The sequence below is a fragment of the Cannabis sativa genome, chromosome 5, assembly GCF_029168945.1.
Source record: "Cannabis sativa cultivar Pink pepper isolate KNU-18-1 chromosome 5, ASM2916894v1, whole genome shotgun sequence".
Lineage (NCBI taxonomy): Eukaryota > Viridiplantae > Streptophyta > Magnoliopsida > Rosales > Cannabaceae > Cannabis > Cannabis sativa.
Window position 1 is genome coordinate 2,275,963 of NC_083605.1, and position 56,146 is coordinate 2,332,108.

Here is a 56,146-nt window from a genome sequence, read left to right on the forward strand (position 1 = left end):
TTAGCAGATCAAAGAGGAGTAGGTTTAGGAAGCTGGTTTTTTCTGCAATCATTGTCGGACTGGTGTATTTCATCTGGCTTCAAAGGAATGATAAAATCTGGCTGGAGAATCCGAGACATATGCACTTACAGGAATTGAAATGGCAAATCAAAACAAGAATTACTTGTGTCTTGCCAAAGAAAATCGATCATGAAGATAGGAGGTGGTTTGAATACTTGTAAATATTGTTATGTATAAACATTTTTACATCCTTTCAAACGAGTGCTTAGATTGTAAAGAAAGTTTGTGCAAAAAAATTCAATGATTCATCAAAAAGAAAAATGTTGCTTTATCATTATTATATTGTAGGGATGATATTAATTATTTTTAAAGTAAATAATAGAGTTGTGATTTAAATTATATCTTTCTCTTTTTCCCAAAATAAATAAATAACTAAATAAAATCACCTCTCACTATTAATTGATTTTGTGACATAGTGACTGACATGTGCAACTTTCAATAAGCTAATATAATGCCATCATCTCTTGTCTTAAGGATATTATAAATTATATTATACCCTTTAATAATGCAAATTGTTGAATAAAAAATCCTTAGTAACTGTAACATAGATATCACTATACACACCAAATGGATCTTTAATCCCTTTTCAAATTTTGTGAACATTTCATTAATTTTCTCATCCCATAGATCTAATTTATTGAATCGAACTAATTCAATTCAGTTTAATTATAATTGTATCGGATTGGATATAAAAATTATATTCTAATAAAATTGGATTAGTTATTGAATGCTATTTTTAAAATCTAATTAAAAGTCGATTCAATCCAATTACAGTATTAAAAAAAATATTTATATTTATTTATGTATAATAAAAAATATATATTTTTATTATTTTTTTTTTGTGTTGAATTTGTAACATTTAGTTGTTCTATAAATTTATTTCACGATGGTAATGTTATTGTTTTAGTTATTTCAAACTTTTAGTTGCATTATACTTGTAACAATATTATTTTTATGGAGTATTAAACTTAAGTAAAAAGTGATATTTAATTTTTAAGTATTTTTCTTTATATTTTTAAGTGAATATTAAAAATTAAGTATGTAATTAACCGATCCAATCTAATTAGTAATTGAATTGGATTAAATTTTGAAGTCTAATTAAATGGAATTGAATCAAGATTTTTCAAATCCAATCAATATAATTAATTAGATTGGTTCAAATAAAGAGAAAAATGTTCTTCCTGGTATGTAAAAATGCTAGAGAGGAGTGGTAAGTGACTCTATACACTTCTTTAATTCTTCAAATATATAATAATAATAATAATAATAATAATAATAATAATAATAATAATAATAATAATAATATGTTCTTCTTTACTAAGAAATGAATATGATATGATGATCTTATATCAAGATTTTCTCCCATAATAATTTGACTAGGTCTCAATTATTTTATATACTTTTTGAAATTTCTATAGATTCTTTGGGTAATTCTGGTAGACTCTATATTTGTTTCGACATTCAGAAATTTTTTTTAGTCTATTTTTTTATTATCGCATATATTATAGTTATTTAATATTACTTGTAAATTTTTAGAAAATTCTAAATATTTACAATGCCAAAAATTAGATTTAAACAATTATTTACCACACGTACATAAGAAAAAATAGTCGCACGAGCAACAAAATATATAAATCTTATTTTTGGCAACTACTCAAAATTTTCTAAAACTTTACAAGTGGTTCTAAATAACTATAACGTACACGATTATGAAAAAAATTGACTAAAAAACTCTTTTGTATGTCGAAACAGATAAAGAATCTACCGAAACACCCCTGGTGTATTATAGACTTACCTTATACTTTTATATGACCAACTCTCTCTCTCTCTCTCTCTCTTATATTGACCAAGTTTTTTTCCCAACTAATTTAATAAATAATTATTAATGATAAGTGTGTTTAGAAGATGAAATTTTGTACGTAGTTGAGAGATTAAAGAATCTGAATCCACGAGTCACCTTGTATTATTGTTGAAAGTTACAACAATGGTGATTTGCCAGGAGATTTTAATAGAGTTTTCTCTCTAATTTTTTTAGTCTCGATCCTTTCTACAATAAATTTAGACTCCTATTTATCGGAGAAGAGATGGGATTTTCGGAGGGAACTAGGGCTCGTTCCCCTTTTTTTCGCAGTATTTAAAGGTTATTTCCTTAATTTGAGAGGTTTTCTCCTTCGTAGGCTTGTTGTTTAAGCCTAATGTAGGGGTTTGGCAGTCGAGACACAATCTATCCGCTGCTGATGGGACTACTAAGGACGCGAGTTGCCTATGTATGCCTGGAAAATGTGCGTGTCATAAAAGAAGTGGGGAAAATCCCTAAAATATTATTCGCTTTTAGTGGGAATTTCATCTTGCCACTTGCACGGAAATGACAAGCTACAATACTTTTTCTAGAAATGCATTGCACAAGTTGGGACCAAACATGATAGAGGATCTAAGAGCCTAGATGCTATCTCTTCCTTGTATCATATTTGAATACTCCATTAGTCTAATGTGATTCTCCGGGAGGGTATCCTCCTCCCGGAGCTACTAGTACATTACTTGAGTACGAGGAGACTTGGTGAGTGATTACCTTTGGGTTGGACCTCACCAAACACCTGGCCATCTACTGAATGCCACGTGTATGAATCCAATTCGAGAATACCACCCATAATGTTTATTAATTTAAAATTGCATGCATCCTTTGTAGTTATATATAGAGCAACATTACTATAAATAAAAACAAAATATATTATTACTATGAAAATATTCTAGTTGATATCATACATACATGATACCATTGACAATAATATTTATTATGTTTACTTAATCATTACATCTTAAAATAAAAAAAAACAAAAAGGATTGTTCAAACTTAGTACAAATTGATGTTTATAACTTGAACATTACATAATCTTATTAAGAAAATGGAAACAAACAAAGATTACAACACTTAATCTAGAAATCAAACATTAAACCAGACTCTCCAAACTTTTCTTCAATGAGTTTCTTTCCAATCTCAGCCATTTCAGGTGTCAAATAATTAACCCAATCTGCTATCTCACCTTTTCTAAAGAATGAACTATTAGACATCCCAAGAGAATGTTTGCTAGTCTTATTCATATCCACATTTTTCATATTCTCAAAGCTACACATTTTTTCTATTTCTTTTGGAACGCCACGATTTTCTTCCTCAGTTGAAAATGGAAATCCCAAAAAATCAGCTATCTTTTTACTAAAAAACACGTTGTCTTTTTTAAGTTCTTCGTATTTTAGAAATAATATCCTCTCAGGCATTTCTAAACTTGCTTTCCAAAACCCTAAAATATGTTCCCAAAACGGTCCAAACGCATGGATTCCTTTACAAAACATATCGAAACACTCTTCTAAATGATTTGGTTCAATAACATCTCCGAGAATCTGATGAACAAAATGCCAATGTGAAATAAACAAATCCAATGGATTTCTACATATGTATATGATCTTACACTTAGAGTGCTTGATCGAGGGTGGTAACGCAGAGTAAGGAAAATGCGTAAACATAATCCTTTGCTTCGATTCGTCGTTTAAGGACAATTCAAGTGGATGAATAAGATTATGTGGATTGGAACTAATCAAAGGGTTATTACTATTACTATTACTATTGCGTTTCACAATAGAAAAAACAAGAGATTGTAACCAAGTAGTACCTGATTTTGGGCAAGAAGTTAACAAAATATCATCATCTTGTGCCACAAATTGATCAATTGGAAAAGATAATATACGTTTCAATATAACTTCTTGGATCCAAAATCCTTGATAACAATAATAATTATAGTTATCACGAACTGGATCTTTAACCTTTTCAAGCTTTGCAAGAATTTGATCAATACTCTCTTCTGATCTCTCCATTTCTTCTTCACCTTTTTTTTTTGTTGTTATTAACATTTGATATTTCCATTAATATATAGGGATACAATATAATAGCTCAAGTTTTATGTAATGATTTTTGCAATATAAATTAATTAATAATTCTCAACCACTCTACCTTATCAACCCAACCCTACCATAATAATAATAATAATAATAATAATAATAATAATAATAATAATAATAATATAATTCTCAACCACTCTAGTGTTGTAAACACGTGCATGTTGTGTTAGTTTGACTCGTATTTTTTTTTTGTGCTTTTCAAACTATAAAAAGCGTCGTGCCATAAAAAACTATAAACTGTACCAAGCTTTAAGGGTTGGCTTAGTACCCTTTTTGTTTTTCTTCTTGGCCTATTTTTTTTAAATAAGCAAATTTGTTTTCATATTTAAACTTGAATTTATGCTTTAATTTTTTTTTTCATTTTTTTTTAAATTATTGATACGATTATTAAACTATATGTTTTTTTTTAGTTTAATTATTTTTACATAATTTTTCAACAATAATAAACTAACAATCATATATGATAATCATTATAATTATTGAAATTTAAATAATTATTTTAAGCCATAATCTATAAATAAATTAATATATAGTTTTAATTTTATATTTTCTAAAATATAAAACTATAATATTGTGTTATATGTAAGTTCTATTATCATTGTTTTTTAATGTGTCTTTTGGACTTATCGTGTTTTACTTTTCGGTTAGTCTATCTGTGTTTATGCGTTTTGTCTTTTAAGCTTATTGTGTCGTGCTTAAGCCTATATTTTTAGTATTTTATCATGTCTCGTTGTACACCCGCACTCAAGCTCATGTTGATTCCACGATATCAAAACGTCAGACCCATATTTATAGCACTACTCACTATCCACCCAATAATTAGTTTTTGTATTTCTCCTCTATTAAAATAGTTGAATAAGAACTATAATTGAAATGATGGCATCATTGATTTTTTCCGATCAATGTAATAATATACTTTTGGCCACTTATATATACTACTGTTTTTTAGGGCCCTATTCTCTGTCTATATTTTTTTATTAACTTAAAAGCAGCAATTTTATTTGTTTTTTAGGGCCCTTTTCTCTGTCCTGTCACATGCTATAATCTTTTATTAACTTAAAAGCAGCAATTTAATGCTAGTCATTGAGAAACAATTTTTTGTTGTTCACTACAATAAATATAATTTTTAGGGGCGACAATACTTGAGGCGATAAAAAATCGCTTCTAATAGTAAGGGTATTAGGGTCGACAAATGAATATCGCAACTAACAAAACAGTTTTTTTTTTTTTTTTTTTAATAATTCTGGGAAACTTCAGGGGCAACACATGTCACCCCTAAAAGTATTTTCATTTAAGAACATGAATAGCACTCTTGAGTTGAGTCTAAGCATATCAGGATTTAGATTCTTTTAATCTTAAGATCAACTACTGATATTGACTTGGAAAGATATATAACGGTAAGTTTGTAATATCTTAACTTAGTTGCAATATCGGTCCAGTCCAATGTATACTCCATACATTCGAAACTAGTATACTTTACTAATGTCCTGGAAAGAACATAACACTTACTCCAAGTGTAAGTACATATCATCGCTGATTATCACATTAGTGTAAATCCAATAACACTGATGAAACAGGGACCAATGCTTTTGATTCATATGATCATAATTACATTCCACTGTGTTGACGATACTGTAATTGTGAATAAACATATGATCTGGATTTAACTTATTTTGTGTGTGTGAATGTAATAAACATATTAAACCATTAGATGTAAAATTCATGCAAACATCAATCACTTCAAATTTCTTGTGTTGATAACTAATCAAATTGTAAAGCGTTTTATTTAGGGCATAAAACCCAACACCAACAGAGAATATATACCACTTTACAAGTCGTATTCAAACTCCAATAATTATGTTTTGAATCATAAATTGCCTAAGTGTTGAGTGGTTTGTCCTTTGCAATTACATAATTTTCTTTGTTGTATTTGTTGAAAGAAAAGAAAAGTTAAAGGAAGAAGAAGAAAAGAAAAATAGTGAATGTTATTTGAGTGTTAGTTTAGTATTTTATTTTAAAGATTATCAAAGATAATTAAAAAGGAGAAGAAGAGAAAATCATGAGAAATGCTTGGAATTAATATTGTAATAAATTATTGTTTTTCTTATTTGGAAATTTAAAATTGTTGACGCAGTTCGTTAATTAAATAATAAATTTTTTCTGTAATAAATAAACTTCAGAATTCATTATATAATAAGTGTCAATAAATGATAAGAGAGTTTTTTTTTATGTGGTTTTAAAGTTAAATCTTTGTAGTCTACGAGTCTATCTTATTTAGGATTATAAGATTGTATACAGAATACAATAATACCATTTTTCATGAATGAACAATAAATACAATATTGTTTAAAATCTCAAGATTGATTGTCCTTTATTTTTTGGGTTCTGTCCCTATATATAGGAGTCTAGGGTGACAGTTATTCCCTTAGGATAGAATCATTCGTAATTGATCATGAAATGTAAACATTCTCCACGTTTTATTTTTGTGCACATGGAATAATTATATATAACCTTATTTTTATTTGCAGACAATTATGCTATCTATGCTTCGTTGTTCTCTCGCCATTCAAGTAATACTTTTCTTAAATATTTTCGTGGAAAAACATCCAAGTGTATATTTATAGTGCTGATAACTCTAAGATTTAGAGTTATTATCATATCTTTAAGCTTGAATTTAATGTGAATTGTGGATCAATTAATGTGTATATTGTGTAATTGTGTCTAGTTTGTTTTGTCTTTGTAATAAATGAAAGTGTGTGTGTTAGTAAGTGTTAAATAGACTTATGTTATTGTTTTTATGTGTTTTAAGCAGAAAAAAATACAAGAATAGGTATTTGAAAATGTTTGGGACAAGGAGAAAAAGGAGCAGGAAAATGATTATTGCTGACTGGCATTGCTGTAGCACTCATCGCGTAGCAATTTGTCAGCCCAGTAAGTTTATTTTGGCAGAATGTCCAGCTGGATTTAATGAAAAGAAAAACGAGCTGAGGTGGCGGAATTTGGCTAGTGACTCAACAAACATGTGGAAAATGAAGGACAAGTGGGTGATGATTGGGATTTCCAATTAGGGTAAACTTTGTTACCCTAATTGGGGAACAAAAAGAAAAGGGGAGGAGGAATTAAAAAAAGGGGGCTGCACTTTGAAAGAGTACGAAATATACAGCAGAGAAAAGAAAGTTTCTAAGTACTAAGAAGGAAGAAGAGTACAAAGAAGAAGAAGATTGAGAAGAAGGAGAAGAAGGCAACATTCAAAGAAGGATTTGAGCTCAACACTCATCTCTCTTGCTCTCCACTTCGTTTTGTATCATTTTCTTCACTTTAAGCTTTTCTTTAACTTCATGAACAATACATTTTCTGGTTTTGAGTTTTTAATTTCAGTCATGAACTAAACTTTTTGAGATTTGGGTGGTTATGAACCCTTGTATGGACTAGCGTTTTGACTTTGCAATGATGAAGTAATCTTGTCTTTGTTCAATTAGATGTGATGAAAAGTTGAATGAATGTTGATTCTTGGCCATTTTTAACATTTAGCAAGCTAGATCTTACTTGGAAAAGTAAGACCTAGTTGAACCCTTCTAATTGATGCATGATTTTTACCTTTATTTTTAGGTATTAATTAGTAGTGAAATAGGAATATTTTGCTACCATGTATAACTAAGGATTTGATGCTTTATTGGGCTATTTGTGATCTAAACTGATGTAGGAATGCATTGTGAGATTATGAATGGTTATTTGCAAGTTTTGGAAAAAGCTTGCTGGTTTTTTTGAAATTTGTTAACTCTGCCAGGATTGCTGAGTCATTGCTGGGTCATTGCTGTATCAACTGGGACATACAAGTGGAAATTAATCACCCAAGTCTATTTTCCTAATCTGAAATTACCACCACTTTATTCACTTTTAGTTTCTTATTTTTAGTTTATTTAGTTTAAAAAGTTAGTTCTCAAGTTTAGAATCAAGGCTATAAATTTTTCTCGTGAATTAATGTGTGACTTTATTTTATTTTTATTTGAAATTCTTGGAATTACTTTTAGTTGATTTGACATTATTTAGTAAAAAGTCCCTGTGGAGACGAACTTTGATTACTTATCATTGTATTACTTGTTTGTGATTGTGTACACTTGCGCAATTATAAAGCAATATAATTTTCACAACAAGTTTTTGGCGCCGTTGCCGGGGACTTTAAGTTCTAAATTTTGTTTTATCAACTAATTGACATTCTAAGAATTTTTGTGCTTTTAATCTTGCTGGTTTGTCTTTGAAATCTCAGGTATCTATAGTGTATGAACCAACAAGAGGACTTTGAACTTGCTCCTATTGATCCCGAGATTGAACGTACATTCCGAAGAAGAAGAAGGGTTCAGAAGGCTAAGGGCCGAGACATCATGGCTGAGAATTTTGATGATGATGGGGTTGCTCCACAAATTGCTAATCCCGTCATGTTGGCAGATGATCGAGCAAGGGCTATAAGGGAGTATGCAGCCCCCATGTTTAATGAGCTCAATCCAGGCATTGTGAGGCCTGAAATACAAGCACCGCACTTTGAGCTCAAGCCAGTGATGTTTCAAATGCTCCAAACCGTGGGGCAATTCAGCGGGATGCCAACTGAGGATCCTCACCTCCATCTCCGTTCATTTTTGGAGGTGAGTGATTCTTTCAAGATCCAAGGAGTGAGTGAAGAGGTGTTAAGGTTGAAGCTATTCCCATTCTCACTACGAGACCGAGCTAGATCATGGCTCAACACTTTGCCTCCGGATTCTGTGACCAATTGGAATGACCTTGCTGAGAAGTTTCTGAGGAAATACTTTCCTCCTACTAGAAATGCAAAATTCAGAAGTGAGATCATGTCTTTTCAGCAATTTGAAGATGAGTCCACAAGTGATGCGTGGGAGAGGTTTAAGGAACTTTTGCGAAAGTGTCCACATCATGGCATTCCACATTGTATTCAGATGGAGACTTTTTATAATGGCTTGAATGCAGCTTCTCGAATGGTGTTAGATGCATCGGCCAATGGTGCTATTTTGTCGAAGTCTTACAATGAAGCATTTGAGATTTTGGAGACCATTGCAAGTAACAACTATCAATGGTCCAACACTAGAGCTCCAACAAGTAGAAAAGTGGCGGGGGTTCTTGAGGTAGATGCAATAACAGCTTTGACAGCTCAAATGGCTTCCATGACGAATGTTTTGAAGAATTTGAGTATTGGGAACGGTAAAAATATTCAACCAGCTGCTGCCATTCAAAGTGATGATGTCTCATGTGTGTTTTGTGGAGAAGGGCATGTGTTTGAGAAGTGTCCATCTAATCCGGAGTTCGTTTGTTACATGGGAAATCAGAATTTTAATAGAAACAATGGGGCATTCTCAAACTCTTACAATCAATCTTGGAAGAATCATCCTAATTTGTCTTGGGGAGGTCAAGGAGCAAGCTCAAGTACCGCACCAGCCCAAGGAAGACAAGTATATCCACCGGGTTTTTCACAACAACCCCGACATTCACAACATGCTCAAAATGCCCAACCAAGTTCTTTGGAAAGTCTAATGCGGGATTATATGGCCAAAAATGATGCGGTGATACAAAGTCAAGCTGCCTCTCTTCGAAACTTAGAGTTGCAACTTGGACATTTGGCCAATGAATTGAAAGCTAGGCCGCACGGTTCTTTGCCTAGTGACACGGAGAATCCAAGGAGGGATGGGAAGGAGCAATGCAAATCCATTCACTTGAGGAGTGGCAAGCATCTGAACAATTCCGAGGAGGAAATAAAGGGTAGTGGGGAGCCCACTTCAATCCAAAATGACGAAAAGTTGAGTAAAAAAACTGCCCAGAAAATTGCTGATACTGCACCAGTTGATACAAGACGGGTCAGCAATCTGACAGTCAGCAATCCGCACCAGTATGTACTAAACCACCCCTTCCATTTCCTCAAAGATTTCGGAAACAGCAGCAAGATGGGCAATTCAAGAAGTTTTTAGATGTGTTGAAGCAGCTCCATATCAATATTCCATTGGTGGAAGCATTGGAGCAAATGCCGAACTATGTCAAGTTCTTAAAAGACATTTTGACGAAGAAAAGGAGGTTGGGAGAGTTTGAAACTGTAGCTCTTACCGAAGGATGCAGCGCCATGTTGAAAAGTAAGATTCCACCGAAGTTGAAGGATCCGGGTAGTTTTACAATCCCTTGTTCTATTGGGGGGCGGGATGTTGGGCGAGCTTTATGTGATTTGGGTGCAAGCATCAACCTCATGCCTATGTCGATCTTTAAGAAGTTGGGTATTGGTGAAGCACGTCCTACAACTGTTACATTGCAACTTGCTGACAGGTCCATGGCCCATCCGGAAGGAAAAATAGAAGATGTTCTAGTACAGGTTGACAAGTTCATTTTTCCAGCTGATTTCATCATCCTAGACTATGAAGCTGATCGAGATGTGCCTATTATCTTGGGTCGACCATTCCTTGCTACCGGGAGAACTCTGATTGATGTGCAAAATGGGGAGCTCACAATGAGGGTGAATGATCAAAAAGTCACCTTTAATGTGTTCAATGCTATGAGATTTCCGGATGAGATAGAAGAGTGTTCCCGCATAAGTGTAATTGACTCGCTAGTGGCTGAAAAATTTCACAAGGAAGCTTGGAGGGATGAGAAATTTATAAGTTCTTTTGATGAGCTTGAAGACTTGAGTGAAGATGAAGACAACCAAGTTGCTTGGGTGGAGCCATTGCAACCTATTCCTAACTTCAAGAAGCCCTTTGAATCTTTGGAGTTGAAGGAAAGTAATTTTAAGCCTCCAAAACCCTCCATCCAAGAACCACCGAAGTTGGAGTTGAAACCCTTGCCAAGCCATCTGAAGTATGCCTATTTGGGGGAGAATGACACGCTGCCAGTTATTATAGCATCAAACTTGGTAGTTGAAAATGAAGGTGCTTTGCTAGAGGTGTTGAAAAAGCATAAGAAAGCAATCGGGTGGACTATGGCGGACATAAGGGGTATTAGTCCAACGATTTGCACGCACAAGATACTTTTAGAAGCTGGTTGTAGTAATTCTGTTGAGCATCAGCGAAGATTGAATCCCGTCATGAAAGAAGTGGTGCGAAAAGAAGTGATCAAGTGGCTAGATTATGGTATTGTGTACCCAATTTCGGATAGCTCATGGGTTAGTCCTGTTCAATGTGTGCCCAAGAAAGGAGGAGTCACGGTGGTGGCCAATGCAAACAATGAGTTGATTCCTACTCGAACCGTGACCGGTTGGAGGGTGTGTATGGACTACCGGAAGCTAAACAATGCTACTCGGAAGGATCATTTCCCGCTGCCATTTATTGACCAAATGTTGGATCGTTTGGCGGGAAAAGAGTTTTATTGCTTTCTTGACGGATATTCGGGTTACAATCAGATTTCTATAGCACCGGAAGATCAAGAGAAAACCACCTTCACTTGTCCATATGGTACCTTTGCCTTTAGGAGGATGCCATTTGGATTGTGCAATGCTCCCGCGACTTTCCAAAGGTGTATGATGGCTATTTTCTCGGATATGGCTGAAAGTATTTTGGAGATTTTCATGGATGACTTCTCTATCTACGGGGATTCATTTGGGGTGTGTTTGGAGAATTTGGAAAGAGTGTTAGCAAGATGTGAAGAAACCAACTTGGTGCTTAATTGGGAGAAATGCCACTTCATGGTTCAAGAGGGTATTGTGTTGGGTCACAAAGTGTCTAGCAAGGGGATAGAAGTTGACAAGGCAAAGCTAGAAGTGATTGAGAAGCTACCAGCCCCTACCACGGTGAAAGGCATAAGAAGCTTCCTTGGACACGCGGGTTTCTATAGGCGCTTCATTAAAGACTTTTCTAAGGTGTCCAAACCCTTGTGTAACTTGCTAGAACAAAATAGACCATTTGAGTTTACCGCTGAATGTAATGAAGCATTTTTGAAGTTGAAGACAGCTCTTGTTACGGCCCCCGTGATTGTAGCACCCGATTGGTCATTGCCCTTTGAACTCATGTGTGATGCAAGTGATTTTGCCGTTGGGGCTGTTCTAGGGCAGCGGAAGAATAAGATATTTCATTCCATTTATTATGCAAGCAAAACTCTTGTTGATGCCCAAATTAACTACACCACTACTGAGAAAGAGTTGCTAGCGGTGGTTTTTGCCTTTGAGAAATTCAGATCGTATCTTGTGGGAACCAAGGTGGTTGTGTATACTGACCATTCGGCAATCAAGTATTTGATAACCAAGAAAGATTCTAAACCGAGGCTTATTCGTTGGGTTTTGTTGCTACAAGAGTTTGACTTGGAAATTCGAGACAGAAAAGGAACAGAAAATAAAGTGGCGGATCATCTCTCTAGGTTGGAAACTAACAATCACAGCAGCCACTTAGAGGGAGAATTCCAAATTCAAGACTCATTCCCAGATGAGCAACTGCTATTGGTAGAGCAAACACGGGTACCATGGTATGCAGACATTGTCAATTACTTAGTTGGAGGTGCCCATCCACCTGATTTTACCAAGCAAACAGCCTCAAAAGTTCCTTCATGATAGCAAGTTTTATTTTTGGGATGAGCCATACTTGTACAAGCAGTGCCCCGATCGTATTATGCGGAGATGTGTGCCAATGGGTGAAGTTAGAAGCATCTTGGAGCATTGTCATTCAGCTCCTTATGGTGGTCATTTTGGTGGACAACGCACGGCGGCCAAGGTTTTTCAATCCGGGTATTATTGGCCTTCTATTTTTAAAGATGCTCATGCTTTTGTTCAACAATGTGATCGCTGCCAGAGAGTTGGAAATATCTCCGCCAGGAATGAAATGCCTCTTAATTGTATCTTGGAGGTGGAGTTGTTTGACGTGTGGGGTATCGACTTCATGGGACCTTTCCCACAATCCTTTGGGAATCTCTACATTCTAGTGGCGGTGGATTATGTGTCAAAGTGGGTGGAGGCAATTGCTAGTCCCAAGAATGATGCTCGAGTGGTTATGAAGTTCCTTCATAAGCATGTTTTTACTAGGTTTGGGACTCCTAGAGCTTTGATAAGTGATGAGGGAACACACTTTGTGAACAAAGTGTTGGCTGCCCTCTTGGCAAAATATAGTGTAAAACACAAAATTGCTACTGCATACCATCCACAGACCAACGGGCAAGCTGAAATATCTAATCGGGAAATTAAAGGCATATTGGAGAAGGTTGTAAATCCCAACAGAAAAGATTGGTCCCAACGCCTCGATGATGCACTTTGGGCGTATAGGACAGCATATAAAACTCCTCTAGGCATGTCTCCATATCGCCTAGTTTATGGGAAAGCATGCCATCTTCCCGTGGAGTTAGAACACAAGGCGTTTTGGGCACTAAAACATCTCAATATGGATATTTCAGCAGCTGGAAAAGCAAGAAAGTTACAGCTGAACGAGTTGGATGAATTGCGTTTGTTTTCCTATGAGAATGCTAAATTGTACAAGGAGAAGACAAAGAGATGGCATGATGAGAGAATCAAGGAAAGAGTTTTTGCAAAAGGACAAGAAGTGTTACTTTTTAATTCAAGACTCAAACTCTTTCCGGGAAAATTAAAGTCCCGTTGGTCTGGCCCGTTTACTGTGCAAGAAGTGACTCCTTTTGGTGCGATTACAGTGAAAGATCAACAATCCGGGAGGGAATTTAAAGTGAACGGGCAGCGATTGAAACACTATTGGAGAGGCGAGGTCAACCGAGAGAAGACCTCGATTTCTTTGAAAGATGCTTCGATCATTGTAATTTGGGGTGCCAAAAAAAAAAAAAAAAAAAGTGAAAAAGAATGAAAAAAAAAAAATTCAGTGAAAGGCACCCCTTGCAAAAAAAAAAAATGAAAAAAAAAGAAAAAGAAAAAAAAAAAAAAAAAAAAAAAAAATAATATAAAAAAAAAAAGAAAGTATATCTATATATATTATAATTAGCTATAAATAATCTTCATGGTGAAATTGATAATTTTCTTTCCTTTGTGCAGAGAATCAAGTGAAATAGGCGATGGAATGAAGAAATTTTGATTTGGGCAAAAGCACTAAGTTTGGGGTGTCAAAGGGTTCTTGTTCGATTGGTTGCTATAGCAACAGCTTAGCAAGAAGTGTTTTGGATTGTAGGCAGATCAAATGAACTGGGGGTTTGCAAAAGTAAAGTGAATGGGCTGTCAGAAAAAAAAAAACATGGGATTGTCCTATTGTTCATGATTCAATCATTGGATAGGCCTATTTTTGTTCAGACCAATTATTTGGAATTGTACTTTAGTGTTGAATTAAGTGAGCCCAAGTCATTTTTAGTTGATTCAAGGACCCCATTTCACATTATTTAATTCAGTTTGGGCCAAATTCTTTGGTCAACTGGGCCCCAGCTATGTTGACCAGCCCAACTCTTTGGTCAGCCCACCCTCAACCCTACCACATTCAACATCCCCTTCTTCAATTCTCTTTGCCAGCCGAACCTACCAAACACCAGCCGAATCCTCCATTCATCCAAAGATCTCGACTAAGCTTCAACCTTCACTCCACCTTCGAACCACCATTCGCCTGAGCCCGTAGCCACTGAAACCGCACCAGCAAGAACCACCATTCACCCACCCAGCTCGCACCCGCCAGAACCCGTAGCCACCCGAGCCATCACCATTCGAACCACCATTGTTCACAACCCAACCAACCTTCGGACCACCAAATCGCACCCAGAAACCGAGACTCAACCTCCATTCACTCATCTCAGAACCACGACCCATGCCCAGCTCCAAGCCCGTAACCTCCACCGTCACCACCTGAACCAGCACCATCCTCGAAATCACTAACCATTCCACCTCCAAGTTCGAACCCAACACTTCATCTCCATTCAACCGAACTTCCACCCTCACTCGATAATCACCCAACAACATCACGGCCTCACCGGAACACAAAGAACCGAACCACCAATATCACCTCTTCGACCCTAACATCCCCCTTCGCTTGGTCGACTTCAACACAGTCACACCTGCACGAATCACTGCCCAGCAACCGAGAGTCCTCTGTCAAGCCGAGCTTCTCCGCCAATCTAAGCTAAGTTCTGATTTGGTGCTTTCATTTGAAAATTATTTTGGATTACAGTGCTTAATTGGTGGCTGTCGTGGAACTGCTAGTGTTATATTAAATGGTGCTTGAGATTGTCATTGTGATTTAAATGTGGTAGCAGTAGTGTGATAATGTTGGCTTGGATGGCTGGAATGAACAGTTGGTGGAATTGTTGAACAATATTTGGCTGAGGAAAAATTGTGAATTTGAGACAAACTGTGATTGTGAATAGATTTCTGCATAGAGGAGGGTATTTGGTGTTTTCTGGTGTAGTTTTGAATGCCTAACTGTCTATGCCGTGGGTTCATGATGGTGATAATTAGTGAGATGGTGGTGAATTGGAGTCTGTTGTAGTGTTGGACAGAGTGGTGGGTGCCATAACCTTGCATATTGATTTGGTGATTTAATTTGCAAATTATTTTGGGTTGAATTGCATAATTGGTGGCTGTCATGGACTGTTAATATTCTGCTAAAGGGTGCTAAGGATTGTCATTGTGATTTAAGTGTGGTAGCAGTGTGACACTTTTGACTTGGACTCTGTAGTATTGTTGGAAATATTGCAAATTGAGCAGAGTAGTGGTGTTGAATACAAAGGGCAGCAGTGAGTAACTCATTAAAAAAAAAAAAAAAATAAAAAAATTATTGTGTTGGGGTAGTGTGCAAGTGAAAAGAGAAGAAAATGCCCAAAGTTAAGAAGACCGCCAACAAGAATAAAAAGAAATCACTGCATGAAATTCCTAAGTTTCATTGCCCGGCAGCTGAGACAAAGTATCACGAGAAGGTTGCCAATCGGGAGTTTTATATGGAGCGTGGATTAGTAGCCGATATTGAGGATATTGACGAGTTGCCCGAATGGATCAGTGCAACGATTCATCAGCGAGATTGGGGACTATTTGTCCAACAAAGAGAGCAGGCTGTCATGGAAGTTGTCAAGGAATTTTACGCCAACTTCCTATCCCAAGAATGGCCCACTGTAGTGGTGGTGCGTGAAGTCCCAGTCTCATTTTCAGCTGCAGCAATCAATGACCTGTTTGGGTTACAGTCTGTCGAGTGCCAATACTCCGCGCAAAAAGGGCAGGTGAGCGACGAGACTGTGGGTGACATGATGCCGGTGCTCGCTAAGCCAGAATCTGAATGGAGTTTCGATACTTATGGCAATCTTCAATTTCGGCGCACTGATTTGAAGCACGAGTTGAAATGTTGGTATACATTCGTGCAAACTGCTCTCTGCCCTACTTCACATGATTCGACCGTCAGCAGAGACCGCGCCTGGATGCTCTATTGCATTAGAATGGGCTGGGATGTTGATGTCGGGGCTGTCCTTGCCCAAGAGATTGCTGATTGTGCACACAGGGGGAAGGGGAAGTTATTTCTCCCTGCTACCATCACTGCTCTTTGCCGCAAGGCGGGTGTACCCATGTGGAAGGAAGAAGGCGCTCTGAATCCTCGGGGGCCTATAAATTTTGGTCCACCTCGAGCCCCGAAAACAACGCCTACCCCAGCGGCGTCTTCAGCCACGGAGCCTCCCGTAGATCGCTTTGCTCGCTTTGAGCAAGTGCAACAACAAATGTGCGATCGATTGCACGCGATGTGGGATTATGAGCAGAAGCGTGACGTCGTCATGGAACGTGCATTCAAGAGGACTACGCCCCGTTTTGATCCCAAGTTCCCGGACTTCCCTCAGCATGTTCTAGACCCGTGGGGAGGTCCATCAGCTTCGAACACCGAGGAGCCCCACGAGGACTCCGAGTAGAGGGAGTTCTTCTCATACCTAAGCTATTTTATATTTTTTCTGTTTTGTGTTGTTTGTGTTTAGATTGTATTGTGCTCGTTGTATGTTGTCTTTTGTGTTTGGAACTTTTATTCTATGTTGTTTATGCGTTTGTTAATTTGGCATTGAGAGTTTTTTCGGTTTTTCGGTGGCCTAGTGTTCTGCTCGATGATGATATTTTCCGCCCATTCCATTCTTGTTGCTGCCTACTTTTATTTGTTGCCTTATCATGTTGCATTGTTGGATATTATGGATGTTTCCCTTAGTCTCTCCTCACTAGTTTATACTTGCATTTTTCCACCATGCTTTGCATTTCTCATACGATTATTTCACATGTACTTTTAGCATCTAGAATTGGTTAGTGCATCTCCTTGAGGCGAAATCCTAGCTAGACTTGTCCCTTAGAGATGATTTAGGCCATCCTTGGACGTTTGAGCCTTTCTAACCTTCCCTATAAAATGAATTTTTCCCTAGTCACCCAAGTTTGAGCCGTTTAGCCTATTCTTGTTGTGCAACCCTATCATACATATCCCGTCAATCCTAATTTGCATTTCCACATATGTCCTAACTTAATTGCTCACTTGTCAAGAGCCAAGTTTCACATTAAGTTTGGGGTGAGTGCGGTGAGTGTAATTTGTGGCGAGCTAATTCAAGATTATACTTTTAGCCACATTGGGGACAATGTTGGGTTGTAAGTTTGGGGTGGGGGAATTAGCTCACAAGGTATATTAGTATGCATTTTTAATTAAATTTCTCTTGCTATATATATAAGTATATTATAGTACTAAATTCTTTTCTAACATATATAAAAAAAAAAATCAGCAAAGAAAAAAAAATACATATATTTATATACTTGCAACTAAGTTTGGGGTGTTCCACCCATTTTAGTTTTTTTAAAAAAAAAAAGAGAATAAACATAGCAAGAGAAGTTAATTTTAATATCAAGTGCTTGTGAGTATAATGAATTAGGGAAGTGAGTCAAAAGAAAAAAAAATTTCGATGGAAGAGGCTCGGTTTTTGACAAGTGAAGTAGTTAGGTGTTAAGCTAGCTAAAATACATCCTTGACCATACCCTAACCCAAGCCTAACATTACAAGCCTAATAAAGTCCTATTGATCAAGGGGATAAGTTTAGACTACATTAGTGGAGGGGAGTGCACTAATCCAACTTATGGAGCTGAAATGAATGAAAAAAAAAAAGTTTAAGGTAGTTGGAGAGAAGTGCAAAGTTTAGGTGGGATATACTTGTATAAATTGTTAATTAGGTGACTTTTTGGAAATATTAATGTTATCCAATGACAAAAACGTTAAAGGGGCAGCATATAAAGTTATGGCAAGCAATTTCATTTTCCATTCAATTCCATTTTTTCTGAGAGCGTCAATGTTCGCTAGGCCATCTTGAATTTCTATGAAATCTCTCATGTGTCTTGTATGTTGAGTCTTGGTGTAAAAATTTGTTGTTATGTTTTATTTTGTTTATTTTGTGTTGTCATTGCTCGAGGACGAGCAAGATTCTAAGTTTGGGGTGTTGATAACTCTAAGATTTAGAGTTATTATCATATCTTTAAGCTTGAATTTAATGTGAATTGTGGATCAATTAATGTGTATATTGTGTAATTGTGTCTAGTTTGTTTTGTCTTTGTAATAAATGAAAGTGTGTGTGTTAGTAAGTGTTAAATAGACTTATGTTATTGTTTTTATGTGTTTTAAGCAGAAAAAAATACAAGAATAGGTATTTGAAAATGTTTGGGACAAGGAGAAAAAGGAGCAGGAAAATGATTATTGCTGACTGGCATTGCTGTAGCACTCATCGCGTAGCAATTTGTCAGCCCAGTAAGTTTATTTTGGCAGAATGTCCAGCTGGATTTAATGAAAAGAAAAACGAGCTGAGGTGGCGGAATTTGGCTAGTGACTCAACAAACATGTGGAAAATGAAGGACAAGTGGGTGATGATTGGGATTTCCAATTAGGGTAAACTTTGTTACCCTAATTGGGGAACAAAAAGAAAAGGGGAGGAGGAATTAAAAAAAGGGGGCTGCACTTTGAAAGAGTACGAAATATACAGCAGAGAAAAGAAAGTTTCTAAGTACTAAGAAGGAAGAAGAGTACAAAGAAGAAGAAGATTGAGAAGAAGGAGAAGAAGGCAACATTCAAAGAAGGATTTGAGCTCAACACTCATCTCTCTTGCTCTCCACTTCGTTTTGTATCATTTTCTTCACTTTAAGCTTTTCTTTAACTTCATGAACAATACATTTTCTGGTTTTGAGTTTTTAATTTCAGTCATGAACTAAACTTTTTGAGATTTGGGTGGTTATGAACCCTTGTATGGACTAGCGTTTTGACTTTGCAATGATGAAGTAATCTTGTCTTTGTTCAATTAGATGTGATGAAAAGTTGAATGAATGTTGATTCTTGGCCATTTTTAACATTTAGCAAGCTAGATCTTACTTGGAAAAGTAAGACCTAGTTGAACCCTTCTAATTGATGCATGATTTTTACCTTTATTTTTAGGTATTAATTAGTAGTGAAATAGGAATATTTTGCTACCATGTATAACTAAGGATTTGATGCTTTATTGGGCTATTTGTGATCTAAACCGATGTAGGAATGCATTGTGAGATTATGAATGGTTATTTGCAAGTTTTGGAAAAAGCTTGCTGGTTTTTTTTGAAGTTTGTTAACTCTGCCAGGATTGCTGAGTCATTGCTGGGTCATTGCTGTATCAACTGGGACATACAAGTGGAAATTAATCACCCAAGTCTATTTTCCTAATCTGAAATTACCACCACTTTATTCACTTTTAGTTTCTTATTTTTAGTTTATTTAGTTTAAAAAGTTAGTTCTCAAGTTTAGAATCAAGGCTATAAATTTTTCTCGTGAATTAATGTGTGACTTTATTTTATTTTTATTTGAAATTCTTGGAATTACTTTTAGTTGATTTGACATTATTTAGTAAAAAGTCCCTGTGGAGACGAACTTTGATTACTTATCATTGTATTACTTGTTTGTGATTGTGTACACTTGCGCAATTATAAAGCAATATAATTTTCACAACAAGTTTTTGGCGCCGTTGCCGGGGACTTTAAGTTCTAAATTTTGTTTTATCAACTAATTGACATTCTAAGAATTTTTGTGCTTTTAATCTTGCTGGTTTGTCTTTGAAATCTCAGGTATCTATAGTGTATGAACCAACAAGAGGACTTTGAACTTGCTCCTATTGATCCCGAGATTGAACGTACATTCCGAAGAAGAAGAAGGGTTCAGAAGGCTAAGGGCCGAGACATCATGGCTGAGAATTTTGATGATGATGGGGTTGCTCCACAAATTGCTAATCCCGTCATGTTGGCAGATGATCGAGCAAGGGCTATAAGGGAGTATGCAGCCCCCATGTTTAATGAGCTCAATCCAGGCATTGTGAGGCCTGAAATACAAGCACCGCACTTTGAGCTCAAGCCAGTGATGTTTCAAATGCTCCAAACCGTGGGGCAATTCAGCGGGATGCCAACTGAGGATCCTCACCTCCATCTCCGTTCATTTTTGGAGGTGAGTGATTCTTTCAAGATCCAAGGAGTGAGTGAAGAGGTGTTAAGGTTGAAGCTATTCCCATTCTCACTACGAGACCGAGCTAGATCATGGCTCAACACTTTGCCTCCGGATTCTGTGACCAATTGGAATGACCTTGCTGAGAAGTTTCTGAGGAAATACTTTCCTCCTACTAGAAATGCAAAATTCAGAAGTGAGATCATGTCTTTTCAGCAACTTGAAGATGAGTCCACAAGTGATGCGTGGGAGAGGTTTAAGGAACTTTTGCGAAAGTGTCCACATCATGGCATTCCACATTGTATTCAGATGGAGACTTTTTATAATGGCTTGAATGCAGCTTCTCGAATGGTGTTAGATGCATCGGCCAATGGTGCTATTTTGTCGAAGTCTTACAATGAAGCATTTGAGATTTTGGAGACCATTGCAAGTAACAACTATCAATGGTCCAACACTAGAGCTCCAACAAGTAGAAAAGTGGCGGGGGTTCTTGAGGTAGATGCAATAACAGCTTTGACAGCTCAAATGGCTTCCATGACGAATGTTTTGAAGAATTTGAGTATTGGGAACGGTAAAAATATTCAACCAGCTGCTGCCATTCAAAGTGATGATGTCTCATGTGTGTTTTGTGGAGAAGGGCATGTGTTTGAGAAGTGTCCATCTAATCCGGAGTTCGTTTGTTACATGGGAAATCAGAATTTTAATAGAAACAATGGGGCATTCTCAAACTCTTACAATCAATCTTGGAAGAATCATCCTAATTTGTCTTGGGGAGGTCAAGGAGCAAGCTCAAGTACCGCACCAGCCCAAGGAAGACAAGTATATCCACCGGGTTTTTCACAACAACCCCGACATTCACAACATGCTCAAAATGCCCAACCAAGTTCTTTGGAAAGTCTAATGCGGGATTATATGGCCAAAAATGATGCGGTGATACAAAGTCAAGCTGCCTCTCTTCGAAACTTAGAGTTGCAACTTGGACATTTGGCCAATGAATTGAAAGCTAGGCCGCACGGTTCTTTGCCTAGTGACACGGAGAATCCAAGGAGGGATGGGAAGGAGCAATGCAAATCCATTCACTTGAGGAGTGGCAAGCATCTGAAAAATTCCGAGGAGGAAATAAAGGGTAGTGGGGAGCCCACTTCAATCCAAAATGACGAAAAGTTGAGTAAAAAAACTGCCCAGAAAATTGCTGATACCAGACCAGTTGATACAGCATCGGGTCAGCAATCTGACAGTCAGCAATCCGCACCAGTATGTACTAAACCACCCCTTCCATTTCCTCAAAGATTTCGGAAACAGCAGCAAGATGGGCAATTCAAGAAGTTTTTAGATGTGTTGAAGCAGCTCCATATCAATATTCCATTGGTGGAAGCATTGGAGCAAATGCCGAACTATGTCAAGTTCTTAAAAGACATTTTGACGAAGAAAAGGAGGTTGGGAGAGTTTGAAACTGTAGCTCTTACCGAAGGATGCAGCGCCATGTTGAAAAGTAAGATTCCACCGAAGTTGAAGGATCCGGGTAGTTTTACAATCCCTTGTTCTATTGGGGGGCGGGATGTTGGGCGAGCTTTATGTGATTTGGGTGCAAGCATCAACCTCATGCCTATGTCGATCTTTAAGAAGTTGGGTATTGGTGAAGCACGTCCTACAACTGTTACATTGCAACTTGCTGACAGGTCCATGGCCCATCCGGAAGGAAAAATAGAAGATGTTCTAGTACAGGTTGACAAGTTCATTTTTCCAGCTGATTTCATCATCCTAGACTATGAAGCTGATCGAGATGTGCCTATTATCTTGGGTCGACCATTCCTTGCTACCGGGAGAACTCTGATTGATGTGCAAAATGGGGAGCTCACAATGAGGGTGAATGATCAAAAAGTCACCTTTAATGTGTTCAATGCTATGAGATTTCCGGATGAGATAGAAGAGTGTTCCCGCATAAGTGTAATTGACTCGCTAGTGGCTGAAAAATTTCACAAGGAAGCTTGGAGGGATGAGAAATTTATAAGTTCTTTTGATGAGCTTGAAGACTTGAGTGAAGATGAAGACAACCAAGTTGCTTGGGTGGAGCCATTGCAACCTATTCCTAACTTCAAGAAGCCCTTTGAATCTTTGGAGTTGAAGGAAAGTAATTTTAAGCCTCCAAAACCCTCCATCCAAGAACCACCGAAGTTGGAGTTGAAACCCTTGCCAAGCCATCTGAAGTATGCCTATTTGGGGGAGAATGACACGCTGCCAGTTATTATAGCATCAAACTTGGTAGTTGAAAATGAAGGTGCTTTGCTAGAGGTGTTGAAAAAGCATAAGAAAGCAATCGGGTGGACTATGGCGGACATAAGGGGTATTAGTCCAACGATTTGCACGCACAAGATACTTTTAGAAGCTGGTTGTAGTAATTCTGTTGAGCATCAGCGAAGATTGAATCCCGTCATGAAAGAAGTGGTGCGAAAAGAAGTGATCAAGTGGCTAGATTATGGTATTGTGTACCCAATTTCGGATAGCTCATGGGTTAGTCCTGTTCAATGTGTGCCCAAGAAAGGAGGAGTCACGGTGGTGGCCAATGCAAACAATGAGTTGATTCCTACTCGAACCGTGACCGGTTGGAGGGTGTGTATGGACTACCGGAAGCTAAACAATGCTACTCGGAAGGATCATTTCCCGCTGCCATTTATTGACCAAATGTTGGATCGTTTGGCGGAAAAAGAGTTTTATTGCTTTCTTGACGGATATTCGGGTTACAATCAGATTTCTATAGCACCGGAAGATCAAGAGAAAACCACCTTCACTTGTCCATATGGTACCTTTGCCTTTAGGAGGATGCCATTTGGATTGTGCAATGCTCCCGCGACTTTCCAAAGGTGTATGATGGCTATTTTCTCGGATATGGCTGAAAGTATTTTGGAGATTTTCATGGATGACTTCTCTATCTACGGGGATTCATTTGGGGTGTGTTTGGAGAATTTGGAAAGAGTGTTAGCAAGATGTGAAGAAACCAACTTGGTGCTTAATTGGGAGAAATGCCACTTCATGGTTCAAGAGGGTATTGTGTTGGGTCACAAAGTGTCTAGCAAGGGGATAGAAGTTGACAAGGCAAAGCTAGAAGTGATTGAGAAGCTACCAGCCCCTACCACGGTGAAAGGCATAAGAAGCTTCCTTGGACACGCGGGTTTCTATAGGCGCTTCATTAAAGACTTTTCTAAGGTGTCCAAACCCTTGTGTAACTTGCTAGAGCAAAATAGACCATTTGAGTTTACCGCTGAATGTAATGAAGCATTTTTGAAGTTGAAGACAGCTCTTGTTACGGCCCCCGTGATTGTAGCACCCGATTGGTCATTGCCCTTTGAACTCATGTGTGATGCAAGTGATTTTGCCGTTGGGGCTGTTCTAGGGCAGCGGAAGAATAAGATCTTTCATTCCATTTATTATGCAAGCAAAACTCTTGTTGATGCCCAAATTAACTACACCACTACTGAGAAAGAGTTGCTAGCGGTGGTTTTTGCCTTTGAGAAATTCAGATCGTATCTTGTGGGAACCAAGGTGGTTGTGTATACTGACCATTCGGCAATCAAGTATTTGATAACCAAGAAAGATTCTAAACCGAGGCTTATTCGTTGGGTTTTGTTGCTACAAGAGTTTGACTTGGAAATTCGAGACAGAAAAGGAACAGAAAATAAAGTGGCGGATCATCTCTCTAGGTTGGAAACTAACAATCACAGCAGCCACTTAGAGGGAGAATTCCAAATTCAAGACTCATTCCCAGATGAGCAACTGCTATTGGTAGAGCAAACACGGGTACCATGGTATGCAGACATTGTCAATTACTTAGTTGGAGGTGCCCATCCACCTGATTTTACCAAGCAGCAGCTCAAAAAGTTCCTTCATGATAGCAAGTTTTATTTTTGGGATGAGCCATACTTGTACAAGCGATTGCCCGATCGTATTATGCGGAGATGTGTGCCAATGGGTGAAGTTAGAAGCATCTTGGAGCATTGTCACTCAGCTCCTTATGGTGGTCATTTTGGTGGACAACGCACGGCGGCCAAGGTTTTTCAATCTGGGTATTATTGGCCTTCTATTTTTAAAGATGCTCATGCTTTTGTTCAACAATGTGATCGCTGCCAGAGAGTTGGAAATATCTCCGCCAGGAATGAAATGCCTCTTAATTGTATCTTGGAGGTGGAGTTGTTTGACGTGTGGGGTATCGACTTCATGGGACCTTTCCCACAATCCTTTGGGAATCTCTACATTCTAGTGGCGGTGGATTATGTGTCAAAGTGGGTGGAGGCAATTGCTAGTCCCAAGAATGATGCTCGAGTGGTTATGAAGTTCCTTCATAAGCATGTTTTTACTAGGTTTGGGACTCCTAGAGCTTTGATAAGTGATGAGGGAACACACTTTGTGAACAAAGTGTTGGCTGCCCTCTTGGCAAAATATAGTGTAAAACACAAAATTGCTACTGCATACCATCCACAGACCAACGGGCAAGCTGAAATATCTAATCGGGAAATTAAAGGCATATTGGAGAAGGTTGTAAATCCCAACAGAAAAGATTGGTCCCAACGCCTCGATGATGCACTTTGGGCGTATAGGACAGCATATAAAACTCCTCTAGGCATGTCTCCATATCGCCTAGTTTATGGGAAAGCATGCCATCTTCCCGTGGAGTTAGAACACAAGGCGTTTTGGGCACTAAAACATCTCAATATGGATATTTCAGCAGCTGGAAAAGCAAGAAAGTTACAGCTGAACGAGTTGGATGAATTGCGTTTGTTTTCCTATGAGAATGCTAAATTGTACAAGGAGAAGACAAAGAGATGGCATGATGAGAGAATCAAGGAAAGAGTTTTTGCAAAAGGACAAGAAGTGTTACTTTTTAATTCAAGACTCAAACTCTTTCCGGGAAAATTAAAGTCCCGTTGGTCTGGCCCGTTTACTGTGCAAGAAGTGACTCCTTTTGGTGCGATTACAGTGAAAGATCAACAATCCGGGAGGGAATTTAAAGTGAACGGGCAGCGATTGAAACACTATTGGAGAGGCGAGGTCAACCGAGAGAAGACCTCGATTTCTTTGAAAGATGCTTGATCATTGTAATTTGGGGTGCCAAAAAAAAAAAAAAAAAAAAAAAGTGAAAAAGAATGAAAAAAAAAAAATTCAGTGAAAGGCACCCCTTGCAAAAAAAAAAAATGAAAAAAAAAAGAAAAAAGAAAAAAAAAAAAAACAAAAAAAAAATAATATAAAAAAAAAAAGAAAGTATATCTATATATATTATAATTAGCTATAAATAATCTTCATGGTGAAATTGATAATTTTCTTTCCTTTGTGCAGAGAATCAAGTGAAATAGGCGATGGAATGAAGAAATTTTGATTTGGGCAAAAGCACTAAGTTTGGGGTGTCAGGTTGCTGTTCAGTTGCTATAGCAACAGCTTAGCAAGAAGTGTTTTGGATTGTAGGCAGATCAAATGAACTGGGGGTTTGCAAAAATAAAGTGAATGGGCTGTCAGAAAAAAAAAAACATGGGATTGTCCTATTGTTCATGATTCAATCATTGGATAGGCCTATTTTTGTTCAGACCAATTATTTGGAATTGTACTTTAGTGTTGAATTAAGTGAGCCCAAGTCATTTTTAGTTGATTCAAGGACCCCATTTCACATTATTTAATTCAGTTTGGGCCAAATTCTTTGGTCAACTGGGCCCCAGCTATGTTGACCAGCCCAACTCTTTGGTCAGCCCACCCTCAACCCTACCACATTCAACATCCCCTTCTTCAATTCTCTTTGCCAGCCGAACCTACCAAACACCAGCCGAATCCTCCATTCATCCAGCATCTCGACTAAGCTTCAACCTTCACTCCACCTTCGAACCACCATTCGCCTGAGCCCGTAGCCACTGAAACCGCACCAGCAAGAACCACCATTCACCCACCCAGCTCGCACCCGCCAGAACCCGTAGCCACCCGAGCCATCACCATTCGAACCACCATTGTTCACAACCCAACCAACCTTCGGACCACCAAATCGCACCCAGAAACCGAGACTCAACCTCCATTCACTCATCTCAGAACCACGACCCATGCCCAGCTCCAAGCCCGTAACCTCCACCGTCACCACCTGAACCAGCACCATCCTCGAAATCACCAACCATTCCACCTCCAAGTCGAACCCAACACTTCATCTCCATTCAACCGAACTTCCACCCTCACTCGATAATCACCCAACAACATCACGGCCTCACCAGCAACACAGCAACCGAACCACCAATATCACCTCTTCGACCCTAACATCCCCCTTCGCTTGGTCGACTTCAACACAGTCACACCTGCACGAATCACTGCCCAGCAACCGAGAGTCCTCTGTCAAGCCGAGCTTCTCCGCCAATCTAAGCTAAGTTCTGATTTGGTGCTTTCATTTGAAAATTATTTTGGATTACAGTGCTTAATTGGTGGCTGTCGTGGAACTGCTAGTGTTATATTAAATGGTGCTTGAGATTGTCATTGTGATTTAAATGTGGTAGCAGTAGTGTGATAATGTTGGCTTGGATGGCTGGAATGAACAGTTGGTGGAATTGTTGAACAATATTTGGCTGAGGAAAAATTGTGAATTTGAGACAAACTGTGATTGTGAATAGATTTCTGCATAGAGGAGGGTATTTGGTGTTTTCTGGTGTAGTTTTGAATGCCTAACTGTCTATGCCGTGGGTTCATGATGGTGATAATTAGTGAGATGGTGGTGAATTGGAGTCTGTTGTAGTGTTGGACAGAGTGGTGGGTGCCATAACCTTGCATATTGATTTGGTGATTTAATTTGCAAATTATTTTGGGTTGAATTGCATAATTGGTGGCTGTCATGGACTGTTAATATTCTGCTAAAGGGTGCTAAGGATTGTCATTGTGATTTAAGTGTGGTAGCAGTGTGACACTTTTGACTTGGACTCTGTAGTATTGTTGGAAATATTGCAAATTGAGCAGAGTAGTGGTGTTGAATACAAAGGGCAGCAGTGAGTAACTCATTAAAAAAAAAAAAAAAAAATAAAAAAATTATTGTGTTGGGGTAGTGTGCAAGTGAAAAGAGAAGAAAATGCCCAAAGTTAAGAAGACCGCCAACAAGAATAAAAAGAAATCACTGCATGAAATTCCTAAGTTTCATTGCCCTGAAATTTCGAGACAAAGTATCACGAGAAGGTTGCCAATCGGGAGTTTTATATGTAGCGTGGATTAGTAGCCGATATTGAGGATATTGACGAGTTGCCCGAATGGGTCAGTGCAACGATTCATTAGCGAGATTGGGGACTTTTTGTCCAACAAAGAGAGCAGGCTGTCATGGAAGTTGTCAAGGAATTTTACGCCAACTTCCTATCCCAAGAATGGCCCACTGTAGTGGTGGTGCGTGAAGTCCCAGTCTCATTTTCAGCTGCAGCAATCAATGACCTGTTTGGGTTACAGTCTGTCGAGTGCCAATACTCCGCGCAAAAAGGGCAGGTGAGCGACGAGACTGTGGGTGACATGATGCCGGTGCTCGCTAAGCCAGAATCTGAATGGAGTTTCGATACTTATGGCAATCTTCAATTTCGGCGCACTGATTTGAAGCACGAGTTGAAATGTTGGTATACATTCGTGCAAACTGCTCTCTGCCCTACTTCACATGATTCGACCGTCAGCAGAGACCGCGCCTGGATGCTCTATTGCATTAGAATGGGCTGGGATGTTGATGTCGGGGCTGTCCTTGCCCAAGAGATTGCTGATTGTGCACACAGGGGGAAGGGGAAGTTATTTCTCCCTGCTACCATCACTGCTCTTTGCCGCAAGGCGGGTGTACCCATGTGGAAGGAAGAAGGCGCTCTGAATCCTCGGGGGCCTATAAATTTTGGTCCACCTCGAGCCCCGAAAACAACGCCTACCCCAGCGGCGTCTTCAGCCACGGAGCCTCCCGTAGATCGCTTTGCTCGCTTTGAGCAAGTGCAACAACAAATGTGCGATCGATTGCACGCGATGTGGGATTATGAGCAGAAGCGTGACGTCGTCATGGAACGTGCATTCAAGAGGACTACGCCCCGTTTTGATCCCAAGTTCCCGGACTTCCCTCAGCATGTTCTAGACCCGTGGGGAGGTCCATCAGCTTCGAACACCGAGGAGCCCCACGAGGACTCCGAGTAGAGGGAGTTCTTCTCATACCTAAGCTATTTTATATTTTTTCTGTTTTGTGTTGTTTGTGTTTAGATTGTATTGTGCTCGTTGTATGTTGTCTTTTGTGTTTGGAACTTTTATTCTATGTTGTTTATGCGTTTGTTAATTTGGCATTGAGAGTTTTTTCGGTTTTTCGGTGGCCTAGTGTTCTGCTCGATGATGATATTTTCCGCCCATTCCATTCTTGTTGCTGCCTACTTTTATTTGTTGCCTTATCATGTTGCATTGTTGGATATTATGGATGTTTCCCTTAGTCTCTCCTCACTAGTTTATACTTGCATTTTTCCACCATGCTTTGCATTTCTCATACGATTATTTCACATGTACTTTTAGCATCTAGAATTGGTTAGTGCATCTCCTTGAGGCGAAATCCTAGCTAGACTTGTCCCTTAGAGATGATTTAGGCCATCCTTGGACGTTTGAGCCTTTCTAACCTTCCCTATAAAATGAATTTTTCCCTAGTCACCCAAGTTTGAGCCGTTTAGCCTATTCTTGTTGTGCAACCCTATCATACATATCCCGTCAATCCTAATTTGCATTTCCACATATGTCCTAACTTAATTGCTCACTTGTCAAGAGCCAAGTTTCACATTAAGTTTGGGGTGAGTGCGGTGAGTGTAATTTGTGGCGAGCTAATTCAAGATTATACTTTTAGCCACATTGGGGACAATGTTGGGTTGTAAGTTTGGGGTGGGGGAATTAGCTCACAAGGTATATTAGTATGCATTTTTAATTAAATTTCTCTTGCTATATATATAAGTATATTATAGTACTAAATTCTTTTCTAACATATAAAAAAAAAAAAATCAGCAAAGAAAAAAAAAAAGAAAAAAAATACATATATTTATATACTTGCAACTAAGTTTGGGGTGTTCCACCCATTTTAGTTTTTTTAAAAAAAAAAAGAGAATAAACATAGCAAGAGAAGTTAATTTTAATATCAAGTGCTTGTGAGTATAATGAATTAGGGAAGTGAGTCAAAAGAAAAAATTTTCGATGGAAGAGGCTCGGTTTTTGACAAGTGAAGTAGTTAGGTGTTAAGCTAGCTAAAATACATCCTTGACCATACCCTAACCCAAGCCTAACATTACAAGCCTAATAAAGTCCTATTGATCAAGGGGATAAGTTTAGACTACATTAGTGGAGGGAGTGCACTAATCCAACTTATGGAGCTGAAATGAATGAAAAAAAAAAAGTTTAAGGTAGTTGGAGAGAAGTGCAAAGTTTAGGTGGGATATACTTGTATAAATTGTTAATTAGGTGACTTTTTGGAAATATTAATGTTATCCAATGACAAAAACGTTAAAGGGGCAGCATATAAAGTTATGGCAAGCAATTTCATTTTCCATTCAATTCCATTTTTTCTGAGAGCGTCAATGTTCGCTAGGCCATCTTGAATTTCTATGAAATCTCTCATGTGTCTTGTATGTTGAGTCTTGGTGTAAAAATTTGTTGTTATGTTTTATTTTGTTTATTTTGTGTTGTCATTGCTCGAGGACGAGCAAGATTCTAAGTTTGGGGTGTTGATAACTCTAAGATTTAGAGTTATTATCATATCTTTAAGCTTGAATTTAATGTGAATTGTGGATCAATTAATGTGTATATTGTGTAATTGTGTCTAGTTTGTTTTGTCTTTGTAATAAATGAAAGTGTGTGTGTTAGTAAGTGTTAAATAGACTTATGTTATTGTTTTTATGTGTTTTAAGCAGAAAAAAATACAAGAATAGGTATTTGAAAATGTTTGGGACAAGGAGAAAAAGGAGCAGGAAAATGATTATTGCTGACTGGCATTGCTGTAGCACTCATCGCGTAGCAATTTGTCAGCCCAGTAAGTTTATTTTGGCAGAATGTCCAGCTGGATTTAATGAAAAGAAAAACGAGCTGAGGTGGCGGAATTTGGCTAGTGACTCAACAAACATGTGGAAAATGAAGGACAAGTGGGTGATGATTGGGATTTCCAATTAGGGTAAACTTTGTTACCCTAATTGGGGAACAAAAAGAAAAGGGGAGGAGGAATTAAAAAAAGGGGGCTGCACTTTGAAAGAGTACGAAATATACAGCAGAGAAAAGAAAGTTTCTAAGTACTAAGAAGGAAGAAGAGTACAAAGAAGAAGAAGATTGAGAAGAAGGAGAAGAAGGCAACATTCAAAGAAGGATTTGAGCTCAACACTCATCTCTCTTGCTCTCCACTTCGTTTTGTATCATTTTCTTCACTTTAAGCTTTTCTTTAACTTCATGAACAATACATTTTCTGGTTTTGAGTTTTTAATTTCAGTCATGAACTAAACTTTTTGAGATTTGGGTGGTTATGAACCCTTGTATGGACTAGCGTTTTGACTTTGCAATGATGAAGTAATCTTGTCTTTGTTCAATTAGATGTGATGAAAAGTTGAATGAATGTTGATTCTTGGCCATTTTTAACATTTAGCAAGCTAGATCTTACTTGGAAAAGTAAGACCTAGTTGAACCCTTCTAATTGATGCATGATTTTTACCTTTATTTTTAGGTATTAATTAGTAGTGAAATAGGAATATTTTGCTACCATGTATAACTAAGGATTTGATGCTTTATTGGGCTATTTGTGATCTAAACCGATGTAGGAATGCATTGTGAGATTATGAATGGTTATTTGCAAGTTTTGGAAAAAGCTTGCTGGTTTTTTTTGAAGTTTGTTAACTCTGCCAGGATTGCTGAGTCATTGCTGGGTCATTGCTGTATCAACTGGGACATACAAGTGGAAATTAATCACCCAAGTCTATTTTCCTAATCTGAAATTACCACCACTTTATTCACTTTTAGTTTCTTATTTTTAGTTTATTTAGTTTAAAAAGTTAGTTCTCAAGTTTAGAATCAAGGCTATAAATTTTTCTCGTGAATTAATGTGTGACTTTATTTTATTTTTATTTGAAATTCTTGGAATTACTTTTAGTTGATTTGACATTATTTAGTAAAAAGTCCCTGTGGAGACGAACTTTGATTACTTATCATTGTATTACTTGTTTGTGATTGTGTACACTTGCGCAATTATAAAGCAATATAATTTTCACAACAAGTGCATTGGCTATCCACAAGGTATGAAGGCTTATACGCTTATGGATATTGAGACGAAACAAATTATGTCTCTAGGGATGCTGTCTTCTATGAACAGATCTTCCCTTTATTTTCCCCAACATCTCCATCTGAGATTAACAACTTGTTTCCTCACACTGTGCTTCCCACTGTTAGGCCTGTGAAGTAGACTCACAGGCCAATAACCAATCATCTCATGCTCACACCACCATCAAAACTAGTTAAAATTGGTCCCCATCTTAGCCAGCAAAAGTCCTCAATCTACTAAACCTGACCAAATTAAATCAACACCAGTTTCCACTGATGCTACCCCTACATAGGCCCCTATACCTGCATCTAAATCCCGAGTTCAGCAACTTCCTGCTGCACCAATTACCACTGGCCGCACTAGTAAAAAACCAGCCTTTCTACAAGATTATGTGTGTCATGCAGCCTCTACTACTCATCCAATTGAACCTTTTTTTTTTATCTTACATTAAATTACATCCCTAATTTCCTATTGCTGTCCTAACAACATACTCTCACATTGAACCTAAAAACTATGCTGAAGCATCTCTACTTCAACATTGGCTCCATGTCATGGACAATGAAACTCAAGCTTTAGAAAAAAATAAGACTTGGGTCATCACTAAACTCTCCTGTGCCACAAAGCCATTGGCTGCAAATGGGTTTACAAAGTAAAATACAACCAACATGGCGATATTGACATGTTTAAAGCTCGCCTTGTAGCCAAAGCTTTCAACCAAAGACAAGGCATAGACTTCTCTCAGACCTATGCACCAGTAGCCAAGTTCAATACACTCAAAATTTTCTTGGCAATAGTAGCAATTTACATGATTGGCATATCCACCAATTAGACATTAACAACAATGCCTTCCTCCATGGGGACCCCCATGAAGAGGTTTACATGAAAATACCCCCTGGATACAAGGCCCCTCCCAACTCTATTTTCAAGTTGAACAACAGCATATATGGCATGAAACAGGTCTCCAGACAATGGTACTCAAAACTCAGTACCACTCTCATTCAAGATGGCTTCCACCAATCCAAATCTGACAATTCATTCTTCATCAAATGAACAAACTCTACTTTTTCAGCCATCCTTATTTACGTGGATGATATCATCGTTGCCAACAACAATGTCTCTAATATCACAAAATTTAACAATTCCCTTGACTAAAAGTTCAAACTTAAAGACCTTGGAAAACTTCATTTTTTTTTCTTAGCCTTGAAATCAGTTGTACTAAAGAAGGCATATCCATCCCTCAACAACCATTTACTATTCAGATACTTATGGACACATGCTACATAGGTGCCAAACCATCTTCCACACCTATGGAAACAAATTTAAACTCAGTAAAGATAAAGGTACTAAAATCACTGACCCGAATGCCTATCGTAGCCTCATTGGCAAACTAATTTACCTAACCATTACAAGGCCTGATATCACATGTATAGTCAATCATCTTAGTAAATTCCTATCTTGTCCACGGGCTCCCCATCTTCAAGCCGCTGATAGAGTCTTACAATATCTCAAGAAAACTCCAGGCCAATGCATTTTCTTTTCATCAAACACTGTCCCTAGTATCACTGCTTATGTAGAAACAAGCCTGTCATCAGCCAATGTTCATCTTTCCTTCTTTGTTGATGCTGATTGGGCCAGTTTCCAAGACATAAGGAGATCCGTTTTAGGATACTGCATATTCCTTGGTAAATCTCTCATCTCATGAAAATCAAAAAAACAACAAGTTATCTCTCGATCCTTTGCTGAAGCTGAATACTGAGCTATGTCAAACGCAACATCTGAACTCACTTGGATCCTTGCCTTTCTAAAAGATTTTGGTGTTTCCATCTCCACACACACCAAGATATATTGTGACAACACTACTGCAATTCACATAAGTGAGAATCCTGTCTACCATGAACACACTAAACATGTGAAAATCGATTGTCACTTCATCCAAGAAAAGGTCCAACAAGGTTCTCTCCAACTGATGCATGTTTCCTCACAAAACAACCTAGCTGATATCTTCACCAAGGCTATACTCCCCACTCAGTTCAACAATATTGTATCCAAGATGGGTGTCATCAATATTTACATCCCATCTTGAGGGGGGCCCTTAGAGTTAGTTAGATTAATTAGTCTGTTAATTAGTTGTTAGGAGTAACTAGTTCAGTTAGTTAAGTTGGTTAGCTTCTCTTTCTAACCGACTCTGTTTTTTCATTGTCTATATATTTGGCTCATGTGTATTCAAAAATTCATTAAGTAATAAATCGAGACATAGTTTTCTTGCTCTGTTTCTCTCATATAAGCACCTAAATCAATGACTAAAGTACCATAATTTTTTAAACATAGATAGTAAGAATTAAGAGCAGTTTTACCCTGGGCATAAGAACATGAAGGTGCATCAGATTTGAACTTAAGAAGTTTCAATAGCTGGTCTATTTGTTCTTTGGTGAACTGTGGTTATCCTAAGTTCGCTTGTTGCTCTTTTGAAGCTTTTGTCGTACGTGGTCATTCTCAGGTCTCCTTTTTCTTGCTTTTGGTGGTTTTCCATGGATCTTCCAACAAGTGTCTCTTGTGTGTCATAATTTTTTTTGCAGTAATAGGCTTCTTTGGGTTATCTCCTATTGAACCTCTTCCTAATTTGACAAACAAAGTTGATGTGTCATTGGATGTATTAGATGTATCGTAATTAGAGTTGTTAACAATTGTAGTTCCTTCAATTCTCCTCCAATTGGACCGTCGAAAACATTTCTTGGATAAAGGGCAACGATTTCTAACCGAGAACCACTATAAAAAACTGTTACCTTTAGTGACAACCTTTTAGTCATAACATAATTTTTTTGTGACTAAATGTGACTTTTAGTCACAACAAATGTTACTTATGACTAAAACATAGTATTTAGATACAAGTTGTCACTAATTTAGTTTTAGTCACAACAAGTATTGTGACTAAAAATGCATTTCACAACAAATTATAATTTTTGTGACTAATACCTTTAGCCACAGACCTTTTAGTCACAACGTACGAATGATGATTTATAATTAGTCACAATTTTTTTACTTTTAGTCGCAAGTTTTATTGTGACTAAAGTAAGATTTTTTGTAGTGAACTCTTCCTTTAACCTCATCAAGTTCACGATTGACACCAGCTAAGAACATATGCACACAATCATTCTCCTCCCGAAACTGATGCCGAGCTTGATTGTTCTTGTTTTCCCATTCATCATAGTTACCTTTGTCAAGCTCTTGCCATAGTTCTACCATTTCATTATAATAGCTGGTTACATCTCTACAACCTTGTTTGGACTGCAACAATTGTCTTTTAACTCAAATATTTTAGATGAATTTTCAAGATCTTAGTAGGTTTCTTTTATTAAATCCAAGACTTAAGCAGTCTTCATGAACATATATATGTGGCTTTGACAATAGCAGTATCCATGGAGTTGAGTAGCCATGTTGTGACAAAGTGAGTTTTCTGACCTCCAAATCTTATAGCATCACCTTCCTTCCTTGTCTCCAAATCTTAGATAGTTTAGTTTTTCTCTTCCATCAATGGCTGGGATTTCTCCTTTTTTTTTTATTTTTTTTTATATATAATTAATTTAGGGTTAGTTCTTATACCATGTAGGTTTTGATATTTTGAATTTAGGATAATTTTTTTTATTAATCAGCCGTATATATAGGCATTGTATAATAATATTATAATAATAAATTAGAGAAATGCTTTACACAAAAGGACCTAACTAACCCAATAAGATATTATCTAATAATACTCCACGACACCACTAATTTATTCTAATAATCAATTAATCGAAAAAGAATATTTTTTCTACACTCTATTTAGATTTTTGTTGAGTTGAACTTGAAACAAAATTTATAAATTCAATTTTTTGTAGGTTTTCATGAGCAGATTTTGAACTTAGTCAAACTTAGTGTGACTATGGGTTTGTTTTACGACCAGATGTATGGTAGAGTATATACTACGATTAGATGTTGTGGGAATATGTACTACAAACAAATACATTGGGATACATATGTATTACGACCAGACACATTGAAAGTATACACTACTACAATGTAAGCCTTTAGCTTCCCTTTTTTCAACCCAATTTATAAAAAGGGAAGCTAAAGGGGGTGAAAATATCTGCATTGACATTTAGAGGCGGTTTTTTGGTAAAAACCGTAAGTATAGAATGTATATATATCAATGCCGTCGGTTGGGGGTTGGGAAAATCAGGATTTTTTTATATAACCCTATGGCGTCGGTTATTAGGTATTAACCGACACCATAGGTACCACCTTTATTCGACACGTGGCACCTATGGCGTCGGTTAATACCTAATAACCGACACCATAGGGTTATATATCAGACCCTTTCTGCTTTGTCTTCCTCACTTCCTCATTTCACACCTTGCTGAACACGAAGAACAGCCACCCACAGCAGCCCCAAACCCACGAAAAAACCCTCGCCAACCACCACTAAATAACCTCATTCTCCCTCATTACTTAACCATTTTACCCCTTTTTTGTCTTAAAATCTTCTATTTTCTATACCTAAACCTATACTGTAAAAAAGTTTAGTTTTTTTCCCCTCTATATACCAAACCGAACCTATTATAAAGAAAGGTGGTGGGTATAACTCCGGCCACCGATTTTAGCGAAGAAAACGTTGAGTCTCAACGTCCATTAAGGTATAAATATGCTTTCTATTTATTTTATTTATGTACATTGGTATTATTTCGTTTTTGTAAATTTTTTTAGAATTTTTTTTATTTTATTAATATTATATTGTGTGTGTTTTAGAGGTGGTTGGATTTTTGTAGCATTTTATCGCCGGATTGCATTTATAAGGTAAATATTTATTAACTTGATATATAATATATATATGTATATATTTTGTGTTTTATTATTGAATATGTGTTTATATATATCTTGTGTGTATATACTATTTGTGTATTTTGTGTATTTGTATTGTATATATATTTGTTGTGAATGAGAATGAGAGGTAGTAGGAATTTAATTAGTTTAGAGATAAAGTTTTTAAAATAACGGTAGTGTGAATATATATAATTGATTATATATGTATATACATATATTTATATGTTATTTTTTAAAAAATTAACTATGGAAATTAGTAACTAGCTAGTAACTTGCTACTTTGTTTAATAACTAGTAAGTAATTTAATAATTAAAATTTTAAATTGGTTGTATATTGCATTATGTTATAGGTTGTGTGCTAATATTTGAGGGTCGACATATTTCGGTGTTGATCGGATTTGCAATAGGTATATCCATCCGTTAACCTTTTGTTACTATAATTAATTATCAATGAATGCTTAGTCGAGTTTGAATATCTTATTCATCCGTAGTGAAGTAGGTTCTGCGAATATACATGTACTGCGGTCGGATGGGTGGATAAATTTTATATTATTTATGTTAGTTTCTTTGTTCTGTATTGTTATATTTGTTTTGTTTGTTACTTTAGGCACTTTTAAAACTTTTGGGAACGTCTAATTACAGCCGTTATGCTGCCAAAATTTCGGTAGAATTTGGATCAAATTTTATTATAAAAAATATAAATGTTAAAGGAAAATTACATAACATAAATAACTAGGTTATTACTCGCTAGTTGTAAGAAATTAGGTGACATAACACATTCATATTTGACTCAAAACATGTTCGTGTTAGTAGGTCTTTACATTTGACTCAAAACATGTTCGTGAAATTAGGTGACATTTGTTTTGTTTGTTACTTTAGGCACTTGTCTTGTATAATCTAATTGATGTGTCTATGCATTTATTATACTCAGTAGGTCTTTATATTTGACTCAAAACATGTTCGTGTTAGTAGCATGATTATCAATGTCAAAGTTCATATTTGAAAGGTTCTCAAATTTTGTTTATTAATGGTGTTAGGAAAATGTTATTAGTAGGTTTAAATTTTTTGGAAACGTTCAATTATAGCCGTTATGCTGCCGAAATTTTGGTAGAATTAGGATAATATTTGATTTTAGTTTCTCTTAAACTTGGTTGTCAGGATTTTATCAGAAATGACTTTATCGGAAGTCAAGTACATAATTTTTGGTATAAGATATGTTTTCTTTAACTTACTTTTATAAGAATATTTTTTTATATATATTTAAATAATCCTTAAATACTTAGAGTAATTTTCGAATAATATTAATACATAGGATAGATATTGTTGAGTGTTAAGGATAGATATAGTAAGCTAAAAAAAATACAAAAATATTGGGATAATATACTAATTATTATACAAAACATAACTTAAAAAATTATAAAAATAATACTAATATACTAGTAAAATACAAACCCATATTATAAAATTTAAATGTATAAAAATATTAAATTACATAAAAATTAAAATATTACACATTATTTTATTATTCAATAAACTAATTATTATACAAAACATAACTTAAAAAATTATAAAAATAATAATAATATACTAGAAAAATACAAACCCATATTATAAAATTTAAATGTATAGAAATATTAAATTACATAAAAATTATAATATTACACATTATTTTATTATTCAATATACTAATTATTATATAAAACATAACTTAAAAAATTATAAAAATGATACTAAAATACTAGAATACAAACACATATTATAAAATATAAAATATTAATAAAAAATACCTAATATACAAACACTTAGAGCAATGTAAATTTGTATTTATTTAACTTTTTAATTTAATTTTATTTATGCTTTAATTTAATTTAATTAATAATACAAAAATAAATTTAGATTTTTAATAAATGAAAAAAATATATTAATTAAAGCTGAAAAAAAATTTTAGGAAACTCCTATGGAGTCGGTTATTTTATAAAAACCGACGCCATATGTACCCCTATGGTGTCGGTTATTTAATAATAACCGACGCCATAGGGGTCCTATATGAAATAACCAACGCCAACGCCATATGAGTACATATGGCGTCGGTTCATATAAACCCTTTAGCGTTGCCCTGATCAGCGTCGGTAGCGAATTTCGCAAAAATCGACGTTGAAAGGACTTAAAAACCGCCTCTAAAGGGGGTTTTTGTAGTAGTGATATGTACTACGACCAAATACCTGGTGGAATAGGTATTGCGACTAGATGCATTGAGAGTATGTACTACGACCAAATGCATTGGGAGTATGTTCTACGGCCAAATACATTGGGAGTATGTACTACGACCAAATGCATTGTGAGTAACTGGATCGAAGATTTTCCCTTTGTCTTTACTACATGAAGAAATTTTCATTTCAAAAAATATATATAATAATCAATAATCATACCTTGGTATAATATTCATTATTTTTTTCTTTGTTTTCTACATTTAAGTTTTTTAAAGGTAAATAAAATTTCTATTAATAGGTAAATCGAACATAGTCCATTACATACAAATTTTACTCATTGAACATAATCAACAAAAATAGGCGAACTAGGTCGTTTACATTAAATAAGACAGACACCCTAATCTCATCTTCAACTAAATGACTCATAAACCGCCAGATGTGAAACATCAAAATAACGTGAAGAAAATTAGATTTCTACCCCGAATGAACATGTGGCAGATCACACTTCTTAATGACAAACAACCAAAGATCTTCCAATAAAAATTGGGTAAAAGTACCCCAATTATTCCAACTAGAATAATGGAGAAAATCATGACATACCATGTTCAAAATTCTCGACAATAAATATCGAAGAATCATAAAATAAAGTGTCAAAAGACACCAGTAAAAATCCCAAAATAACTTGTTCACAAAATCCATAATAGTCTGGAGATGAAATAGGGTTGTAAATATACTGTTATTAGAAACAAATAAAACACCAAGACTCTTACATAAATTAAGACAAGACACAATTGAGAGCAAAAGCCAATAGCATTAATCACCAAAGGGACCACACCAATGATCCTAGTCTTACCGACCACATCCCAAACGTTATTGACCACAACCCAAAAACCCAGATACGAGCCATAAGGTCATGCCAAAGACCCATCGAAACCACTAATTCAAAACCAGTTCTGAAATGGACCACCAAAGAAGAAAAGCCCCTCTCTGAACGACCCATCCTAGAGCTGGCACCACAAAAGGATTTGGAAAAACATGTGACCCAATGCCTGAGGATCAACAAGACTTAGCCGAAGAGATATCGTTGACCAGCAAAGACATCGTAGGAACAAAAAAGCAACCCATGGTAATAGCCACCATTGAATCTAGTCTCAAAAGTCGAACAAACCATCCTCCCGACCATGGCCTCACACCAAACCCAGAAAAGATATGGTGAATCATGGCTGGAGAGAGAGAAAGAAGACACCAGGCGACGACAAGAGCAAAACATAGAGAGAAAGCCCTAGACAAAAGTTAAATTCTTATCTTTACATTTAAGTTAATTAGTAATATAATTAATTTGTTTTGAAAATATATTATATTTGTAATCAAATATTCAAGCCAATAAAATATAAAAGCATAATTATTGGCACCTTTTTGTTTGTTTTTTGTTTTTGTTTTCTTATTTTTTGAATTTTGAGAAGTAGATAATTCAATTATTCGATTACTCTTGATCACATTTTAAGAATCTTATCATGATCAAAGTAACATATAGTGTGATTTTGTTTATTCTTTTATTACCTGATATTTTGTTTCATTTTCCTTTCTTTTTTTAAAAAAGAAAACTTTATATTGTGAATTATTGCAGTGCACTAACTTTAACTCTCATCTATTACTTAATGATATCTTCAACATTTCCCTCTATTACATGATGCTAAGCTAATTGAGGCTGTGTCAATTAGTAAAGTAGGATTGGTAGCTCCTGAAATTGCAGAAACAATTAGTGTAAAGGAAGCTTTGAGTTGGATAAATAACGAGGACTATTTGATGTGGAAGTTGAATCAGATTCTTTAGTAGTAGTACAAGCTATTAATAGTATGGTCCAAATGTCATCACAGTTTAGAATGTTGGTGCAAGATTGTCGTGTGATGCTATCTTCTTTAAACAATATTTTAATTTCTTTTGTCAAACGATCTGTAAATAGGACTGTTCATTGTGTTGCAAAACAATCTTGTTTTATGCCACGTTGTATTTTTAGTGAGCATAATACTCTTTCAGATTTACTCTCTATTGTAAGGGATGAATGTCTTTCCAGTTAAATAAAACACTTTCATTTAAAAAATAATATCTTCAACATATGCATGATTCCAAAACTAAAAATTTAACAATTATTTCTTACTTAATTTTCACCATACAAATATATATAGATATAATAATTCTTCAACTTTATTTCTGCCATGTTGTTGTTAATATATGTTATCTTCAATATTCCTCAAATTTTCTTAGGATATATACAATAAAATATAAATTTGTAGAAATTAAATTAAATTATTGTAAATAATTGAATACACATAATGTGGACTCTTCGAAATGAGTGAAGTTTTATTATTAATTCTGACAGATGACAAAGGTATAACTGTTGTGTGGGACAGTTAGTTATCATGATTAGAAAGCATATTGGACTTATCCTTAATAGTAAAAAAAATTTACAATAAACCTCATTATAATCTATTTCAGTATTTTAAAAAATATTTAGATTTTTTTTTTATAGTCATATACTATAATTATTTAAAATATTTTGTAAAATTTTAAGAAATTTTTAAAAAAATTAACTAGTCAAAAATAAAATTTAAAAAATTTGTTATACACGTGATTTTTTTTTTTATTTTATACAAATATAAAATAAATAGTTTAAACATTAATTTTTATATGTTTTTCAAAAAAAGAAAATATTAATTTTTATAATGTAAATTATTCCGAATTTATCAAAATTTTACTGGATATCTTTTTTTTTTTTTTTTTTTTTTGATTTAAGCGTTTATATATTACAACTATGTTTTATATGGGACTCGAACCCAAGACCTCCAAGACACACACACCCACCTATGCCACTTGCGCTAGCTAGCCTCAAGTGGTAATTTTACAGGATATCTTAAATAATTATAATATATACCCGACTATGAAAAAAAATTAGACTATAAAAATTTTATAAATACTAAAACAGTTAAAAGTTGCATTTAATTAGGTGTATTTTAAAAGCACTTAGATATTTTTTTTTTTGAACAATGAACAAGCACCCAAATAGTTAATATATATAAATAAATTTTATAGCGTGGAATCTCTTACAAATAGGTGTACCGATGCACCCTTTTCGTGTTTTTAATATTCAGATGGTTTTAATTTTAATTTTTTTTACATCACAATGTATACTTTAGTTATTTAAGTTATCTTATAAGATTTTTAAAAAGGAAGAATAATTTGTATCGAAAATAAAATTTAAACAGTTATATATATGTGCTACTCTTTTATTTATCCACATGTAATTTGAACTTTACTTTTTCTATCGTAAATTATTTTAAATTTTTTCAAAATTTTATTCATTAATAACAGAACATGACATAAACAAGCCTCGTTATAATTTTTTAAAGCTACTAATTATTTCACAAATTTTAAATTAATATATAGGAAAATTTTACGATGCATCCTCCTAAAAGAGATATATTGATGCACCTTTATCTGTTTTAATATCCAAGAGAACTTTTTAGTCTAATTTTTTTATAGTCGTGTACGTTGTAATTATTTAATTATTTAAGATATTATATAAACTTATGGGAAATTCGAAAAATTTAACACGTTTAAAATAAAATTCAAATAGTCTATTGCACACTTGTCTCTTTTATTTTATACACTTATCAAATCGATTGTTTAAACACGACTTTTTATATTATAAATTATTCTGCAAAATTTTACAAAATGCCTCAAGTAACTATAACTAAAAACTAATAAAAATTTTGACTAAAAAATTCTCAAAAAAGTGCATCAGTGTGCACCCCTTTTAAAATAATACATTATAAAAGTACCCATATATATATATAAATTTATATATTTATGTATATATGGAGCGTCTATGATAGGGTGAACTTCCCTACTCTACCGGGCATGCAATACCTTATTTTCTCGCACATATGTAAGTTATGATTTTAAAATAAGTGCTAATTACAATCTTCTATTATAATTTTTTAGTCAACTTCTACGTTCGAAATCACATGTTGGAATATTTTTGTATAACGGTAATTGTTATAGTTATAATATCATTTTTGTAAATTATTTTTGAATTATTTTGAATAATTTACAGTACTGAAAATAGAGTTTCTGATATTTTAGTTTACTACTTATTTTCGGTATTGTAAACTATTCAAATTTTTCAAAATTTTATAGGAATAATTTTTTAACTATAACAAACTACACCACTATCAAAAAAAATTTGAAAAAAATATTTCAATGAGTATTTTTAAGTACAGAAATTGACTAAAAAATTATAATTGGAGATTAGCGGTATAGGAAAAAGTTTTATAAACTTTTGTCAGATCTAGTCTACCACATAGTTCATCTTTTTCTTTATTAGTCTAGATTTAGTCTAGATATAGATGAGTGAATATATAATATATTTTAATATAAATATTTATATATAAAGTGGGAACATTTCTATATTTGAGTGATTTACTAATAAGTAATAAGTAATAATGGGTATCAATGATAAAGTAATTATTCCCTTACATTTGTTTATTTTATTGAAATTAAAAAATAAAAAACATGATTAAATAAGGGAGAAAAGAAAGAGAAAATTTCCCCCACTAATTTTATAAATAATGCTATTAAGGGTAATAAATTTTAATTATTTTTATTTTATTTTTTAATATTAAATATATAATGACAATTTTATCTTTTAAAATATGTCTTATAAAATAACTACCATATAATATAGTTTAACTCAAAAAGAGAATTTAGTCAATTTAAACACTCCGATTACGTTTTCTAATAAAGTAAACAAGATAAATCACAGACTATTCTATTTCCAAAAAAAATTAGTAAATAACATATTACAAATATTAATTCCAACTATTTTTCATTTATTTCGTTATAAATCTTCATTACTTTATTCCGATTCTGAATATTGTATAATAAAAGTACCTTTAAGGTATTGTTACCTTTTCACTTTTATTTATCATTTCAATTTTCAACCAAAATATAGTGTAATTTCAACCAAAGTATAGTATTTTTTTCTAGAAGAGAGTCTCAATCACTAAATACCAAAAGCAACACTCTAAAATAGTGGAGGCAGGTGAAATTTATTAAAAGATATCATTCACTATTAAATTATACTACTTCTTTGTTAACGCACGTTTCAATGAACAAATATCATCTAAAAGATCTTGTTTTTAAACATTTTTCTAATGACACTAACTTCCAAAATTCAAATCTATTATTTCTTTTTTTTTTTTAAAAAAATAAAATAAAATCTGAAGTCCTTTCATTCAACCGTTACAAAGATTAGGCAAATCTCCTAGTAAATTAGAGATTAACCTCATCATCAATTCACATATATAATTGGCTAATATTCAATTATAATATTCGACACATATAGTATATTAATTAATATTCAATTTAAAGACTGTAAGATCACTTTATGAAGCAGAGACATTAATTAATTAATGGTGCATGGGGTGATTTGAATTTTTTGTTTATATATATATAATAATAATAATAATAACAATAATTAATATATATTTATATATATAAATACAAGGTCGAACATTCCTAAATTTCTCATCTCAATAACACAAACAAAAATGGCTTGCATAACTGTTCAACACCATTTTTCTTCATTACTCCCTAATATTTGCAGTACTACTAATTTTGGTGTATTTTATAGACCAAAAATATATACTAATTATAATATTATTAATGGTGGTACAAAATCAAGATTATCAAGTGCATGCTACCCCATCATATGTGCTGTGGTCAATAGTTCTAATGCAATTATTGATCGACGATCTGCCAACTTTGAGCCCTCCATTTGGTCTTTTGATTATATTCAATCTCTTACAAGCCAATATAAGGTAATTAATTAATATATTTAGGAGGAATGATCACTTTATATATTATTTTAATTTTTTATTATTTTTTTAAATTTTTACGATTGCTCCAATAATTATTATATAAAAAAAATTGCCTTTGAAATATAAAAATGAAAAAAAAAAACACCATAATTATTTCTTAGTAATATTTTTTTTTATCAATCAGTGAAATTTATTACTCCAAAAAAATCGATTTACATCCTATTAGCATGCATCTTTATCTGAAGATCTGTTTTCCTTCTATATATACAATCCTTGAATAATAATGTATAACTATGCAACAATTAATCAAATGTTTTGGGTTACAAGTTTGAAAACCAATAAGTGTCTTATATATAAATATATAAATATATATATATATATTATTTTTGAGTTACACACCAGTGATTCGATCTGAGGAACTAGCCTCAAGTGGTTATTTTGTTTACGGTTTACAGTAGGAAATTAATAGCCTAAAATTTTGAAAAATATTAAGTTTTTTAAATAAACTAAATATTACAAAAATATTAAGGGAATTACCTCATATACTATTTTTTTTAATTTTTTTTTTTTCAAATTTACGGTTTGAGTTTCTAAAGCGGTTGCAGCGGTAGTTGCAATAGGAGTTTCTGTACGATGTTGCAATTTAGGTTGCAGCGCTAGTTACAATAGGAGTTTCTATGCCTAATTCCGTAAAAATACAAAAAAAAAAAACTGTTTTAAAGTGTAAAAATGAAAAAGTCCCAAAATATTATTGTATATCTAATAGACAAAAGTAGTATTGCTATTTATTTATTTATTTTTTTTTTTATGAAAGGGTATTGCTATTTACAAGCTTTCAAACCATGCTATATTTTCTTACATTCTAGGCCTTATATCTTGGATCCTACGTTTAATATCAGTCTTAATTTTCTTTATAATTAAAAAATTTATAAAATAAATCAAAAATTTGAAAAAGTTTACAAAAATACTTCAACACGATTTTCTTTATTTTTTTTTTTATTTTTACTCTTTAAACTTTTTCATTACGAAAATAGTACTTCTTCAAAAAAAAAAGAAAGAATAATCTCTCTCTCTCTCTCTTTTTTTTTTTTCTTATATAGCTTACTTATAGTTGTCCTGATATTATTTTTTTTATTGTCTTATAGTTTATTTATGGTTGATTTATAGCTGTCATAGGGTTAATTTCTAGTTGTTTTCTTACTTTTTGCTGAATAAAATGTATTTTTGTAAATAAAAACTTTAGGTCATAAAATTATAATAAATATAAATAATATATTTTTAAAAATTTGCCTTATAATTTTTTTTATATAAATCAGCTTAGATTGTAATGCATTACTTCAACTTCCATTTATCTTCAAACCAATTTAACAACAAAAAATTGCTTATAACTTTTCAAACCAATCTAACCTCCTCTTGCCTTATCTTCTTAGGTATTGTTGCTATGACTCTGTATTTAACATTAGTTTTAATTTCTTTCACAACTGTATCTATAGTTTGTACTCTTTGGTTCCAAGAAGAATCATTTCTATTACCAAATACTGTATATAGTTGTGACATTGTCGAAGGCTCGAAGCTATCACATTAAACCGAAACTTGCTCAATTTGCCTCGATGTATTCTCTTTACAAATCAGCCAGCAGAATACTTATCTATTGTCCACCCCAACCACATCTTCATTGCTGTCAAATATTGATGGCTTAGATGACAAATGAATAAATGGGTGACAGTTTCTATGTCATTCCCACATAACAAGCATATGTACTCATCTTTACAAATTTCGAATCTAAAAAGTCTCGATTTCACCTACAGTCTTCCAAAAATAGCCAACCACATTAAATTTATGCTTCGGCTTGCTTAGCCGACTCCAAACCATATCATTCCAATGAACTCGTTCTCTTGAAGTATCTTTTATTGCGAGCAAACCACAACCTAAAAAAATAAAAAATGTAACAAAAAGAAAAAATATAAATCAAATATTTAATTAGTCATAAAAATTATAATATATTATTTGTGACTAAATATATTTTTAGTCATAATATATAACTAAATTAATGCCATTTCAAAAAAATAAAACAATAACAATAACTATTTGTATATAATTAATACTTTTGAGTGACAAAATAATATCTTTAAAAGTGATGACAATTGTAGTCATGAAAAATCTACCTTTTCACTAAAGAGTAGTTTTTGTTTTTTCTTATGTATAAATTATAATTTTCTTGGACTCCATGATGTTTAGTTGTTAATGTGTTGAACTTAAATATTTTTTTATTTATATATATGCAGGAAGAATCTTATACAGGTCGAGTCAAAGAATTGGAGATAGATGTGAAAAAGATGTTAATTGAGATGGAAAACTCTTTAGCTCAACTTGAACTCATTGACACATTGCAAAGACTTGGAGTATCTTATCGTTTTGAGGATGAAATAAATACTATTTTGAAAGAAAAATATATTAATATAATCAATAACCCTAATTATAATTTATATGTCACTGCTCTTCAATTTAGGCTTCTACGTCAACATGGCTATGCAGTACCTCAAGGTATATATTTATACACTTATATACATACATTATAGATATAAAGAAAGATCTTTGTTTAAGAATAATTTATTTATGAATAATCTTTAATTTATTTATTAAAAAGAAAAGAAAAAATCTTAATTTGAACTAGTACAAATAAAAATAACATTAAAATTTTAATTAGTTATATATATTTTAAATTTCTTATTAAAATACATTATACAGGTTAATCAAATATTTATACATATATATATTTATTACTACAAATATTAGAATTCGCGACGGTCTTAAAAACGATTTTTTTCAAGGATTGTCGCTAAAAAAATTAAGTAACTATTTAAAACCGTCGGGAAAAATTTAGTATTTCCAACAGTTTAAAATCGTAGTAAATAAAATAGGCGATATTTTTAATAAAATGCGAATTTTTAGGAGAGACTTATACCCCATCGGGTATAAGGGCCCATTATAAAATCGTCACCTACTTCTCGCCACATTTTTCACGTGCCCACCTACTTTTTTTTTTCTATTTCCCACATGCCCACCTATTTCTTCTCCATTTCCCACACCCTACGCCTCCGCACCATCGCCCTCCTCTCTCGCCGTCTTCCTCCCTCTCTCGATCTCCCTTTCTTCTCTTTTCTCTCGTCCATCGATCTCCACCCACCCCTCCTCCCGCTGCTCTCCCTCTCCTCTCCGTCGCATACGTCAGACCACCACCACCTCTCGTCGATGTCCCTCTCATCTTACGCCGGACCACCATCGCCTCTTGTCCGTCTCCCTCTCTCTCTTTCTCTCTCTAAGCTCGACATAAATACATTTATTTATTTATGTACTTTTTTATTTATAATATATATTTATTTTTTTATTGTATAAATTTAATGTGTTTTAAAGTAAATCGTTATTGTAATAAAATTAATTAGTTATTTTATTTTAATTTAGGTAAAATTATAAAATTAATGCAGGAAAAAAATGGGGGGAAATACAGATTAATTTAGTTCAAAACTGTCGGCAAATCCACATTAGCGACGGTTTTTAACTGTCGCCTATTTTGCCCGTTTTGCGACGATCGTACAAGCGACGGTCATAGAAACTGACGGAAATACTTCAAACGATTGTTTAAAAACGTCGGGAAAAAATATTTTTGTAGTAGTGTTTATACATTTATTTGTTTATATAGAATCAAATATTTTTTGGATCACTACAAAAAATTTTACTTTTAGTCACAATAAAATTTGTGATTAAAAATGAAAAGTTGTGACTAATTATATATTATCATTCCTACGTTGTGACTAAAAAAAGTCCGTGGCTAAAAGTATTAGTCAGAAAAATTATAATTAGTTTTGTCTGGATGTGTTTTTAGTCACAATACTTGTTGTGACTAAAGTTGAATTAGTGACAATTTGTATCTAAATACTATGTTTAATCAAAACTAATTTTTTTGTTGTGACTAAAAAGTTCACTAAAAGTGACATTTTTTTTGTAGTGGATTACATACAATATATGTATAATCTATAATATTGTAAATATACTCGATATGATTTTGTTATATATGTGTTATAATATAATATAATATGTACATATAAATAATAGGTTTAAGAATCTTTTATAGTTACTGTCGTATTAGGTCTTGAGTCCCAAGTTTGGGGTCCGGGTCCAGGGTCTGAGTCTTAGGTCCAGGTTCAGGTTCGATCTGCATCCCGGGTCCCTTGTCTTAGTCCGACTTTGGATCCCAAGTCCCAGGTTTGAGCTTCGGGTCCAAGTCCCAAGTCCTGGTCTGGGTCTAAATTTGTGTCTCGGGTCCCAGTCCCTGGATCCGGGCCAGAGATTAGGGTTGATCCTGAATTTTTTGTAAATATTATAATACAAGCTAATACATACCATTTGTTATGTATTAAATATTATAACTTACACTGTACTAAAAATTTTGATGGTAATAATTAATACAATGTATTGCATTATCCAAATATAGTGTTATTTATTATTTAATACAATACAACCCTTATACAGCCTACTAAACGAATCCTAATATATATATTGAAGGATTATTTATAAAAAAAATTGCAATGTACCTCAAATGAAAAAAATTGGAATTTTCAAAGATTTGAGAATTAATCATTTACAGTTTTTATTGAGAATTATACATTTTTTTATAAATTAATTAACATTCGTTCGATTTAGTTTAATAAATTAACTAAATTATACATTTGATCGTGTATTATTTGCAGAGATCTTTAATCATTTTAAGGACGAGATAGGAAAAATCAAAGCGAACATGATTAGTGATGATATTATGGAAGTATTGGCCTTATATGAAGCTTCATTCTATGAGAAAAAAGGCGAAAGTATTTTAGAAGAAGCTAGAATTTTCACCACTCAATGTCTAAAGAACTACATTATAATGATATCACAGGAAAGAAAGTTAATGATTGATAATGATAATGATTATGATTATGATATCGAAATAGTGAATCACGCTTTGGAGCTCCCACTTCATCGGAGGACTACAAGAACAGAAGCTAAGTGGTTCATCGACGCGTATGAGAAAAAACAAGACATGAATCCTATGTTGCTTGAGTTTGCTAAACTCGATTTCAACATGATACAATCAACACATCATGACGATCTAAAACATATATTCAGGTGATGATAATGATATCATAATTAAATGAAGGGTTTTTTTTTGGATTAAATTTATTTATACTGATGAAGTGATTTGTTATATAAATATATATAATTAAGGTGGTGGAGGCATACTAAACTTGGGGAGAATTTGAATTTTGCAAGAGATCGATTGATGGAATGTTTCTTATGGAAAGTTGGAATAAGATTTGAGCCAAATTTCAGTTATTTTAGAATAACAACTGCCAAATTATTTGAGCTAATAACAGTAATTGATGATATATATGATGTTTATGGAACATTGGATGAATTAGAGCTTTTCACCAAAGCTATTGAGAGGTTAGTATATATACATATACATATAAATTTATTAATAATAAATAAATATTTAGACATATATCCCATTTAGTTAATTACTGTGTAGTGTAATAAGAGTTTAATTAAGTTGAGGAATATTTTTTTTTTTCTATTAGTTAATCAAAAATAGCTACACATTAATATATTTCTATTTTTACGAGAAATGTACCTAAAAAATCCTCACATAACTTAATCAACCTCAATGAATCGCATTCGCAATTCAATATATTCAGTGAATAATGAGAATAAGAGCAAGAAAAAAAAGGTAAAAATTAAATACTAACAAAAGAGAGATAAAAATGAAATGGGTATACAATATTAATACAATTTTCCTCTGTAATAAATGTGTGCAATTTGAGTGCATATATGGATTAGATCCGTACTTAGGGTCCACACTTTTTGGAAGCCTAAAATAAAAAATAAAATACATCATTAGGAGTTTATTTAAGTAAAAACAAAGATTCACAGTTTGGTTGGTATGGATATTACACAATAGTGTAGGTTTAAGTCTTATAATACTTTTTTTTCAAATATTTTTTCGAAAGTGAGGATCCTAAAATTTTAAATGGCTTTAGACTCATATATTCTCAAGATCAGTCCTCTTTTAAGTGTGTATAATTTTGTTTATATGCAGATGGGATATGGAAATGATAAATGAGTTACCAGAATACATGAAGATGCCTTATATTGTTTTACACAATACCATCAATGAAATGGTATTTGACGTATTAAGAGACCAACACATCTCCATCAACATTCAATACCTTAAGAAAACGGTATGATCATATATATATATATAAACTTATTTATTATTTATTTCTTATTGGTAATTAAATGACATATAGAGAAGCATGTTAATGTTAATTAGGTATTAATACCTAATTAACTTAGCTATAGTATATGTTTTATATATAATTCATGTATTTGTATGAGTATTGTTGTTCAACATTAATGAATCGATTGACACTCATAAAAAATATTATTAAATTGTATTAATAGTAATATAACAACTTTAAATATATATTGTATATTAATAAATATGTACTAAAAGTTCTTATTAATACTAAATGTCGATCGAATCTAATTACATAATATGATATTTATTGTGCAGTGGGTAGATATGTGTAGAGGTTTTTTACAAGAGGCAAAATGGTACTATAGTGGATATACACCAACACTAGAAGAATATATTGAAAATGGTTGGATTTCAGTGGGAGCACCGGTTCTAATTGTGCATGCTTATTTTTCTCATGCAAATTATAATCACACAGTTACAAGTAGTAAAGAGATTTTCGAATGCTTTGAACATGGTTATTATCCCGCCATAATTCGTCATAGTGCCATAATATTACGACTTACAAATGACCTAGCAACATCGTCGGTAAGCCAATAATAATTACAATATTTATTATACTTTTTTGTACCTATTATTAATTACATGTTACGTATTTTTGAAATATATGTGTTTTGTAAAAGAGCATTGCTATTAGGTATCAGTGGTGCCTAACACCTTTGCGACATGTCGCATTGCGATTGGTTAGCGATACTCCTTAAAAGCTATTATATTAAATTATATGGGACCCGATACTTAGTTGGACCAATAGCGATATTGACACATAGGAAGGTGCTAGGCACTACTGGTACCCTTTAGCATTTCTCTTTGTAAAATTATTGAAATAAGGTCTTTCTATATCCAAGTTTTGTGAAAAAACTAAGACCATTTTTATTTTTGTTATTGGAGCTGGCTTGTTAATTTTTTCTTCTTTTAAAGTGGTAATCAAAATATTTTAAATTTAATAGTATTCAAAAATATTTTAGCAAAAACTGAATCTAAGTACGAGAGGTACAACAAGAGTACAATTTTAAAAATTACGTGATCTTTTTTTTTTTAATCGATGCAAAAATATGATCCTTTTTCGAATAGAAAACTAAGTAATATATAATTTTATTTATATATATTTAACTGAACATTGTTATACATATGTAGGAGGAACTGAAAAGAGGTGATGCTCCGACATCAATTCAATGTTATATGCAAGAAAAAAAAGTATCTGAGGAGAAAGCTCGTGAACATATTAAGTTTTTAATAAGTGAAATATGGAAAGAGATGAATAATGATGTTGGATTATATCCAATCTCATTGATTGAAGATGCTACAAATTTTGCTAAGATGGGATTTTTCATGTATCAGCATGGTGATGGTCATAGTTCTCAAGATAATCAATCCAAACAAAAAATTTCATCCTTGATTATTGAACCTATTCCCTTATATACATAATAATAATTAGTTAATTAATCGTTTGGTGCACGGTATATTGTATTGTATTGTGTTTTGTTGGATTGTATTGTATTATATTAGTATTATTTAATATAAAACTATATTTTGTATTGACTTGTACTAATAAATTATGTAAAATTATAACTTCTTTACAATAAACTTGACCCCAACCCCGATCACGAACTGAAATCAAACCCGAACTCGGACCTAGACCCCAGACTTAGAACATGCCCCAAACCCAGACCCGAACCTGAACTCAAATCTAGACCCCAAACCCTGGCCCCAAACTCAGATCCTAGAACCTAGACACGAACTAGGACTCGGACCCCAAATCTAGACTTGAAACCTAGATTTGGACCCAAACCTGGACCGTGACCCAAACCCCAGACCCAAACTTGGATCGAGACCCAAACCCTGGACCCGGACTCGGACCCATGGACCCAAACCCGGACTTGAACCCAAACTAAACTTGGACCCAGGGCCAGCCCTGAAAATATATGGGCCCAAGATGAATTAAATTTTGGGGCCCTCAAAAATATATAAAAAAAAAATATCAAAAGAAGAGTGTTATGGGGTTTGAACCCATGACCTTGAACATTATGTCATCCACCTCAACCAACTAAACTATGAATATTTGTTGCTTATAATACATTTAAATTTTACTTAAATAATTTTTTTTATTTTTTTTATTTTGGGCCCCCGGAAAGTGTGCGCCCTAGGCATGGGCCTAGCCCACCTATGCCTAGGGCCGGCCCTGCTTGGACCTGAACCCAGGACCCCAAACCTAAGACATAGACTCGACCATGGCCCTGAACCCTAGACCCGGGACCCGAGACCCAAGACCTAAGACCTAGACTCGGCCCTGACCCCAACCCTAAACCCTAGACCTAAAACCCTAAACCTAGACCCAGACCCTAAACCCAGAACTCAAACCTGAACCTGAGCCTAGACCCTAGACCCGATCGTATTGGACCCCAAACTTGAGCCCAAACCCAAACCCAAACCCAAACTCCAAACCCCAAACCCGATCTGGGTCTAAGTTTGGGTCCAGGTCTAGGTCTTGGTCTGGGGTCTAGGTCGAGGTTTGGGTCTGGGTCGAGGTCTTGGGCCCAGGTTTGGGTCTGGGTTCGGGGTTAGGGGACGGGTTTGGGTTGGGGTCTGCGTTCGGGTTTGGGTCCAGGTCAGGCTACACGTTAGGTTTAGGCCTAGGTTTGGGGTCTGGGTTCAAGGTCTGGGTAAGGATCTGAGGTCTAGGTTTGGGTCGGGGTTCAGGGTATGGGCCCAGAGTTTGGATCTGAGTCAGGATTTGTGGTCCAAGCTCAGGGTTTGGGTTTGGGGTCGGGGTCCGAGTCAAAGTTCGAGTTCGAGGTCTAGGTCCCAGTCGGGGTCCAAGTTCAGGTTTGGGGTCTAGGTCCGAGTTCAGGTCCGAGGTTCGTTACTAGGTCTGGGTCCGGGGTCCAGGGTCTAGAGTTCAGGTCTACGGTCCGGGTCTGAGGTCTATGTCTCGATCTGGGTCCAGGGTTTGGGTCTGGGACAGTTTTATAGACCACATTGCAACAAGAAACGGGCCTAAAATCACTCACACTATTTGGGCATTTTACCTTGTGTATGAGACTCAGAGTGGTAGCATTAACCTCTTTGAGTAGATTCTCAAAATTCAGAGTTTCAGAGAACTGTTGTGATGACATCCTCTCTAACAATGTGCCCAGTTCAATTAGTTTTCTGCTAGCTTTCTGTTCAACTCAACAGAGTTAAAGCTCATGTATAAATGCTCTGCCTTGTTTATCAATGAGGAATGAATCTTCCAAATATATTTGTTTCGACATGGTAGAGCTCTGAAATTATTTGAGTTAACATTCGTCTTTCTCATTCTTATTTTTTTACTTCGATTGCCATGGCTAGTCAATCCTCTACTCACAGAGAACCATTCTCTTTCAAGTATTATTCTCTTTTATTCAAACTTGATGAAAACAAATTTCTATCCTAGAAACATCAAATTCTTACTTCTGTTCGTGGTCATCGTACTCAATGATTCTTGGAACCAAATTTTGCTCCTCCAAATTAAGTTTGATATTGAAGAAGATCGTACAACAAATACAATCTATCAAGACTATGCAAATTAGGAGGCACAAGATCCACTTCTCCTTTATGGATATTGTCCTCCATGAATGATTAGATGAATGACAAGGCATGAAAACCAGATGGTTGGATCACATTTCAAGAGTTCCTCACTGCTTAAACAAATCGAAGATAACTCAAATTCGTAATACTGAGAAAAATTCCTCCTCTATTAAAGATTACTTATTATAGATTAAATCAACTGTTGATCTGCTGAATGCAATTAGTCACAACATTACTATATGTTAGATTATGTGGAGTCCATTTTCAATGATCTTGGACCTGAATATGACATTTTTTTTACACTTCTTAGAACATTCATAAAGAAAAATTCACCATTTAAGAGCTATTGAAACTCTTTTAATGACTCAAGAAGCACGAAATTGACAAAACTGTAAAGGATCTTGATACATCCTTTGCAGAAATGAACTTTGCTCACAATGGATCCAATCCTACTTTTGGTAATGGTGAAGAGGTTTTCCAAATCACAAAGGGGGCTATAGTGGAAGCTCTCCATCTTACACTGGACAACAATCTCAGGGTAGATACAATACTCCAAGGGATCCTTATGGAGGCTTTAACAATCGTGTTAGGTGTAACACTCGTACTATTTATGAATTTTTTCGTAATATTAGTTTATTTTATTATTAATTTTTTGTTAATAAAATGTACTTGTTATATTTTAACAGGGGTAAATTTTTTGGATTGAGAAATAATAAGTCTCCAAGTCTTCAAAAATAAGTTTATTTGCTAATTAGTTTTATTTTTATCATCATCAATTTTCGTGTGCTTATTCTCACTTTTATATTAGTATTTTTGTGGTTGCATATATTTCTTTGTTTTGAAGCTTTTTGCATATAGAGATATATATTTTTAATTTAGATTGTTCATTTTAGTTGAGATTCTAAGGTGAAATTTTTTTAATCAAGAAGTTTTCAAAGATCAATTTTTTTACATGTTAAATTTTATTTCTTGTAAATAATAATAATAGTTTGGGCATTTTTATAATATAAAATTTTCATAACATTTTGTTGTTTGATGTGTTAATTCTACTCTTATTTATTTATTTTGTAGGTTTGCTTAAATTGATTCTGTAGACCGGATGCCATTTTTGGGTAGTCTTAAGTTGTTTTGCTTAAATTTTTGTAGTAATTTAGTTTTATTCAAGTTGCTTTTTTTAGAGTGATTTACATTTTGACTTTAAATATCTCTTAGCTAGACAATTGGCTTGTTGACTGGAAACTCTTTGCGTGACGTTTTGTATTCAAATCACTCTATCAAAATATATATATATAGTACATTTTTTAATGAATATTACCCATTAATGATTATTAAACAAATTAAACTATAATATTAATTTTAAAAATATTAATTATTAGATTTTGATCCAATGACAAATAATAAAAGAGAAATTTCAATATCTATGCTTAGTATAGCTACATAATTAAAAAAAAATAAAAAAAATATCTCTTTTTACACTATATCAAAAATTTGTTTAAATACAAAATATTTAAGCCAAACTCAACTTTTTTTTATTTTTATTTTTTTACCAAAAAACTTTTTTTCTTAATTTTTTTCCAACTAATGGAACAACCTATATGTAAAAAAAAAATAAGAGATTAAATTAAGCTTAAAAACTAAAATTTACTCATTCATGAGTAATA

The 56,146-nt window shown here is 34.4% G+C and overlaps 3 protein-coding genes and 2 non-coding genes across 5 annotated transcripts; 2 read left to right on the forward strand and 3 right to left on the reverse strand.

The window, feature by feature from the left end:
• Positions 1 to 2,994: 2,994 nt before the first annotated feature.
• LOC115716570 (cytosolic sulfotransferase 15) lies at positions 2,995 to 3,927 on the reverse strand. Its single transcript, XM_030645389.2, has one exon. The coding sequence runs from the start codon at positions 3,925 to 3,927 to the stop codon at positions 2,995 to 2,997; it is 933 nt and encodes a 310-aa protein (XP_030501249.2).
• A 4,466-nt stretch (positions 3,928 to 8,393) lies between these two features.
• On the forward strand, positions 8,394 to 12,535 carry LOC133038051 (uncharacterized). The gene is made up of 3 exons (XM_061116035.1): positions 8,394 to 8,517; positions 9,052 to 9,901; positions 9,937 to 12,535. The coding sequence occupies exons 1-3, from the start codon at positions 8,394 to 8,396 to the stop codon at positions 12,533 to 12,535; spliced, it is 3,573 nt and encodes a 1,190-aa protein (XP_060972018.1).
• Positions 8,835 to 8,941, reverse strand: LOC133038640 (small nucleolar RNA R71). The gene has a single exon (XR_009688140.1). It is a non-coding gene; the product is annotated as a small nucleolar RNA R71 (small nucleolar RNA).
• An 8,011-nt stretch (positions 12,536 to 20,546) lies between the features above and the next one.
• Positions 20,547 to 20,653, reverse strand: LOC133038644 (small nucleolar RNA R71). The gene has a single exon (XR_009688144.1). It is a non-coding gene; the product is annotated as a small nucleolar RNA R71 (small nucleolar RNA).
• Positions 20,654 to 44,302: 23,649 nt separating this feature from the next.
• Positions 44,303 to 52,482, forward strand: LOC115716604 (myrcene synthase, chloroplastic). The gene is made up of 7 exons (XM_030645438.2): positions 44,303 to 44,587; positions 46,873 to 47,131; positions 49,336 to 49,750; positions 49,850 to 50,068; positions 50,721 to 50,862; positions 51,198 to 51,467; positions 52,074 to 52,482. Exons 1-7 carry the CDS (start codon positions 44,318 to 44,320, stop codon positions 52,362 to 52,364), a joined length of 1,866 nt encoding a protein of 621 aa, XP_030501298.2. The 5' UTR covers positions 44,303 to 44,317; the 3' UTR covers positions 52,365 to 52,482.
• Positions 52,483 to 56,146: the final 3,664 nt, after the last annotated feature.

Coding starts and splice junctions, on each gene's coding strand:
- LOC115716570 (XM_030645389.2), bottom strand. CDS start 3,927: ATGGAGAGATCAGAAGAGAGTATTGATCAAATTCTTGCAAAGCTTGAA.
- LOC133038051 (XM_061116035.1), top strand. CDS start 8,394: ATGGCTGAGAATTTTGATGATGATGGGGTTGCTCCACAAATTGCTAAT. Junction 8,518..9,051: donor GTTTAATGAGCTCAATCCAG/GCATTGTGAGGC, acceptor CTTACAATGAAG/CATTTGAGATTTTGGAGACC. Junction 9,902..9,936: donor ACAGTCAGCAATCCGCACCA/GTATGTACTAAA, acceptor ATTTCCTCAAAG/ATTTCGGAAACAGCAGCAAG.
- LOC115716604 (XM_030645438.2), top strand. CDS start 44,318: ATGGCTTGCATAACTGTTCAACACCATTTTTCTTCATTACTCCCTAAT. Junction 47,132..49,335: donor TGGCTATGCAGTACCTCAAG/GTATATATTTAT, acceptor TATTATTTGCAG/AGATCTTTAATCATTTTAAG. Junction 49,751..49,849: donor GATCTAAAACATATATTCAG/GTGATGATAATG, acceptor TATATAATTAAG/GTGGTGGAGGCATACTAAAC.